A 72,089-nucleotide genomic window follows, 5' to 3' on the forward strand; every position below is an offset into this window, starting at 1 on the left:
TGTCGGTCATTGCAAAGGTTTTTAAGGAAAGAATTGGACTTATGAAATTTTCATTGGGCACGGAGCCAAACTGATTCAATGTTTTCTCCATGTTGTAAGGAATTTCATTTGTCCAACGGTTTTAGTAAAAATTTTATAAAAATAGGTTTTCCTTAATACTATGGAAAAATAACTTACATCGGGCCCCATGTGGCACCTTCCCACAAAAGTTCGTTAATATGGTTAAAACACTTATATATAGGAAGTACCAGCGGCGTATCCACCATGCTTTACCCATATTAACTCTGTTTCATGAGGCAGTGTCATGCGTGCCGATAAGACACAGATAGAATTTCGATTCCCTTGATCCTAGCGATGAGGTGCTAGACCGAGTTTTGAATAGAAATAAGTTGGATGCAAACCAAGCGTAGGCAGCGGGTGCGAGTAGTCCGGTCGCACAACGCTGATATGGTATGCTTGGTTGGGCAACGAATGACACGATTTTGATTCGGGTAAATGAGATTTCGATTTGATTCCACACGAAGTTCGCATGGCACGTTTCCACAAGACTTGCTAATATGACAAACACCATGTTTCCATATTAGTTTTATCTTGTGAAGCAATGTCATGCACCCTAACATTACACCACCTGCGATGACTTCCAAGTAACATTCGAACATCGATAGACAATAGATTTCAACAGATTGATAAGCGACGATTGTTGCGTTGCGAGTGATAGACGATTGATTGAACTGATTACACCACGAATAGTACTAAGGCTAGCCCACACGGCCTTTTTCCACAAAGTCAACTAATATGGTCAAAACATCACCATGTTTCAACCTTGTTAGTTTCGTCTCGTGAAGCGAGGTCTTGTGCGCTAACATGACACGTAGAATGCGTGCATTGTTAAGTAATAGCGAACCATGATAAGAGTATCGAGTTGGTGGATTAGGTGCGAGGCGCGTTAAGAGTGGAAGGCGGCGAGTGATTCTCGATACTCGTCTAGCGAATCCACAATAGACGATCCACACCAGCTGATAGAAGTTCACACAATTGACAATAACCAGCGTTAGAGATTTCGAGACAAACACATGATGCGATTGCGATTTCGAGCCACTTATCGAATGATTTGATTGCGAGATTGATCCGGCAAAACTGCGATTAAGTTGCGTTCTAGACTTTACGACCAGTCTCGCGTTGCTCCAATTGCTCTTCGGGGTGAACTTACCTAAGTTCATCGATGTGGCAATTTGTGTACGCGGACTTACGAGAAGCCTCGCAGTGATGCGGTTTAGTTTTGTTACGCCTTGTGATTGATGGTAGAGTGTCAAATTAACCATAATAGTATAATAGGTCTAATAACGTCCAACTCCACATGGCACTTTCTTCACGAAGTTTCGGTAGTATGGTAAAGCGTACCCCCGCGTCACCCCTACTACTTATGCCCCGTGCTTTGGTGTCACACTTTGTTGACACGGCCTTGACCGTGCTTTTAAACGTTATGGCACCATTAGAACTTCACTACGATCTCCGTGCACTGACCAAGATAATCCCGTGTGCACCCGTGATTAGTTGTCCCTTGCACGTATACCGTACCTTGTTCTAAGAGTGTTATAGGGATAAAATACATAATATAGTACATAGTGCTAGCGTCTAGATAGTGCTCGATTGTAAGAGAAATAGAATCCACACACGATGATATATGAAATAAGTTCCAGAAATGATAGCGATAAGTCGGATTATTACAACAACATTAGGATCAAAATAACGTTGTTGTGGATACTTGCGGAGACGGCGGTTGCTGATGACTTCCTTCCAGGTCACGGTCCTGTACGGCACTGCGACGTATAATGCCCAAACCAGTTGCAATTTGCGCAATAGCGACATTTTGCTTCTAGCGGGTGATGATACGTGCATGTGAAACACAGGGGATGAGATCCATTGTAAGCACGTTTAGACTGAACTGGAACTGATCGGAGAGGTTCGGGTTGCGGCAGTCCAGTTGTTGAAGAGTCTGGGCTCACGGTCTTTCGTTTGCGGCTCGGTTGGGCTTCTTGAGTTGATGCAGTGTCGTCTTCGGATTCGCCTGACGATTTGGCGGAGGCACCGTCGGAGCAATTCTTAGAAGAATCCTCCGAGGAGCTGTCAGATGAACCATCGACCGATTCTCCAGAGGAATCGTCGGATGAGTGGATGATGATTGCTTGATGAGCTCGTTTGACAGGCTTCTTGGAGAAGAATCCGTCCAAGACTCGTTTGTTGTTGATTTCTGCGGCTAGACGGTAGGCTTCTTCGATGGTAGTAGGTTTTGCAGCTTCGACAAAATCACCCACACACTCCGGTAAGCCACGAATATACTTCGCGATAGCTTTCTTTGGAGTATCGACTTGACTTGGGCAGATTACGCTAAGCTGTTTGAACCTTGCTGTATAGCTCGCATTGTCACTTTCGGTTTGCTTGATTTCCCAAAATTCGTTCTCTAGCTTCTGGGCTTCGTGAGGAGGGCAATATTCTTCCTTCATGAGTTCCTTCAGCTCGTCCCATGAGAGGGCGTAAGCTGCGGAGATCCCACGTTTGTTGCGTTCGGCGGTCCACCAGTCGAGTGCTCTCGATTGAAATACTCCGGTGGCGCAAGTAGTTTGGAAGGCCTTGGGGCACCCACTCTGACGAAGGGTAACCTCGATGGCATCGAACCACTGGAGTAATTGAGAAACATCTCCTTCACCCGTGAAAGGCATCGGATCACAGGCTTTGAAGTGTTTGTAGAGGAATGCAGATTCCGTCTTGACGTCTTCCGGGGCTCGAGAGTGGCTCTGAGAGTGCACTTGCGCGACAATTTGAGGAATGAGCTTGACCACTTCTTTGGTCACAATCGAGGCAATCCTCTTATCGGCGCGTCGTTGGGCCCTTCTCCTAGCTACTCGTCTCGAGATCGAGTTGTTGGAAGGCATCTAGACAGAAGGATTCGGAATGAGATTCGATCATAATGATTTTCGAGCTTTTGATGCGATTTAGAATTTAATTAAACACATAGGAGCCACATAGGAAAATTCTAGATTCCTAAACTCTCACATAATTGATTCGTTTTGTATATAGTACGTATAGGTATAGCTGTAGGTTACACATAGATATTGGTTCAGAATTCGCGAGGACGCGATGAGAGAAATAGCGTGAGCGAATTCGAGTACTTAGGCGTTTGTTTTGTTGCGATCATTCGGTCTTTGTTTTAGATTGCGATGGCTGTGCAAATTGTGCGCTTTGTAAATCGAGGTTCGTAAATCCGATAAATCGAGAAATCGATAAATCGTAAAGCTTAAATTTGAAAACTCATAGACGTAAACCATACACGTAAAATTTAGATGGAATGCCTTGGGTGTTTAGGCGTTGACTACCCAAGTAACCCGACTATAACCAACAGGTTCGGGCATACGCGTTGACCTAGAGGACTCACGCTTCCACTGGGATGCAGCTCCTAACATTCGTCTCTCTAGTCTTCGCGCAGCCTGAGTCGTTGTTATGGTCGTGTCCTTGGTGAGAGCTTTTGTAAACCATTTTATGGAGTGGAACAGTTGATTAAGGTATGGGTTTCACCCCTGGCTTAACAACTTCGTTCCCATTTGTGGTTGTGCTCATCGAATAAATCCGAGAGTTCCACCAGAATTTCGAAATGGAGACCTTTTGTCGAGATGTGGATGTCACTCCTAGCTCAACAAAGAGTTCTCGTGCTAGAAAAATACGCTGAGTGAGTGATCCTATCGAGAGTTATTGGTTTTCACACCTGGTCTCGACTAGATCACTCGGTTTTGTTATGCGAGTAGTTTTGAAAACATGTGTATTGTGTCAGCCTTAGGAAAGGCTAAGTAACCTTCTAGCCTTAGGAAAGGCTCTTTGTGTGAAGCTGTAGTATGCGGTGTTCACACAATAGTTGTAACTTTTCAACAAATTCGATCGAGAGTAGCAAGTTGGCCCAAACAAACCCTAACGAGTTCGTAAGAGTCGGCCTGTTGGTACTTAGACTATAGACTAGGTCACTTTCATAAGACATCGACCCGGACTAGGTCGAGTCTCAAACTTTGCCTAATTCCCTATAGTTATGGCTCTGATACCAATCTGTCACACCCCAACCGATGGCGGAATCATCGGGGCGCGGCACTAGGCGAATCAGATTGCTCAAGAGAATCCATAACAACTATATTGCGATAATATTTATTACATTTGTCATCCCATACTAACAAACAATACAATCACGTAAGTTATCACGGATTTCTTGTCCTCTCGAACAATTCAAATCCGACAACCTAGATTTTAGATGCGTTTCTAGACTTCCTAGCTTGATTTGATGTAAACTTCGGCTAAACCTGCAACATACGTTAAAACTTTGTCAATACAAAAGTATTGGCGAGTATACAGGTTTGATATGTGTAGTATGATAGATTAAAAGTGCTGCGAATTTCCACATGCATAAACGTAATACACGACATATATACTCACAAAACTGATACTACCAGCTAAGTCCTCGATGCTCGACTCTGGCATAACTAGACCCCGTCGGGCGAAATAGTACTATACTAGTTGTTGGTGGGACGTCACGAGTATAAGTCCTAGCATACATGTAACTAGCATCACGTATATTTATGCAAACAGTTATTCGCAAGTGATAAATTGTCAAATTGAATCATTCGTTTGATAAGTTCGGTTTTTATGGAACGTATGTTACACCCAAAATTCGATAAAAGGGGTCAAGTATACTCACAGCGCGTATTCGGTTAGGTTTGCGGAATCGGTGCCGGAGAACGTCCTGATTTCAGACAATTTACGTGAGTGATAGATTACTATGCGTTAACGGTATCGATTTGCGTGAAATCGGGCAAAATTGGGTTAAAATCGGACAAAATAGTGAAATTGGGCTGGCCCAGTCGAACAGGCCACTCAATCGAGTGGGCCTGGTCGGTCGGACGGATGGGCCTGATCGATCGGACGGATGGGCCTGATCGATCGGACGGATGGGCCTGGTCGATCGGACTGCCTGATCGATCGAATGGGCCACTCGATCGATTGGCCTGTTCGATCGAATGGGCCACTCGATCGATTGGCCTGTTCGATCGATTGGGCCACTCGATCGACTGGTCTGTTCGATCGATTGGGCCACTCGATCGACTGGTCTGTTCGATCGATTGGGCCACTCGATCGACTGGTCTGTTCGATCGATTGGGCCACTCGATTGGCCATCCTGTTCGGCTGTTTTTGATGATTTTTCGAGCGTTTTTCGGCGTTTTGAGTCGAGTCGTTATGATGAGGTGTTTAGCAACTGAAATCCCGTCAATTCCGACCTGTTTTAACGGCCGGGAATCACCCCGTTCGTCAGATTTGGTCGTTTTTGTCGGTTTTTCCGTGTTTAACCCGAAATCGATCATTTTATGTATAGATCTGAGGTAAAAGCCTTGATTTTACTTAGGAAATGCCCTGGATCTGAGTTGTTCTTGATGATATGAGGTCAACACTTGAAGTTCATAAGAACTTTGTGATGAAATCTATCCGAACATCCCAAATCCGTGGCCCTTTGATTAGAAAAACATTGATTTGGTTGAGATTCGTGAAAAATCGTACGTAAATCATCCGAATCTGAGTTGTTCTTCATGGGATGACATCACCTTTGAAGAACTTTGTGGTGACATCACCTTAGAACAGCCCAAATCCGTTGATTTCACGGTTGAAAATTGGGATTTGAAAGATAGAAAGATGAAGGATTGCATTTGGATCAAGAAAGTACAAGATTCGGGTTGAAAACTTACAAGAATCGGAAGAAATCGAGAGATTTGAGGGCTAGAGCGTCTTGGTCGGTTAGGAGCAGCAACACAAGTGTTTGGGAGTGAATGGAGGGGTATTTATAGGCAAGGAAGGAGAAAGGAAGGCAAAATAGTGACTGGATCGGCTGGCCCAGTCGATCGGCTGGCCCAGTCGATCGGCTGGCCCAGTCGATCGGCTGGCCCAGTCGATCGGTTGGCCCAGTCGATCGGCTGGCCCAGTCGATCGGCTGGCCCAGTCGATCGGACTGGCCCATCCGATCGGCTGGTCCATCCGATCGGACTGGCCTATCTGATTGGGCCGGTCTGACCAATTGGACTAGCCTGATCGAATTGATCCGTTCGGAAGCCTTTTGATCCCGTTTTTGGTGCGATTTCGACGGTTTGAACCATATTTTCATATATTTATATAATTATTAAATTATTTATTATTATTAATCACAAAAGGGCCGTATATACGTATTTATGTATCCAATATTCAGTGCGTTGATCGAGTTACGCGTGCCTTCGAGTGCGTTCTTCGATGTGATGTGCCACAATGATTACCGGGGCACTACTTACTCGTATTGCTATCATCGTCATGACGGCTGGAGTCATAGCACTCACCCGATAGTCCTTGTTAGCGTTGATTACTTACGTTTTGACACCTCACGCTTATCGAGAAGGGTAGATTAGGCCTTTACTCGACATTATCGTGAGTGTTATGCAAAATAGGTTTGTACTAATGATAGAATATGCGTAATCATTCGATTATACTTCGATTTAGCGATATAATTGATATAGTTACATTATGATCCGAATCTCCGGTGCTAGGCGTAACGAGTGTATCGAGTAGTAACAACGCACGAAGGTGCGGGTTGTTACACCAGAGATCCTACGGCCTATGTCCTTCATCATGGATTCACCATTTGAGTTCAGTGCTCAACAGCAACAGCTCGTCACCGCCTTCCCGGATCTCTCAATCCATCCCCAGGTATACTTATTCTCCCAGATTCTGTTGAAATTAGGGTTTTCCACTGAATATGATCAACCTAGGGTTGTCATTTTAGGCAGGAGAGGAAGAAGGAAGTGGTTTCAAGTACGCATCCCCGTTGTATGCAGGTATCCTACTAAATTTTGTTACGTTTTTTCTGCCATAGGTTTATGGCAATTTGACATTTTTACGTGATTGAAGTACTTCTATCAATTAGTAAACCCCATTGAAGATACCAATTTGGTGGGGTGAGTGTTGGTTGTAAACTATTACCACAGTTAATCACTCTGTAGAAAATGATGGATACCGGAAGCCGCTCTCAAACTAGGAACTCCCGGTACAACTATACGGGTCCGCATCTTAAGGAAATGGATTCCCCATTTAGAGCCACCATACACTTGCTACGTATTTTTGGACCTGATTGTAACAATACAATTAATCTATGTTCATGCTACATCTGTTTCTGATGCAACAAATAACTATAATCATTTTTTGATCTTTCATTCAGGGTGATGCCATCCAGGCAATAATGCAAATAACTGACAGAAAGTATGTTGAATCACCAAGTCACAGGTGACAGAGGTCATTTTCGTCAACCTTACCCTGATAAATTCCAGGTACCCCTACAATCAAGACATTATACATTGTATACAAAACTTACACAACACATCAACCACTGTATCACAAAACACTAACATGTTGGTTAAACAGGTCAGCTTTAGGTCGGGTCATCAATGATGTCTGTTTGGGCTCACTCAGTTTTCCCAACTGTCGATATAATTCTAAATGTGTGATATTTAAATTACTTATTTTATAGAAACTACTTATTCTAAAATTTTACTAAATGTGTCAGACGGGTCGACTTGTATAATTAGTGAAAGCTTAATTCTATCAAACAAGTAGCATGATCGTTTTCTTCTAAACATTTTAAATATGATTGTTTTACTAAACAGGTCGAACAGGACATATTATGTAAACATGAAAATGGTGGAATGGTGAAGCACGGCTGACCGAATGTAAACTATGGGAGTTGTTTTTTTCAACTAATGGATGTAAATTATAACCTTATAAAGAAGCAACAAACTTATGCATATCAAGGTTGTACAATTGGCTTTGGGAGATTTTCAAAAAAAAAATTGGAATTTTCCTTTTTAACCCTAAGGTTTTAATCTTTCACAATCTAAGTTTAAAGTTTTAATCTTTGTTTCATTTTTAACCTTAAAGTTTTAATCTTTGACAATTTAAGTTTATAGTTTTAATCTTTGTTAATTAAACCCCTTTGCTTAATTTTATTTTCACTTCTAATTCAAAAGTTTTCATCTTATACAATTTAACCCCTTTGATTAATTTGATTTTTCACTTCTAATTCAAAAGTTTCCATCTTTTGCGATTTAACCACTTTGATTTTTTTTACTTATTTGTTGTAATCTTGCCTTTGAGAGTTTTCCAAAGAAAAAATGGTTATGCATATGGTTGTTGTAACCTTGGCTTTGAGGGTTTTTTAAAAAAAAAATAATTTTTTAACTTTTCACTCAAATGTATTTCATATGGTTATGCATATGATTGTCGTAACCTTGGCTTTGAGGGTTTTTTAAAAAAATTATTTTTTAACTTTTCACTCAAATGTATTTCATAAATTACCTTTAACGCTTTACTTTTAACATAGAACTTTTTATCTTTTGCAATCTATCCTCACAACTTTTTTTACTTTCAACTTTGGTCCTTTATAATTTTTATTTTCCGCAAATTTTTTCGCTTTATGCTTCGTTCAAAAATTTTGTGACTAAACACATCGAAACGTGCGTCTTTGGTTTAACATTTTTATGTTTCGTTCTAAATTTTGCGAGTTAACACGACGCAACGTACATGTGTGGGTGAACGTTTTTACATCGTCTATTTTTTCCCGTTTGAAAGGTTCAACATAACATGCGCGTCCTAAATCGACTTAGTTATAATTAAAGAATTCCCGCCGCATTGCGGCGGGTCGTAATTCTAGTTGTTTTTTTAATTCACATCTGCATATATTTTTTTTAAGATCAAACTCAAAACACTTTTCCTATGAAGTTAAATTTGCAATGCTACTTTATTATATTGGCTTTTCATCTGTTGTTGACTTAAAGTTATCATTATTATCCATTCACCATATAATTGACTTGGTCACATTTTCTTTTTACGTCACAAGTTTTCAGAGTTTTCTTGGTAGTTAGTGAACACCTAATATATGAGTTGAATTTGAGTACATACGTAAAGTAACTTTAATCCAATCTAGATTCCATTTTCAGATAAATAGATGTGTGTATCATGACATTATCATATGTGTATCATGATCTTATCAGGGCTGGAGTTGTTGCGAAATTAATGGATTTGAGAGCAGCAACAAAGCTGGTATTGGATGGTGGACTTTGCAATTCCCACACTAATTCCTACGGCAAAAACATTAGGTCTTTTTTTTATCCATTACTTTCCAAAATCTCCCTTCGAAATTATTGTTCTTTAATCCGGATCTATGTTGTTCTACACTGATTATATTGTGGAGAATGAAAGACAAAAAGGAGTGGAAAATTGTTACCGTGTGAATAGCATCAACCAAACAATTGATTTAGAATATTAGTAATTGGAATTATTGCACTTATGTAGTATCTTGGGTTAATTTCATAAAGATTTGAATTTCTTTTCTTTTTGTTTGAACGACGCAGATCAACCGGCAAGGGCTCCGCAAAGTGGGCACTCCCCTTGCTCGACGACCCGGCACAACTCCCAGGTTCGAAACCCCCTACAAAGTTACAGTGGTGATGCCCCATTTTTAGAGCACGCACATGTGCCGGGAATTGAACTCATGCCCGGGCAGGAACCTCCGAAGAGTAAACCTTCCCACCTCCCCCTTGACCACCGGAACAAAGGCTCATTATTTATTTTTTGATAATTTTTTTTAGTCTTGGAGAACATAATTACTATGCTAGACCTAATTCAAAAAAACTTATTACTTTGCGTTGCGATATACACTATGATCGTGACCCGTTTGTTCCCTAGATTATGTTATGTTATCAAACCGAGAATGATTCGGTTTAGCGCGCCGCAACGCGCGCGGGTATTAAACCTAGTTGAATTGATAAGACAACGTTGATTTATACCGATACGTCTCATCAAATCACACCGTTCAAATAATATTCTATTGAACTAATAAGAATGTTTGACGGTGAGAACTCCGACGAACTAAGTTGGGAAAATCATTCTGGTTCAATGAATCAGGTAAAACCCTATACCCCGTTCGATTTTTCAGTAAATCAATAGATATTGAGACAGATCCATACCTTATGTAATTCTCTTTTGGCCAATCTAGGGTTTACGTCACACTCCGGCGAACTAAGTTCATTGCATCAGAAGACATGAGTGTAGGTTCCGGCAATCTACGATTTGGTGATGCAAATTGAAGAGATGGATCTTAGCTTTTAGTTACAACAGTAAAGGCAAAAAATGGTATATAAATGTGTAATATTGGGTTTTAAACTGTTCATTTTATTGAGTTTGGTAAATGAGTTTATGTAAATGTTCGTTTACATTACGAAGAACAGAAAAATTGACGTGAAGGTTGATGTTGCTGGCGTTGGTGAGGCCAAAGAGGACATGAAGAAATTGTAGTAAGTATTCTCAGTCTATGTTTCAGGTTCTTGTTGCAACTGGATCTAATCTAAAATATTAATATACTCTTTTGTCTTAGTTTCGATTAATGATGTTTGTACATTCCCCATCTAATGTTATTTTTGATCGGTCGAAAGTTGAAAAGGCTGGAACGGGTCAAGTAGAGATCTTGTGAAAGTAGTTACTAATAAGCAAGCGTTTTTCTTTAATATTAGTCTCAAGTAGATTAAATAATCAAAGCATGTAATATATAATACATGAAGTTAAGCTTGGCAAAACTTTACAGGCCTTTTTACATATTTTTGTTAACAAATTTGCAGGTCTTTTTTAACAGTTTTTTTAAACCAACTTAACTCGACCTGACCCAACCCGAAACCCGTTCCGATCGAGACCTGTTTCGACCCGAACCCAACATATTGAATCTATTGTTATTACATATTTAAACTTAAAGTTATACTCTTTCATTTATATGTCAAGGTTTTAATATTTTTTATTGTGTTTACATGTAGATACATACCCGAGTTCGGGTCAAGGATAAGCTGGATGGCTCTTCCACCATCGAGTTGCTTGATGTGAGAATCATATCATGTCATATGAAATGCTGTCAAGATGTCCATTTTTATAACAAAAAGAAAAAGGGGGTTGATGGTTTTAGCTAAATGAAGATATTTGCAAGTTTCAAGAAACATTAATATCTGTTATATGGAGAAGGTAGCATTGGATTAGTGGGACTGGTCTCACAAGCTGTTCATGAGGATGGTCGCCAAGGAGTATGTTTTCTTGTTTTGTTTCCTCATTTAGTTCCCAATACATTTTTCCACTAAAATTAGACGTCGTTTATTTTATGAATATGTCGATACGGGTTATGTAATTTTCAAGTTAGAGGTAATGGGTGGGTCAAAAAGAATCCGGGTCAAAACAACGATTTTTTAGCATGAATCAAAACAGGTCAACCTTTTTGGGAGTTTTATAAAGCACACAAATTTCTAAATTATGATTATGAAAGTTATATAATTACAATGATTTAGCTTTAGATGATTCAAAGACCTGAATGACATGTACTTGGTTTTAATGAAAAATAATTCGTTTGGTAAGTGTGAAAAAAGATGTCATTTTAAAATTATGGTATATTTTAATGCAATTTGTGGTTCGCTAATAAAGACATCCATGGGTGCTTATTAATGCATTATAACCTAGGTTTAATCTTTTACACAAACTGAACTGGTCACTAAATCTGGTTCATTAGTCTATGATTTCTCTTCTTTAGAGAATGATTTTTCGGCTTATTAGTTGTTCATTATTATTATCTTGTTGAATCTTAATCTCAAAACATTTTCGATAGCAGAGGCGTTGATCAGAGGACTTCCTTTCCGATCATCCTCGATGACTATTTAGTGCCCAAAGTTTTAACATCATCGTGTATGTAGTTTGTCGAGTATGATTGATTACCTACAATTTTTATTTTTTGAGCTTGGAAAAAGGCTTTTGTATATGACAAACTGTAAGTTTGTGGTCATGTATTAATTAGGGTGTTTTAGAACTTTAAAAAGTTTTTAAGTTTGTGGTCATGTATCAAACTTCTTAAAAACTTTGAAAAGTTTGTAAGTCTTTCATGCTTAAAACCTATGCCTCTTCTCTCTTTTTTGGTGAAAAAACATTGATTGAAGAACTAAACACATCCTGAAAATCATCAACCATAAAATCGTAGCCGCCGCAACGCTCGTGTTCCTGCTAGTAATTACATAAGATTGGATTAGTTTAACATACACCATCGGCTACCGAAACGTCATGCCTCTTCAAATCATAGCTTCAAAAAATATACTATTGAATTAATAAGACAACGTTTGATTTATACTGATACGTCTCATCAAATCACACCGTTCAAATAATATTCTATTGAACTAATAAGAACGTTTGATTTAATATAATAACTGTCATTTGAACACACCACCTTCAAAAAATGTCTGTTGAATTAAAATAATAATATTGTTTTCTTTACAATCCCATTCCACGGAGTTCTCGCGCATCAGGAGTGTGCTACGCTTTCTTGCGGTGGTCGAGTAGTCGGCATTTGGACATAGCTCCGAAAGGGTGAGTTTACACGTGGAAAGCATTTAGACGTTAAAAAAAATGAGTACATACAAATGATATTATATTACTAATGGTATATATTTTCACCAGCATTACTATATATTATAAAACGAATCGAAATGGATAGTGATTTTAATATTATAATAACTAGGTTATAACCCGTGGTACCCACGGGTCGCTCTATTTTAAGGATATTAATATTTTATTAATTTTATTACAAGGGTATTTTATACAATTTGTGAGGATATTTATACAATGATTCAATGTGAAACGTATATAATAATATATGCAAATAATGCAATTTATCAATGGTAACAATTACCATATGATTTTCAAAATATTACCATATATTTTTCTACGTATGTAGAATGATTCAGACCAAGATGAAAGGATGATAGCCCGTCTCACCATTCTCTGGATACACATTTGAATCGATGAATTGATATAGCATTTAGGTTGGTTAAAATCTCAAAGAGTAGCATTTCAAAAGGATTATAAAACATTGTATGAACGAATGAAACATATAAATGTATTACTGAGTATAACATATAGATTAATAACCTAATTTATAAAAGTAAAATGAAAATGGGCTTGAAACATAAATTCAATTTAGTCCATATCCATCAATTTAAATGGTGATTACCATTTAATAGAATCAATTAATCCATTGAAATATTTGTTCAAAGTTATTGCAAATATTCCCCTTTTTCAAAATGTTGAACCATCTATATCTTTGCAATAATATAAACATGTGATTTTTATATTTTGAATTATTTAAAAATTGCAAACATAATGTTAGATATAGCCTTTAATTTAGACAAATATTTCAGTGACTTTTTATTTTTATTTAATTCTCTACACCCTTTTAACATAATGCCCACATCCCACTACACCCATTTTAGAAAAACGTCCAATAATGCCCCTTGCTGACTGTACTGTCACATGACGGAAAACGCCCAAGGGTAGGGGCATTATTCACCCTTACCACTACGCATGTTCTAATATTAACAAACAAACAGCAATTTCTACAAACCAAAAGTAATGTTTTATACTGGACCTTTGCTATTATTATTCACTATTTTGCTAGTTTTATTTTTCATATATGTTGAAATGTGAATTTATAAATAAATAAATAATCCTCTTGTATTTTTAATTAACAAACATATTGTTTGCTCGTAAAGTTGCTTAAATCATAGTGAACAAAAAGCAATCAGGACAAAAAAAATACATAAAAGAAATGCACACACAATCCATCAATAACTTTTAATTTCATCTGAATTTTATTTACTTACACTATCATCACTTCTTGTTAACTTAAGGTACTCTAGGGTGACATGGTCTACAGGGAAGAAGCCCATGGTTGCACCGTACCCTGGGTGAAATATTTGCAATAGTTGCTCTATCAGTCAATGATTGTTCACTCATACCCTTAACTGTATGTACAACCCACAGCATAGATAAGAGAAAAGGAATCAAGTCAATCAATAGTGATGTTAAACACAGTTAAAGAAACGACTAACTTACAGATGATCTGATTGCTGGCTACATAGACATTACCGTAGAACTCAACAAACTTGCCAACAACACCATGCTTTCTTAACATTTGGGTCACAGTTAAGTAGTTAACACTAAATAAGTGGTCGTGACACCAATTTGTAGCTTTATAAACAACTTGAATACAACAACACCAGGCAAGACCATGCTCATGGGGTGTCAATGTCAGAAAGAAGTCAAGCATTTACAGTAAACCTGATTAAAAGTTAGTAACTATATACACGGTTAGGTACACAGTACATGGCCGCTCTGAATTACCATATAAGTTGCATAATTAGAACAATAACAATTGAAAGCAACATGCTATTTACTTAAAACATGATGATGAATAAGTTATTACATATCTATTATATATAACAGCTAAATGATGGATCAAAAGTAGAAGATGTAGCTCAATCCTACAGTAAATGAAATTGAACGATTCAGAAGATTTTGGCTTGACTAAACTACAAAAGAATATTCACTAAATAACATGGTAACCAGCCAAATGACCTATAAATCATAGAAAATGGATTAAAGGGAAATATTATCATGCCGAGAGATCTAAAAAATCAAAATAGAAGTGGTTAATTATTAACTTACAAAACTGCAAGTTCAGAGTTGGTAATCAAGTCTCCATATCTGGTACTCAAGTCTCCCAACATACTTCAAAACCCATTGCTTGCAATCTGTAATCAAATGAATTCATAAACTGAAGTGCACAAGAGAATAAAAATACGTCATATTGAAACTCAAAGTAGTCTTTATCTAGATATTAAATCTTCAAATTTGATATCAACATACTTTTTGCTTTAAACTCTATCCATTTTGACCCATTACCTATCCCCTCCGAATGACACGTTACCTATCCACTCGGAGATGTAAAATTTCCTACCTGAATGGAACCAAAGGCAGATAGCAATGAAGAACATATATACCTGGAATCTTGTTAACAACAATTCAAGCCCGTTCAGCCCACTTTAAACTAAGATAGGATCTCCTTCCAGCACTATATATGATGTAACAAATTTGAACAAAAAAAAACCCTAATATGAACAAATTGATGTAACAAATTTGAACAAAAAAACCCTAATATGTATTGATATGTAAAAAAATGTAATATGAACAAAAATAAACGCTAAACTGATTACATTGATGTAGCCCTAATCTTAACATCAAATCATTGAAACAAAGTTAAAACGAAGCGAGATAATTGTAAGATAATCTCATATTGGATTAACAAACAACTACGATTTATAAAGCACACACAATCACCAACTCTATATCATTAATCTTCATATAGCAAGTCTCAAATTCAAAATAAGAGTACATACATTTACGCCTATATGTGTCTACATATATGTAGAAAGAAAAAACAAAAGAGATTTATTATAATATTTCAATTATTCTTCAACTGAATTCAATTCTCACACACCGTACCGCTCTTTTGTTTTCTAATAAAGAATTGAAGAAGCTTGTTTCATTCTCTTTGTTTCTCTGTCCATTGTGTTATATTAATAACAAAGATTCATGAAGCACAGCTACACATTCTCTCCATAACCAATAATATTCAGGAACTCTAAACCATAACTATGCAGAAATAAGTGATCAAAACTCAATAACTACACATCTCTCCATAATCAATAATTTACAGGAACTCTAAACCCTAACTATGCAGAAATAAGTGATCAAAACTCAATAACTACACAATGTGAAAAGAAAATGATTAAAGAAATTGTAACCGAAGGAGACCCAAGTGAAGTGCTCATAGCCAAATAGTCACAAGGCTTGAAGAACTCCCATACATCTTTGACCATTCATTCAACCTCCCATACACATATACTTAGGGTCTGTTTGGTATGGGGTAATGGAATAGATGAGAGAATGGAATGGACGAGGTAATGGAATGGACAACGGAATGAAATGGATCATTCCATTCCATTGTGATGTTTGGTTACTCATATGTGAATAGAATGAATTATTACTTTGTACAATTTGATAAACAAAAAAAGATGAAGTAAAGAAACACAATTGTATTAAAAACGACAAAAATATAATTGACTCAATAATAATAATGATAATAATAATAATAATATATTAATGATAAAAAATTAGTAATAGATTTTCATATATATTAATATTAGTATGAGTATTAATAAATATAAATATAAATACAAATAAAAGTATAAGTATAATAATAATAATAATAATAATAATAATAATAATAATAATAATAATAATAATAATAACAATAACAACATATTTCTTTCCATTCCTTGAGGGAATGGAAAAAAAACACCTACATACCAAGGAATGGAAATTATTATATTTGGAAGGAGTTACATTCCCTTGGAATGCTCCATTCAATTACCACATGATAACCAAACATGATTATTTTCATTCCATTAGAATGATCCATTTCATTCCACCTTTCATTCCTTCATACCAAACGCTACCTTAGATTCAACCAGAACTCCCACAACATAGTCCCTCCCTTTACAAGACATATGTTGAAATTTGTATTAATATTTAAAAAATAAATGATCAAAACATGAAAAAGAACCTGTAAGATGGAAATTCCATTCACAACAGGAAAGAACACGACCTCTATCATGTCTTTATCTAATAATTTCCAAATCTGATAAAAAATCAAATAAAATTAGTTAAACAAAATCAAATCAAAATACAAAATTGTCATAACAAAGGCTAATCGAATAGAACATATGCGTGAATCATTGTTCTGTATATAGATTCCATCCTTTAACAACAACCTAATTAAACAATTTCAGTAACCGATCCATATGATAGTGACGGCTGGAATTCTGGAGACGACCTAGGGTTTAAGAGAAAAAAGAAAGACGGAAAGAAAGATATAACGTCGAACAGATAAACAATAGGATTAACAATTAGCAAAAGAAGATTTCTTACCTGATTCTTGAAGCTTGAATCATCTAGATTGGATCAGAAGAGAAGAGGAAGAATATTAAACTTATAAAAATCAAAACCAGAACAAATCATAAAGAAAACCCAGTTACAAAAAAAAAAAAAAAAAAAAAAAAAAAACCAGAATCTACGGTTCTGTCAAACATCAGATGATTTTAAACTTACAGAAAAACAAATCCTCGTATAAAATCCAAAATATAGTTCGACGGGTACCTGATTACAAAGAGAAGAAGATCCAAAGAAAATAGATTTAGGTATGGATGAGGTAGAATTGCTGAAGTAGAAGCGATAAGAAGATGTAGGAGATATGGATTAGAGAAACGAATGGGTGATTCAAGGCAGAAAGAGAGGTAGAGAAGAACGGCAGAGATAATTGAAAATGAAATTAGGGTTTGTGTGGTGGGGAAGAAGCGGTGTTTAGAATGTTTTTATAGCGGGTCGAAAAAATGGGTATTTCGGGATCCCATTTAACAAAAAAGCGGACCCGGAAGTTTTCCCGCCAAAAAGCAAAATTTAGAGGCCTGACACATCAGCAAAAATTAACACATTTATTATATATAATAGATAATAGATAGATATATAGTTTTGTAATACTTTTATTATTTTAGTATTAGTATAATAGTTATTTTCTTTACTTTTTAACTTTATCCTTTTCTTAATATCAGGGGTTGGGATAAGCTTGGTGTCAACCGGTATCGAACCAGTACTGGTATCGAAAATACCGGAACGGTCCTGTTCGGTATCAGTACATGAAGGTAAAAACCGGTACTAATACAGAAAACGCCAAAAGTTGGTGCTGAATTGATATTGGAAATCTTTTGGTTAAGGAAATTCAGTGCTGCTACCCGATACCATTTGCTCATCCCTGATCACGGTTACCGTACGAACAATGGTATCGTACAATTTTTTTTTTTTGGTTGATTTCTTCAACTTTTAATTTTTTTCTTTTTTTAGTTTTAGGGGTAGGGATGAGCTCGGTGCCAACAGATACAGAATCGGTACTGATACCAAAAATACCAATTACGATACCGGTATATGAAGGTAAAATCGGTAGTGAACCGGTACCAGGAACGCCAAAAGTCGGTACAGAATTGGTACTTAAGATCTTTAGGTTCGGCAAATTTGATACCGGTACCCAGACAATTTTCTCATCTCTGACCACGGGTTTCATACGAACAACATTGTTACCATACAACTTTTTTGGTTGATTTTCTTTCGGTTATCTTTTAGTGTTTTTTTCTACATTTTCTTTTTATTTTTCTCAGCAGTTCCGTTCACAACACGCTCGTGGTGATTTTAAAACACATACTAAATAGCAAAAGAAATCGCCGCGTTGCGGCGAACTTCTTTAAACCTAGTTAATATATAATACTTATCTTAAATAATCATCCACCTAATTCTTAGAATTGTTTCATATTTCTAGACTCCAATCACATTTTCCCCATCTTCGACTACCCACTATGGTGATCAAATTGCACAAACGATTGCCACATGACAAATAAGACAAAATTGTAGGAAATTATTTTAATTAAATAATTGAAATTTATGGACAACCAGGTTGGTTGGTAACCAATGGTTGCAACCAACAACCAACATAATATTAATTCTTTATTCTTTTTTCTATTATTTAACTTCTATTTCTTTATGATAAAGAATAATTACAATCATATTTATATAATAAAATATTAGTTTAAGTTGGGTTGTGATAGTGGGTGAAAAATTGGATTGGGCTGGGTTGTGTAGGTGGAAGAGAGAGAAACTAGTATTTTAATAAAAGATTGGGTTGGGTTGGGTTGTGATAGTGGATAGTCTTCTTCCACAGGCCTTCAAACGCTCTTCATCAAAAAATTTCTACTTCGCCATTACGTACATAACTTTTGATTCTGATGATTCAATTCATCCATTAAATGTTGCCCTACTTGAAATTGAATTTCAATCTTCATACCGACTCCCACTCGGCCAAGTTGAATATAAATTGGGGTATTATTTACTTTCGATATATATTCTTGCCATGCATATAGGGCTGTAAACGAACCGAACGAACACGAACAAGCCCTTGTTCATGTTCGTTCGTTAAGGAAATAAATATGTTCACGAACGGTTCATGAACAGTTACCGAACGAGATTTTATGTTCATGTTCGTTCATTAAGGAACTGAGCGTGTTCACGAACGGTTCACGAACACAAATAAATTTGACGAATGCGACGATGGATAAAGGTGGATGGCCCAGAGAGTAGCACTAGAACGTGAATTCGTTATTGTGGAACGAAGGTCGATCGTATTCGTCAATGTAAATAATAAGAAATGAAAGGGTAATGGTGCATAAACAAGGTGAAACAGGGTTTTCCAAGGGTAATAAAATAAATATAAGTTTAATAATATAAAAAGTATAGATAAAATATATGAAAGTACAAAAATCTTTCATTAAAACAAAAACATGCGAACATAAACGAACGCAAATGAACGAATGTTCACAAACACGTTAACGAACACCTTACCGAACGTTCGCGAACACAATTGAACGAACGAGACCTTTGTTCATGTTCGTTCATTTAACTAATCGAACGAAATTCCTTGTTCGTGTTCGTTCGTTTATTAAACGAACGAACACAAACGAACTTCCCGCTGAACGAATCACGAACTGTTCGCTGAACGTTCGGTTCGTTTACAGCCCTACATGCATATGATGACGATTACGTATGTTTTTTACGCTCTGTTTTAATTCATCGTGAATTCCATTGTCATCATTCCCCCCTTTTAAATTCTCACTTATGTTAAAACGTTTATCTCTCTATTAAAATCACATTAGTGTAAATTTCACATCCAATAATCACTGGATCGATCAATCAGTCGGTTACATTGTATATTGGCTTAAATTTATTGACCCCCACATTGTAACCTTTTTTTTATGTCTTCTTTCAATAAAGAACCAATTCTAACAGTTGTAATATTAGAAATTTTGTATGCATATTTTAAGAATTAAAAACAGGATCACTCTATGCATAACGATTTAAAAAGTTCCATAAGAACTAATTCTACCATTTATTGTAATATTAGGGGTATTTTTTTCATGATGTAAGAATTAAAAATTATATCACACTATACATATTACCTATATATTAATTAAAATTAAAAATTAAAAATTAAAATTAAATTAAAAATTAAACTAAAATTAAAAATTAAAAATTAAAAAACAATTAAAAAACAAATTGAATGAATAGTAACTCACGTAATTTTTATTTATGTTTTGATATTATGTATCTGTTTGTCGTTGCTGACGCGCGTTTTGCAGTTATTAGGTCCCCGCCTTCAACGTGCGGGTGAAAAATCAACTAGTTGATTTTAAAATTGGGAATGATTAATGAAAAAAAATTAAAAAGAAATAAAAGTAAAACTTAAAGGCTGATATGGTATACACAATTATGTTATTGGGTATATTGGTTGTCTCAGATTAGGGTATATGTATTCCTATTGCAATTTATCCACTACTATTTAAAGGTACCGTCGACTTGAATCACATTAGTGATTTAGTGTAAAGGTTCACATCCATATTTCATAAGTTTATATTTTTTTATGATTCTGTATGAATTTTTTAGTCCAATTTATTCATTCTTTAAACTTTAATTATCTTAAGGTAGAGTTCACATCTGATTGTCATACGATTATAGTTATGTTTATTTATGTGAATTGTTTTTTTCCTCCAAAGATCATTCTTTTTCCATGCTTTTCTTACTTGATGTTCATGTAATGAGAAAAAAAAAAACTAGAAACTTAATAAAAACAACCTTAACCCTGTATTTGTAACAACTAGTATTTTTTTCGACTACATTTACAATTTATTAACAAAAAACTTAGTTTTTTTTTTTCTCTTTCCTATTTTATTTAGTTTTGCATATACGGATTAGGATCAAATACAAAGGATCCTAATTGTAAGAAGTGTAAGAAGGATTTATAGAGTGACAAGTATCCAATAACCTAAAAAAACCCACTACACAAAAAAACCCCACTACAAAAAAAAAAAACCCCTTAAACATCCACCACCACCAAAAACCTAAACCCCCCCCCCACATCACCCACCCTAAAAAAAAAAAAAAATTTTTTTTGCCGAGAGGGTGGGGGGTGAGGGTTTAGGTTTTTGGGTGTGGGTGGGGGTTTAGTTTTTTTTTTAGATTTTTTTTTAGGTTTTTGGGGGGTGGGGTGGGGTGGGGGTGTTAGGTTTTTTTGAGGTTTTTTTGGTGAGGTATAGTTTTTTTTTTTTGCCGGGGGGGGGGGGAGGGGTTTAGGTTTTTTTTTTTTTTTTGGGGGGGGGGGGGTTAGGTTTTTGGGTGGTGGTGGGGTGGAGGTGGATGTTTAGGTTTTCAGTGGTGATGTAGTGGGTTTAGTTTTAGGTTATTAGACACTTGTCACTCTATAAATCCTTCTTACAATTAGAAGCCTTTGTAGAATAACTTGACCCTTGCATATACATCAAATTTTATTTAAGAAAACAATGTACAAAAAGTTTGGTATTATTAAATCTATTTAAAAAAAAAGAAATATATATAAACCAATATATACCTGATTGATGATAACTGACCTATATATTTTTTTATACCAAGATTTAAGTTCCTTTTTTCTTTATATACTTAAACATCAAGTTAAACCTTAATCAAATTAATTATGATATTCACACTTTTAAGTTTTTTTTAGAAACACATAAAGGAACTTATTATATTAAAGATTATATTATAATTATAAGATATAAGATTATGGAACATAACATCACTAGGTGGACACAGTGGTGTTTTTTTATAAAGTTAAGTACTAAATAGGAAAAAAAAAAAAAAAAAACAAGTTTAAATGGTTTAAAACCTCAAGGACTAAAGATGTAAAAGTCCAAAAGTAACAAAAGAAGATCATCAGACCATGGGGATGTTTGGCTAAGCTTTTTCACTTCTCCTTCTTAGAAGGACTTCTTCTTCTCAAAAAGTCACAATTTGTGACTTCTCCTTTCTCCTTTTTGAAGACAAAAAACCACTTTGAAAAGTCCTTTTCATGCTTGTGTTTGGCTAAGCTTTCTCATCTTTCTAACTTCTCAATACTGTTTGGCTAAGCTTCTCCTTCTCAAAAAAGACTTTTAGCTCCATATAACTCGATAAGTCATTTTTGGGAAGGAATCCCAAACACCGACCATCTCTCCTTATCTCGTCCGGATTTAACGGCGATTTTCCGGCAACTCCGAAATCGGTTGATCTCTTCGTTTTAGCTCATATTTCTTTCGATAATCCTTATCTCTACATAATCTCAACCTAATACCGATGTTTTATCCCATTTTCGTTGCACATTAACGCTTATCCGATAAGACCAAAGCTCCAAAACTTACAAACTTGAACATTATCGTTAAATTGCTCGAGTCAAGTATAAATTGAGATCACTCGACCCCATACGAACTGACCATAACTTGAAACAACATCCAAATCCCTTATGTTTATCTCTCACGAACCCGCCGGAATAAAGGTCATCTCCGGCCGTCTTTCAAATCGTGTCTAACCGAACTCGTTTGGTATGTTTCTGACGAGGTGTGACCCGCATCGGTCAACCCGACCCGGTTACAACCTATTATTTTAATACAAATGTAAATGATTATTCTAGAACCTTCCATATCTGCATGGAAGTTACACAACTAAATCTTCAACTTTTTGGGAAGATCATGTAAATCTCTAACTTATCGGAATATATCCTAGGTTAGGGGAAACCCTAATGGAAAACCTATAAATAAAGGTAAACGTATAAGGTATTGATCATCTTACTCTCACATAACTTCCTCCCCTTAATTTCTTTTACTCCCATAAACCGAGACTTATTCTCACGCCGGAGGGTGGTTACAGGAATAACCCCATTCCTGTAACGAGTCCTAACGGTGTTTCTGTTTTGCAGCCAAGCGTTCGGGTCACTAATCATTGAAGTCCTAGCCCAGAACCACTATATAGGTCAGTGTTTCTTCATTGGCGCCATCCGTGGGACCTATTCAGTGACAGAACCTCATGGCAAGTGATCAGAACGTAGCAGATCAAACGATAACAAACAATAACTTGGCGTTGGGGGCGAGCCTCGGTGCCGTACCACAGTCTTCCCCAGCTATTAAGAGGTCGCTAGACCCAGAGTTCGAGGCAGAAGGACCACCGCCAGGTTTTGACAACATCACCACCATCTCTTCCCAGACTGTGGTGACGAGTCCGTTTCTTTACATGCCCTCACAACCACAATCAAGGGAGTTGGGGGGAGCTAACGGTAATATGTTCACCCCGGCGATAACTACTAATACACAGGCTTCACGCCTCTTTTCCGTCCCTGTCATCGCATCGGCGAGCCCCAGCACCATCGTTTCACAAACTAGCATGCCTCAATACTACCAACCGCTGGTGTCCAACTCAATGCCACCACTATACTCAGCGGCGCTCACGACGGCACTATCAACACCGCCTCACCAGCCGGTCGTCATGCCGGCCGGAATAATGAATGCCCCAGTCACACCAGGAAACCAAGTATACTTCCCTGGGTATTGTTATGCACCCCCTTATGGGTACTTACCCCCATACGGGGGTTCGGCGTATTCGCTCCAGGGAACCACGCAGGGTAGCTCTCAATCGCCATACGCGGCTTACATGCCGCCCTGGTGGAATGTCCCAACACCACAACCGATTTATACCCAGACTCCACCCACGGCTGAGCCTGTGTACGACAGGGGAAACACAGTCAGGCCCCGGGTGTCTCCATTAGGAAACTCCAACCCTATAGTGGGAACCGTCCCGGGTATGGACGCCCCACCAGCACAGCCTACAAATGTGGAAGGAGATGAACTTACCAGACCGTACAAGCTGGTAGACGCGACGTTCCGATCTAAATTCACTCGAAGGATTGCCGAGGCGCCTATCAAGGAAAAACCCAAAATGCCCCAAACGGTTGGCAAGTATGATGGTCTCGCCGACCCGGATGATCATCTCAACTTATTCAAGAGCGCCGGCGAAGTGGCCTATTGGTCCATGCCCTTATGGTGCAAAATGTTCGTACAAACGCTAGTAGGCGCGGCCCGAGTCTGGTGGGATAGCCTGCCCACAGGCGAAATAGATAGCTTTGAAGATTTAGAATCAAAGTTTATCTTGCAGTTTAGCCAGCAGCGCAGACACACGAAAGATAAAAACGAGCTCCTTCACATCCATCGGCGGGACAATGAGACGGTAGAAAATTTTATCATCAGGTTTAACAAGGAAAGCCTGGCGATCCCAGGCGTGACGAATGATCTGGCATGTGGAGCTTTCCTCCAGGGGGTCAATGACGACGAGTTGCTGAGAACGCTACATGGAAGGGATGGCGTACCCCCGACCATCGATGAAATACTGCGAATAGCCAAAGTATATGTTATTCAAGAGAAGGCGGTAGCAGCCAGCCACGCAGCCAATAGGAAGAAAGAAGCCCTAAAGAATCAGGAGGAAAAAGATCACCGGGGACCTAAAAGCAAAAATAGGGGGACCGATACCAGAGAAATGACAAAGACTCGCCTATATGACAGGCACCGAAACTCCTATTCAAGAAATGAGCCATCGAAACCTCGATCCGAATATCCTAACTTAAGCAAGACACCGCCTGAGATTTTAGCCTCAGAAAACCTCAGGCTTAACCCACCAAAACCATTGAAAGACAACCCCAACAAGGATACGAGTAAATACTGTGAGTACCACAAGGGGAGCGGGCATGACACCAACGATTGTTTTCAGCTTAAGAAGCAGATCGAATACTTTGTAAAGTCGGGCAAATTGGCACACTTAGTACGAGACATCAAGCAAGGCCCGCCTGTCGTCAAAGAAGAAAATGACAAGGCGGCAGGCAAGAGGCCGCGTGAATTGAACATGGTGCACGCGGATATGGGAGGAGGGGCAAAGCGGAGTTTCTCCACGCTCGAACCTTGGATGTTGGCAACAATGACCATAGAACCTCGAATGGAAGACTTGCACCTCACTACAGATGCCCTGATCATATCCGCGGCAGTAGGAGACTACCGCATGAGGCGAATCCTAGTCGACACCGGGAGCTCGGAAGACATTATCTATGAACATTGCTTCAACAGAATGCAACCAGAAGATAGAAAGTTGCTCGAATCAGTACACGCCCCCATCAAAGGGTTCACAGGGGAAAAGGTAGACCCTATTGGTCAAATCACTTTCCCGGTAACTTTTGGGCAGTCACCCAAAGAAAGAACCATACTACTAACCTTCCTTGTGGTTCGCGCTGAGTCGTACCACAATGTGATAATCGGAAGAGTCACCCTGGGGAAATTGGATGCCATAGTCTCCACGACAAGAGGTTTCATTAAGTTTCCCACACCGCGAGGTATCACCACTGTGTTTCGTGACAAGGTTGGAGAAGTACTAAGTACCAAACGATGCCGCCAAGGGCCCACCGGAGCCACAGGCCCAGAAAGATGGGCACTAAGTACATACCATCCTGACCAGATGGTCACAATCGGGGACACTTTGTCGCCAGAAGTTAGAAACGACCTGAAGCAACTGTTAAAAAGAAATGTGGACATCTTCGCTTTTGAGCATTCTGACATGATAGGAGTCCCCCGTAATAAAGCAGAACACAAACTCGCCACACTCCCAGGCGTTAAGCCGGTTGCTCAAGGTAAACGTAGCATGGCCCCGGACCGACGGGCAGCGGTCGTCAAGGAAGTACGAAAATTAGTGGAGGCTGGAATCCTTAGGGAAACGCAATACCATACATGGGTATCCAACCCGGTTATGGTAAAAAAGCCAGATGGCACGTGGCGAATGTGCATCGATTTCAAAGATTTAAATAAGGCGTGCCCAAAGGATGCATACCCGCTACCCGAGATTGATTTAAAGGTCGACTCCCTGGTACCCTACCGATTCAAATGTTTCCTGGACGCGTATAAGGGATACCATCAGATTAAGATGTCCAAAGAAGATGAAGAAAAAACAGCGTTTCACACCGATGTGGGCATTTTCTGTTACACAAAAATGCCTTTTGGCCTACGAAACGCAGGAGCTACCTATCAGAGGCTAATGGACGAGGTGTTCGAGACACAGATTGGGCGAAATTTGGAGGTCTATGTAGACGACCTTGTAATTAAAAGCAGCGAAGAAAAGCAGATGTTAGCAGATATCGAAGAAACTTTTCAGCGGCTTAGAAAATACAACATAAAATTAAACCCAAAGAAATGCTCTTTCGGGGTGGAAGAAGGAAAGTTCTTGGGTGTAGTAGTCACCCGAGATGGCTTTAAAGCCAACCCAGAGAAGGTAGCCGCCATAGCGCGAATGCCTTCCCCACGAACACTGAAGGAAGCTCAAGCCCTAAACGGGCGATTAGTAGCGATCAACAGGTTCTTAGCAAGACACGCCGAAAAATCATTACCCTTCATAAAAACGTTAAAAGATTGCCTCAACAAGAAAAACTTCAAATGGACCAACGAAGCAGAGCAAGCTTTGCAAGACATGAAACGTTTCATAGAGGGGTTGCCCATGCTGACAGCGCCAAGGCCTAATGAAGTACTAAAGATGTATTTGGCGGCAGCTCATACGGCGGTAAGTGCTGTGCTCATGGTTGAACGGGATGGAAAGCAAACACCGATATATTATATAAGCCGGGTGTTAGCGGGACCTGAAACGCGGTACCTCACACTGGAAAAGCTAGTCCTAGCACTGGTACACGCCACAAGGCGACTGAGAAGATATTTTCAGGCACACCGCGTGCAAGTCCTAACCAATTACCCGCTGCAACAAGTCCTGCACAACCCGGAGATTTCTGGCAGGTTGGCCAAGTGGGCTATTGAACTTGGCGCCTTGGATATTGAATATCAGAAGCGAACGACAGTTAAGGGGCAAGTGATTGCTGATTTTCTAGCCGAAATACCGGAAGGAGAAGCTATTGTGGACCCAGTCGTCCAGGACATCCCGGAATCCAGCACTGCCCGGCAGACTTGGAAGCTATACACCGATGGATCATCTAGTGGAAAGGGATCTGGCGCCGGCCTAATGCTGATAAGTCCAGATGCAATCAGGCTGATGTACGCTTTACGTTTCGATTTCGAATGTTCTAATAATGAAGCGGAGTACGAAGCACTACTAGCAGGTCTAAGGATGGCAAAATCCATGGGGGCAGCAAGGGTAGACGCGTACGTTGACTCGCTGCTGGTCAACAACCAGGTAAACGAGACATATGAAGCCAAGGATGAATCAATGGCGAAATACTTGGCGAAAACAAAAGAACTCATGGCTTCTTTCAACAACGTCACGCTCAACCATGTACATAGAGGCAAGAATCAGATAGCAGACGCTCTCAGCAAACTCGCCACCTCAGGTATGGAAAAGAAAGTCAAAGTCGAAACGCTGCAGACACCCTCAATCGAACCACGGAATGTCTCCGCCGTTACAATGGAAGACCCTTGCTGGTACACTCCGATTCTATGTTTCCTTGAGACAGGGGAGTTACCTCCCGCCAAGGGCGAAGCATAGAAGATACAAACGAAAGCGCTGCAGTATGAAATCAACAATGGTGTCCTATACCGAAAATCTTAACTGGGCCCCTTGCTGCGATGTGTTTCCCCAACAGAGGCAAAGTACCTCATCAGCGAGATCCATGCGGGTCTGTGCGGTATACACGCCGGACCTCGAGCAGTAGTAGCCAAAATCCATAGCGCGGGGTATTACTGGCCAGGGATGCACGAAGACGCCGTAATGGAACTACGAAAATGCCACATGTAACGTTCCGTATTTTTGAATTTTCTATTTATAGCTTTATTAGTTGTACCTTCTAATTTCAGTCAGTCGTACTCTCATCATATCCTATTTTGTATTTCGAGACTTGGATCATAATGAAAAAAAAATGCATTGTTTTGATCATATGCTGGTCTTCATACTATGTTATGTTATTACACTTGGAAACACGTTAAACTATGTCAAGCACGTAAAAACCGTTGAAAGATATTCTAATCTCAGCTCTCGAAACAAGTGTTACCAAGAGATTACCCTAATCCGTTCAAAAATCGGGAATTTGTACGTTAATTCAGAAAAATACCCAAAAATTGGGTTAAATCGAATAATTATAATATATATTATTAAGTAATAAATAAATTAATACTTTAATTAATTAAATAAATTAATATGGTAAATAAATAAAAGAATTATAAAATTTGATTTCTAGTTAATCTAGTTAGTTTAAGCCTAACCTAGTTAGTTAAACCTTAAAGAACTAGACTAACTAGGTTAGTTGTTTAATGAAGAGGACAAGTAACTGGGTTGAGGAACCCAGTTAGTCACGTTAGGCAAACTCTTTGAACCACAGGGACCGAAACTGTAACTTGTGACAAACAATCAAAAAAAGGGGGTCTCCTGGGTGAGAACCGGCCCTCGTGCGGTTCGAACCCGGGTCACTCGCTTCACAAACAAACGTCTCAACCAGATGGGCTACCATCATCGCTGTTAACATACGGAACCGTTTAATTCTTATACGCTAGTTGTAACATTTCCTTTTTAAGGAATTGCCGCCAAAACGAATGACAGCAACCTTCCTTTTTGCGAGCGATCTAATTCCGGTAAACCGAACCCTCGCATCCCTGTCATATCGATCATTCCCAAAAAAATACGATTCCCTTCCTTTATTCGGTCCAATCTCGAATTATTTCCAAACCTTCACAACCTCATCGACACCCTATAAATACCGAGCTTCCCTCTCGGTCACCACCACCCATCCCGTTCCCCTCTCACACTCAACCGCTACTAGTATAATCGCCGGAAAAACTGAAAGACGCGGAGCTTCGCCGGAGAAGACAATCCATCCGCCGGAATTCTAGCCGACTATCGGAACCACGTCAAGCACACGGTACCCCCGTCGTCGCCTGAGAAGACAACCGGAAGCCGGAAGTCCACAGTACAGGAACCCGCCGTCTCCTGCTTTGCCGGAGCTTCGCCGGAGAAGACGATTAAACCCGGTACTAATAATCCGTTTCGGTTTCGTTTTCTTTTTCGTTCTTTTCATATACATTCTGTTATAAGAATTCTGTATATTACATTATATGATAATCGTAATCATTACTGTTATCATTATTACAAATATTATTATTATTATTATTATTATTATTATATTATTATTATTATTATTATTGATATTGTATAATATAAACAGAATTAATATATATACATATTATAATCAGATTTATTATTTTAGGATTTTTGTGAATATATCAGAAATTTTATTAATCAAACTATTATTATCTTTATTAGAATAAATTATTATATCAGTATTATAATTATATATACTCAGATTTATTTAAAAATCAGGATCTTTACTACTATTCTTAAATCAGAATTTTATTATCAATAATCAGGAATATTTTATTATTAATCCGAATTATTAGCATTACTAATATTTTCCAGAATTATCATTAATAATTAAATCACTATCATTATTAGAATGTTAGTATAAATATTGTCATTATATTTTAAATTCAATTATTTAAAATTATTAAATAAATAAAGTTCGTATATTAATAAAATTCCGTACTTTTAAATTTGATTATTATTAACATATAAATTCGGTTATTACTATTAATATTGTTAATAAAATTAAATTATTATAATTTCATTATCAATTAAAATTAGTATTATTATCATTGTTATTATCAATAATTGTTATTATTATCATTACTATTATTAACCAATCAGAAATAATACTAAGTGATTTTCATTATTATTACTATTTTAATACTATTGTTATTTAATCCCCTCAATTTTATCATTTCTATTTAATTCTCCAACCTTAATTAACGAATTCTCAAACACAATAGGGTAATCTCTTGCAAACCTCTTGGATTCAATTCAATCTCCCTTATCTACCAAGAAATACGCAACGCAAACTAAGGTGAGTATACTCGATCCCATTTTCGTTTTAAACACTTTGGGTGCAACATGTATTCTATATTCAAATTACACAACACTTGAAACTTGTTATATTTACACTCTATCCACATTTAAACACGAAACATTTCGCTGCTTGTTAATCTCATATGCTATGCAAGTTGAACGTATTGAACAAGTTGAACGTATTGAACAAGTTGAACGTATTGAACAAGTTGAACGTATTGAACAAGTTGAACGTATTGAACAAGTTGAACGTATTGAACAAGTTGAACGTATTGAATAAGTTGAACGTATGGAACAAGTTGAACGTACTGAACAAGTTGAACGTATTGAACAAGTTGAACGTGTTAACTTCCTGCTAGTCTATTGGGAAAGGCAAAGTGGATCATGTTATTCGTGTTGGATATGAGTATTTACACATTCTATTCTACTATGCTATGTATCAAACTTGTATACTCGCAAACATTTTTTTGTTGATGTTATTTTAATACATGTTGCAGGTTGATAGTCAAGATGATGAAGGAATCAAGTTAGGGTGGATTAGAAACACACCTAGAAATAAACTATGTTGGAATCTTGTTTGTTCATTTGAACAATGTATGACATTTTAGAATTTATGAAATTGAATTTAAATTATATTGTCACAATTAGTGTTATGTTGTTTTGAGCAATTTGTTCGTCTCATCCCGATGTTTCCGCCATCGGTTGGGGTGTGACAGATTGGTATCAGAGCCATAACTATAGGGAATTAGGTAGGATTGCTATACTTTTCCCTAGTCTATAGTAGGAGTACTCTGATACCAGATTGGTATCAGAGCCATAACTATAGGGAATTAGGAATGCCTTGCCTAGTCTATAGTTTAAGAGCTTTTTCACTATGTGTTGCTTAAAACAACTTCCATTCTATCTTCTTTGCTTCCCTCTACTTTCTTTTGGACTCTTAATATACATGCCTTTCCTAAGGCTAACACAATACACACTTGGAGACTTTGAAGACACTCTTATAACACAATCGAAATGATTCACTAAAATAGGGGTGATTCCCACATTTGTTGATGACCTTCATTCAGCTATACTTTGTATTTTGCACGAAATCTACCCTCAAGTTAGGAGTGATATCCAAATCTTGAAGGGAATTTCCATCTCATATTCTAGTGGACCCTTATCTTTGGATAAGTACCAACCACGTTAGGGTACGATGTTATCAAGTTAGAGGTGATACTCGCATCTTGTTAACTAGTCCCACTCCTCGATTTTCGCTCTCGCCAAAGTCTCGATTTCCCAATCGATTAAGAACGTGTAGTAACTGGAAGGGTTAGGTACCGGTAGTCGGGACGTCCTGTCTAGGTTTGGCATTCGTATAAATCCATTAAGGACCCGTTGCCTACCTGGGGACCATCGATGAGAGTACTAATACCTATTAGGCCAAAGCACGTTTCCTTAATTCGAGAAAGTCTTCGATTCACTTTGGAAGTGTCATATGTTACGTTCCGTGACAATCCATGTTTTATAATAAATCTCTTTTATGTTATCTCAATTTCTATGTGATTTTACATTGAGCGTTATCTTCATTTCAAGATGGGAAGTCACAATTTACACTATTGTCGCAATCTAAAGCAATTAATAATACTCCTTCGTGAACAAATTAAATTTATCATGTTTTCTATCATACATGTTACCCTATGTGAAAAATCTATGTCACCTTATGTCATTCTATGTGAAACAATGTGAAACAATGTGCTACGTGTTGCATACATTAAACAATTTTTCTCCAATAATCATTATGATCAAAGTCTCATCCTCATTCCATTTCGAATTCGTAGATGTCTTCATCTCGCCAATTTTCCCACTCGTCCAGAAAGTCAAGAGTCAGCTCTCAAAAGAAGATGATGGCTTTTATGGCCAAGCAGTTCGCTCGCCTTATCCCCAAAGTTGTGACCGAAATCCAAGCTTCCAACACCCCCAACTCTTCCATCGACTCCAAAGTTGCCCAACCTAAGCCCATTGCCTTTAACTACAAACATTTCGCCTCTTGTCACCCAAAACCCTTCACTGGTCAAGAGGGTGTGACCGCTATGTTTGAATGGTTCGATAGCATCGAGGTCACCTTCATCAATAGTGAATGTCCTGATGAGCTCAAGACACGTAGTGCTACTGGTGTCTTTCAAGCAAGAGCCCTAGAGTGGTGGACGAATGAAAGGAACATTCGTTCAAACGAACTGGCATATGCGTTGTCATGGGAAGAATTGAAGCAGCTCATGATGGAGGAATTCTGCCCTCCTCATGAACAACAGAAGCTTGAGGAAGAGTTTTGGTCCCTCAAGCAAGTTGGAGACGATAATCTCGCGTATACCATTCGTTTCAAGCAGCTGAGCTTTGTTGTACCCCACCTGGTCCTCACCGTTGATAGGATGATCAAGAAGTATATCCGTGGGTTACCCCCTGCCATGAGAGACACTATCGAAGCAGCCCAGCTCGACAACATCGAGGCTGTCTATCGACTCGCTGCTAGCCTGAACAACAATCGCATTCGCGACAAACAAGCTGCTGCAGCCGCCAACGCAAACCACTCTGCTAAGATAGCCAACCAAATCGTCCAACAATCAAGTAGTGACGAGGGTAAGAAACGCAAGTTTCAAGACTCTAACTACAACGCGATTGCACCTGCTACTAACCCAAACACTGTTACACCAGAGAACACCAGAAAACCATACATTGGAAACCATCCCAAGTGTGCGACTTGCAACTATCATCACCCTGCCAACTCAAACTGTCGCCTATGCACTATATGCAACCGTTTTGGTCATCGTACTGCTCATTGCCAGCAAGCTCGCCAAAACCCTGATCCAACAAACAATGTTAGAGCCTGTTACAAGTGTGGGGATACAACACACCTTCGCCCACACTGTCCCTTATGGAACCAAGAACGACAACCAGCCCCAAAAGCTCCAGCCCTCAATGCCAACCAAACTCAAGATACCAACCCCTTATGGTAAAATCGTCACGATCAGCGTTGTTCTCCAACCATCATATTTCCTCGGTCAATCATTGCAATGTTTCTTTTATTTCTTCTAAGATTTCGAGGACGAAATCTCCTAAAGTAGGGGAGACTGTAACGTTCCGTATTTTTGAATTTTCTATTTATAGCTTTATTAGTTGTACCTTCTAATTTCAGTCAGTCGTACTCTCATCATATCCTATTTTGTATTTCGAGACTAGGATCATAATGAAAAAAAATGCATTGTTTTGATCATATGCTGGTCTTCATACTATGTTATGTTATTACACTTGGAAACACGTTAAACTATGTCAAGCACGTAAAAACCGTTGAAAGATATTCTAATCTCAGCTCTAGAAACAAGTGTTACCAAGAGATTACCGTAATCCGTTCAAAAATCGGGAATTTGTACGTTAATTCAGAAAAAAAAAAAACCCAAAAATTGGGTTAAATCGAATAATTATAATATATATTATTAAGTAATAAATAAATTAATACTTTAATTAATTAAATAAATTAATATGGTAAATAAATAAAAGAATTATAAAATTTGATTTCTAGTTAATCTAGTTAGTTTAAGCCTAACCTAGTTAGTTAAACCTTAAAGAACTAGACTAACTAGGTTAGTTGTTTAATGAAGAGGACAAGTAACTGGGTTGAGGAACCCAGTTAGTCACGTTAGGCAAACTCTTTGAACCATAGGGACCGAAACTGTAACTTGTGACAAACAATCAAAAAAGGGGGTCTCCTGGGTGAGAACCGGCCCTCGTGCGGTTCGAACCCGGGTCACTCGCTTCACAAACAAACGTCTCAACCAGATGGGCTACCATCATCGCTGTTAACATACGGAACCGTTTAATTCTTATACGCTAGTTGTAACATTTGCTTTTTAAGGAATTGCCGCCAAAACGAATGACAGCAACCTTCCTTTTTGCGAGCGATCTAATTTCGGTAAACCGGACCCTCGCATCCCTGTCATATCGATCATACCCAAAAAAATACGATTCCCTTCCTTTATTCGGTCCAATCTCGAATTATTTCCAAACCTTCACAACCTCATCGACACCCTATAAATACCGAGCTTCCCTCTCGGTCACCACCACCCATCCCGTTCCCCTCTCACACTCAACCGCTACTAGTATAATCGCCGGAAAAACTGAAAGACGCGGAGCTTCGCCGGAGAAGACAATCCATCCGCCGGAATTCTAGCCGACTATCGGAACCACGTCAAGCACACGGTACCCCCGTCGTCGCCTGAGAAGACAACCGGAAGCCGGAAGTCCACAGTACAGGAACCCGCCGTCTCCTGCTTTGCCGGAGCTTCGCCGGAGAAGACGATTAAACCCGGTACTAATAATCCGTTTCGGTTTCGTTTTCTTTTTCGTTCTTTTCATATACATTCTGTTATAAGAATTCTGTATATTACATTATATGATAATCGTAATCATTACTGTTATCATTATTACAAATATTATTATTATTATTATTATTATTATTATTATATTATTATTATTATTATTGGTATTGTATAATATAAACAGAATTAATATATATACATATTATAATCAGATTTATTATTTTAGGATTTTTGTGAATATATCAGAAATTTTATTAATCAAACTATTATTATCTTTATTAGAATAAATTATTATATCAGTATTATAATTATATATACTCAGATTTATTTAAAAATCAGGATCTTTACTACTATTCTTAAATCAAAATTTTATTATCAATAATCAGGAATATTTTATTATTAATCCGAATTATTAGCATTACTAATATTTTCCAGAATTATCATTAATAATTAAATCACTATCATTATTAGAATGTTAGTATAAATATTGTCATTATATTTTAAATTCAATTATTTAAAATTATTAAATAAATAAAGTTCGTATATTAATAAAATTCCGTACTTTTAAATTTGATTATTATTAACATATAAATTCGGTTATTACTATTAATATTGTTAATAAAATTAAATTATTATAATTTCATTATCAATTAAAATTAGTATTATTATCATTGTTATTATCAATAATTGTTATTATTATCATTACCATTATTAACCAATCAGAAATAATACTAAGTGATTTTCATTATTATTACTATTTTAATACTATTGTTATTTAATCCCCTCAATTTTATCATTTCTATTTAATTCTCCAACCTTAATTAACGAATTCTCAAACACAATAGGGTAATCTCTTGCAAACCTCTTGGATTCAATTCAATCTCCCTTATCTACCAAGAAATACGCAACGCAAACTAAGGTGAGTATACTCGATCCCATTTTCGTTTTAAACACTTTGGGTGCAACATGTATTCTATATTCAAATTACACAACACTTGAAACTTGTTATATTTACACTCTATCCACATTTAAACACGAAACATTTCGCTGCTTGTTAATCTCATATGCTATGCAAGTTGAACGTATTGAACAAGTTGAACGTATTGAACAAGTTGAACGTATTGAACAAGTTGAACGTATTGAACAAGTTGAACGTATTGAACAAGTTGAACGTATTGAATAAGTTGAACGTATGGAACAAGTTGAACGTACTGAACAAGTTGAACGTATTGAACAAGTTGAACGTGTTAACTTCCTGCTAGTCTATTGGGAAAGGCAAAGTGGATCATGTTATTCGTGTTGGATATGAGTATTTACACATTCTATTCTACTATGCTATGTATCAAACTTGTATACTCGCCAACATTTTTTTGTTGATGTTATTTTAATACATGTTGCAGGTTGATAGTCAAGATGATGAAGGAATCAAGTTAGGGTGGATTAGAAACACACCTAGAAATAAACTATGTTGGAATCTTGTTTGTTCATTTGAACAATGTATGACATTTTAGAATTTATGAAATTGAATTTAAATTATATTGTCACAATTAGTGTTATGTTGTTTTGAGCAATTTGTTCGTCTCATCCCGATGTTTCCGCCATCGGTTGGGGTGTGACACCACAGCTGCCAGAAATTCGCTCCTCAAACAATAAGGCCTAAGAGCAGCCTAGTGCCGGTGACAGCGGCATGGCCTTTCCAGAAATGGGCCGTGGATATCGTAGGACCTTTTCCGCCAGCCCCCGGAAAGTTAAAGTACCTGATTGTGGCGGTTGACTACTTCACCAAATGGGTGGAAGCCAAGCCTTTGGCCAAGATAACGGCGGACAACGCCAAAAAATTCCTCTGGGAACACATAGTGTGTAGGTTCGGATTACCACTCTACCTGGTGAGTGATAATGGAACACAGTTCACAGACAGAATTTTCCAGGAATGGTGCAGAAATCTCCACATCCAACAGATCTTCACGTCGGTCGCACACCCCCAGGAAATGGCCAGGTAGAGCGGACAAACAGAAGTTTGCTGGATGGCATCAAGAAACGACTAGGACACGAAGGAAGCTCCTGGGTGGAAGAATTGCCAAATGTCCTCTGGGCACATAGAACAATGCCCAAAACCAGCAACAACGAAACCCCGTTCAGCCTAACCTATGGAGCGGAAGCAATGATACCCGCTGAAGCGGGATTACCGTCACTACGCCGTCTCAACACAGGCGATGACAATGACAGATCTCTAAGGGAAGGCCTGGACCTATTGGAAGAAAGGCGCGAGGCAGCCGCCATCAGCGAAGCAAAATACAAGAAAGCATTAGAAAAGTATTATAACAAGCGAGTGGCCAAACAGAACTTCAAAGCAGGAGATTACGTCATGCGTGACAACGAAGCAAGCAGGATGGAACCTTCGGGTAAGCTTGGCCCAAACTGGGAAGGCCCTTATGTCGTCCAAGAAGATCTGGGCAAAGGGGCCTATCGCCTATCTAGACTAGATGGCACACCAGTACCACGCAGTTGGAACATCGCCCAGTTAAGAAAATGCTACCTTTAAAACCTTGCTCCTAACAGCAAGAGTTAACAGTTTTTCGCAGTTCAGAATTGTAACTCACCCTCAGCGGTGTCTTTTCGTTTTTACTTCAGTCCAAGTTTAATAAAAAACATTTAATTTTGTTTTAAGTTACCATCGCACAACGAATGCATAAAACAGTAAAAATACAAACAACACCCTTAAACACGAAATACTTTCACTTGCATATGTCATAGGGTTAACAAATAAAGCGCTTACGGCGGGTATCTTGGTAATAGATACATACACCGCCACAAAACAGATAGGCATTCTTACATACACATAACCTATCTCAAACAAAACCAAGTACTTGTCCCTGTCGTTAAAAACCAAGACATGGGAACCAAAATACAGAACATGTTCAAAATATCTACTGATGGAAGTTAGGTGCCATCACCACTGCAGGGGTATGCACCACCACACCGTCATCAACAAATGCAGCTGGATCAACTGCCAAGTTGCCAGATGATTCATCACCAACCACCGTAACCACCATACCTGACCCGTCCATCTGTTGCTTTTTAGGGTGATCACCAGAGCGACGTTGGTACGTCAGGCGGTATCGTTGATCATGATCCACCGGAATAAGACCCGTCAAGACGTCCGCCGATAAGGATGGCACTCCGGGATCCACCGGCTGAGGGTCCTCGATGACAATGCTCTGACATGCTCGATTAGCACGGGCTGGAACAACATTGGGAACTGGTCTCCTCCTCCGAAGCATTGACCTTGTTACCGGATATTGTAACTGGAGCAAACCGTCGGCAGCATCAAACACTCGGAAGATTTCGGTGAGCCTTTGCCTATACCGTTTTCTCTCCATCTTGTCCAAACTACCAAATAAGGAAAAGGGAGGTAAATTTATAGAAAGATTAAAAAAGTTTTGACAGTGATGACGTTGGATGCATTAATAGAAAATAATCATTACACGTCACAGGGCCATATTTTCAAAATACGGCGGTGTCAGAAATCATGACATTAGCATTAAAACGGCTGTCAAATCAAAACAGATATGGGCACTAAACCCAAGTCAAATAGTGTTATTTGCAAGGCAACAAAAGCACATAACAAGTAACAAAGAAACAAGGTTATCATTCTTCTTCAGACTCCTCCGCGGGGTCCAGCATCAAACGCAGCGACTCTATCCCATCCTCGTTGACTTTGTCCATCAAATCGCCATAACAGGGCAGCGGCTCGGTGTATGCCGCTTCTAGGGCATTCGCCATATCAGTTTGAAGTTTACTCTTGACAGCATGAAAGTCTAGCGATATCTTATCTAACTGATGGCAATCCATATAGCCCTTATACACACCATCATGATGCTCGGGTTGATAAGCAGCCGCAGATAAGCGATCAATCAAACTGGTAAAGGGGGACGACTCGCGTAAGTACTCAAACGCCCCCACCAGCCCGTTGGTTATCAACCAATTCCTGTCACCACGAACAGCCGCCAGCTGGCTAGTCAAATCATCCACTTCAGCGTTAGATTGTGCCAACGCATTTTCCACCTCCTTCAACTGAGATGTCGATGATGCAGCAAGTTTGCTATTCTGAGTGTCAAGCGAATCGCAATGGTCCTGCAGCTCCTTGACCTTCCCCTCTCGCTCTTCCAGTTCCGCCTGAAGAAGCCGGACTTTGGTATGGGAAGCTTCTACTTCGGCTGTCAAGCCTTGGTACCGTTCCTGAACCTGAGACACAAAATCAGTGTCAACACGGAATTTTTCCAATTGTGCCGATAACTCGAGTCTCACCTTTTGGGCCTCCGCTATGGCCTTACGCTCCAACTCTTCTTGTATATTCTTAGCCTGAGCTAACACTCGGTCCTTCTCCGCCATATCGCGGGCCCACATAATCCGTTCTTCAGCAAGATGGGCAGTCACCCTCTTCAAATCTTCCTCAGCTTTGTTTTTCTCTGACACAAACCTGGTTTCCCTTAACCCCACAGTTTGAAGTTGACTCTCCAAGCGATGCTTGTCATCCCTCAGCTCTTGAATAGTAGCCCGCGCCTGGTGGAGTTGGGTGTTATCATGCATCCACCTACGACGAATTTCAATCAGCCTTCGTGGTAGGCTCACAGAATCAGATATCGAAGCATTCATCAGATCTTCATTGTTCAAACTCTCTACATACGCCGCCTCGGCAGGGGGATACGCCCGCTCAACCCAGTGTTGAATCACAGGGGGGAAAATTAGCCTTGAAGATTCCGCGATTTTCCAGTGTGGCTGATAGCGTTTGTCTTGAGCATTGGGATCCCAACGAACGGTTGGTAAGAACAGGTCATCAATCAGACGGACACCGTCATCAGCAATGCCGCTGCTTGACCCCCCAGCTTCACTAGCAGCAGCACCACCAAGGCTAGTCACCTCCTGGGCCATGGATGCGGCGGTAACTTCTTTCTCAGTAACAGAAAAAATATTTATGGGCGAATCAAACAAGGATGTACCAACGCCGCATGTCCGAGGTGCAGCAATAGGATCAACAGTCACAGCTACAGATAAGGTAGGGGTAGGAAGCGACATGGCACAGCTAATGGTAGTGGTGGCGGAAGCCTGGGTTTTGAGCTCCGCAGACACGCCAATACCGGCATCAGGCACCGACAATGCCACAGTCGCCACAGGAGTTGATGTAGCAACCCCAGTTGTTACTCCCGCAGAGGTACCTACACAACCACACGAAACAATTCAGAAACACGAAGTTTTAGACCACATTAGCAACCCAGGTCAGTAGGTACATACTTATCGGGAAAGCATGAGCAGCTTGTATCGCCTCGAAGGTACTTAGGGTAGGAACAACGAACGTTTTCCTCTTTTTCAGGGCACGTCCAGGGCTAGTCAGGCCGGCGGACAGTGAAACAACCTGCCCAAGAGAGGCGGCTACCTCAGTAGAAACAACAGCAACATTAGTCGTCGTTTGTTTCTTTCCGGTAAGCTTTATCCGAGCAATTTTCTTCTCCACCGCATGAGCACTGGTAGTTAAAGCAGTTGATAGGGGGGAAATGTATGAAGCCGGATCCGCTGGTACAGCGGGTAAAATAAACTGTTCAAGGTGCATCCCTAACACGTCCAGCTCCCCTTCATCCAGCACGCGGTCAGCAGGTTTTAACGCCAAGTGCCGCGGAGGATCAACAAAATCAAACATACTCCATTCCCCTGCGGAATGCATATAGGTCATTCTCGAAATTAAAGACAAATATGACCAAGGGTAGTCAAACATACCTGCATCATCCCTTTGAAACGAGGGGTATCGCCGGATATCTCGCCATAACAAACTCATACCGGCCATTACCAAAGCACCTTCAGGGATAACTGTACACTCGAAGGGACGGCCACACATTTTTGTGTACAAAGCGTTCGATACATACGCGTCCTCTGAAGGACCTTCATCTTTGACCTTATCTTTTGGCCCCTTTTCCATCCAATGCATTTCACCAGGGATAACAGAGGCATCAATATAGAAAAACTTTTTCTTCCAATCTTTATCCCTAGAACTGGTAGGAATGTCCCTAAGGCAGGACACATCAGTATCTCGCTGATCGAAGGTGAAAAAAGGGGATTTCCACACAAGCACGAAGAAAGCCCTAAACACAACCAGTTCCGGAATATGACCTAGGGCAATACAGGAAAATTCGAACTGGCGGAGTTTCACCAGGCCAAGAGGATGTAATTGAGAAATGTGGATACGGTAAAAATCAAGCACTAATTTGAGAAACTTGGTAGCGGGCAACCGGAAATTACAGAACTTGAAGAAATCACTAAACAACGTGATTTTACCCGTCTTCAAAGGGAATGCAGTATCCGTTTTGGACAGCAGTACAGGGTTCCATTCGGCCCGGATACCGTAATCCTGAACAAGGTTGTTGTACGACGTTACCCCCCACTTGCAGAACAGCACGTCGGTAGTGGCGGCAGCAGAAGAAGACGATTCACTAGGTTTCGAGGCCATTTTTTGAAAAGAATGATAAGAGAACGATTTGGGGGAGAGAGGTTTGAACTCTCACATATAGAGGTGTTATTTATACACAAAAGCAACTTTTCAAATTCAAAAAAGACGTACGGGCGGAAATACGTGTCCAAACAGGGGTAAAAACAGTTGTCATCCCAATGATGACCCAACTGTCACCTCCTATCTTTTTGCCGTCATTTCCCCAAAAACGTAACGGCACTAAGCCCAACGTATTTGGCAATAAACATAGTATAATAACTTTTCCTTTTTTCTCTCTTAGTCCGAGCTAATGGATTTCATTCCATGAACTCGGACTGGGGGGACATGACGAGGTGTGACCCGCATCGGTCAACCCGACCCGGTTACAACCTATTATTTTAATACAAATGTAAATGATTATTCTAGAACCTTCCATATCTGCATGGAAGTTACACAACCAAATCTCCAACTTTTTGGGAAGATCATGTAAATCTCTAACTTATCGGAATATATCCTAGGTTAGGGGAAACCCTAATGGAAAACCTATAAATAAAGGTAAACGTATAAGGTATGATCATCTTACTCTCACATAACTTCCTCCCCTTAATTTCTTTTACTCCCATAAACCGAGACTTATTCTCACGCTGGAGGGTGGTTACAGGAATAACCCCATTCCTGTAACGAGTCCTAACGGTGTTTCTGTTTTGCAGCCAAGCGTTCGGGTCACTAATCATTGAAGTCCTAGCCCAGAACCACTATATAGGTCAGTGTTTCTTCAGTTTCTTGTATGCTTTTTAGTTTTTATTCATTACACAAAAAAAAGGCCTAAGCTAACTGTCCATAACAACGTCAGATTCCATACTAATTTTTGGATCAATGGTTAAAATCTTATTTGGGATTTATTTTAGGAAGATGATAAAAAAAATAGAAACTGTTTAAATAATATTTGAATTTCAACAGGTTCATAATTTTGAGTTTGGCTCACTGGTTGGGCTATTGTGATAAACCTTGGATCAGCTTCAGGACTTGGGTTCGACACCTGTAGCCCGCATTTTTCCTTTTTTTTAAAGCTGTGATGAGAGAATCCAATTTTGATGTGTTCGATCCTAGAACGGTGTTCATGGATTTTCCGGAAGATGAAGATGGCTTCGACCACGGTGACTTCGGTTTTGCCTTCAACAATAGCAATTTCTCCGATGTGTTCTGCACATTTATATCTCTTTTGACCCGATTGACTCTACACAGTCACCACCAGGTATCGCTTATTATTATTATTATTATTATTATTATTATTATTATTATTATTATTATTATTATTATTATTTTTAAATCTTCAATGAATTTATAATAAAATTGAATATGTGAGAGTTTTTATTAGGCTCGAATCACCCACAAAAGCACAAATTAGAACACTATTTTTTAAAACAAAAAAATTGGAAAATCATATGCCACCAAAACCTTAAATTTTTTTTCATCAAAACATGACCTTTTTTTGGTCAATCAATGTTGTCTCCGTAACTAAAAGAATACTCTGGATTTAGATTGTCATGGGTTGTGTATGGGTTGACATGTTTAATCTCTAACTAAAAGAAACCGGTTCATGTATTGACCACCTACCGTTATCGCTTATTTTTTTTTATTTACATTGATGTTAGTTTAGATACTGGTTCTACTTCATGCGTTTCAAACCAGTGGTTAACTAAACGGGTAGTCACGGTTTAGGTATCAACCACCTACCGTTATCTCATATTTTCTGATATAAAGTTAATTTAAGTTTAAATATTGGTTATGTTTTATCTGATTCAAATTGAACTATGGATTGTTGAACAGGAAGAGTTAAAAGCTTTCATATTAGCTCCCAAATTTTAGCTGCAAAAAGTCCATTTTTCTACAAGGTGATTTCTCTTAAACTCTCGACTTCATGATTTTGTTATATTATTTATGTTCTCATTGTAATTTTGTGCAGCTCTTTTCAAACGGAATGAGAGAGTCAAAGCAATGCCATGCAACCTTGCGAATCAATGCCTCAGGTTTCTAGTAATTTCTTATTTTGTTTTACATTTGTGTGTAATTTATAGTCTCTTACATCTTGTTTTGGAACAGAGGAAGCTGGTCTCATGGAACTATTGAAGTTTATGTACAACAACAATTTGACGGTTACAAGTGCTCCTGCTGTGCTTGATGTACTAATGGTTGCGGACAAATATGATGTTGCGTCATGCATAAGACATTGCAGGCGTTTATTAAGAAATCTAATGATCACGACCCCTGAAATTGTACTTCTTTATCTTGGTTTGCCTTCTAATGTTTTGATGGCGGAAGCGCTTCACCCACTAACTGTTGCCGCGAAGCAGTTATATGCTGTCCATTACAAAGACATTACCAAGTAATTAAGCTCCTCACAACAAATCTTTAGTTATTAGTGAATAATCTAACAATTCTTAATAATGGCAGGTTTGAAGATGAGATTCTTAGGTTGCCACTTGCTGGTGTTGAGGCAATTATAGCTAGTGACGATCTACAGGTGACATCAGAATATGACGTTTACTTGTTTGTCCTCAAATGGGCCCGGTCCCAGTACCCTAATATAGAGAACCGTCGTAAAATCATCATGAATCGACTTGTAAAGTTTATTCGTTACCCTTACATGACATATGATGAGCTTCGGGAATTCCTGTATACCAAAGAGTTTGAGCGTATGTTTGCGGTTTTGGCAACATGTGAAGCAGTTGCTTTCAAAGAAAATGCCCGAGATCCGGATTATATCAAGGAAATTAAATTCCATCGGTTCGTGGAACGAGAAGCCTACAAGTATCGGCCCGTTAAGACACGTGTGCAAGTTTGTTTCCATTGGGCATGGTTTATTCTGAATTGTATAGTGATCAAGGGTTTAACTTGGGTGATCAAGAAATTACCACTTGGAAAGGCAAATATGCTAGACGATTTAATGTATAGTCTTTTGATAATTTATTGTTATCTTTTTATCTTTAGTTGAATACTTATGGTTATATGCTTTAAATTTCATTAAGCACATAATTTCTTATTTTCAAAATTATACTTAACAAATAAGTTATTACCTTAAAAATTGTACTTACATCAGGCCTTTGATCAAACACCCAAAGCACAAGATTGAACGTACTGTTCAACTCTTTTATTAATTTACCAATGAGAGCACACCAATACAATAACCTTAACCCTGTATTTGTAACAACCAGTATTATTTTCTAAAACGCAATGCACCAAAAACACAACGAAATTTCTTATTTATAAAACGCAATGGCTAGAAAATACTTAAAAATGTCTGTTTTCTAAAACGCAATGGCCTAAAAATAAAAAAGAAAGTGCACTTTCTAAAACGCAATGGACTGAAAACACATAAAATGTGTTTTACCTAAAACGCAATGCACAAAACACACAAAGAAATGTCTTATTTCTAAAACGCAATGGCCAGAAAACACTTAAAAATGTCTTTTTTCTAAAATGCAATGGACTGAAAACACATAAAAATGTGTTTTACCTAAAATAAAATGGACTAAAAACATTTCAAAAATGTGTATTTCTAAATCGCAGTGGCCAGAAAACACATAAAAATGTCTTATTTCTAAAACGCAATGGCCTAAAAACACAAAAGAAAGTGTTATCTCTAAAACGCAATGGACTGAAAAACACATAAAAATGTGTTTTACTAAAACGCAATGACTAAAAACACTTCAAAAATGTGTTTTTCTAAAACGCAATGGCCAGAAAGTGTCTCACTGTCTATGAAAATTAGGCAGTTTCCAGAAAATTAAATCTTCTGACCCGATTGACTCTACACAATCAACACCAGGTATCGCTTATTATTAATATTATTATTATTATTATTATTATTTTATCTTTAATGTATTTATAATAAAATTGAATATGTGAGAGTTTTTATTAGGCTCGAATCACCCACAAAAGCACAAATTAGAAAACTACTTTTTAAAACAAAAAAAATGGAAATCATATGCCACCAAAACCTTAGATATTTTTTTTCATGAAAACATGACCTTTTTTGTTCAATCAATGTTGTCTCCGTAACTAAAAGAATAATCGGATTTAGATTGTCATGGATTGTGTATGGTTTGACATGTTTAATCTCTAACTAAAAGAAACCGGTTCATGTATTGACCACTTACCGTTATTGTCACACCCCAACCGATGGCGGAATCATCGGGGCATCGCACTGAGCGAAACAGATTGTCCAGAAGTTTCCATAACAACTATTATTACTATTCAGTTTAAAATGACACGTCCCATACCGTGTCCCAAATAATACAATAAATTATTACAGATAACAACTAGTCAAGTAATTCTGTTCTGACAACTCAGATTTAAATACAGACATTTGTTTATTGTTTCTAGACCTTCCCTAGCCTCTATTTCATCACCAAGCACCTAAGCTTCCTAGCCACTTAAGCACCTGTCACATACGTTAAAATAAAGTCAATACATATAATGTAAAGGTGAGCATACAAGTTTGATAATAGCATAATAGAGTTCGAATAGTTTACGCATAACCAGCACGTACACAGAGGAAAACGAAGCATGTTAATTATCGACATGGACCTATCGATACCAATGACTGCGGGTTGACCGTCCGAGACGGTTCGCAATACATGAATACCACCGTAATCCATGCAAGTAATTGTCCTTAACAACCCCCGTGTGAACGGGTGCTGAGTCCAAACTATAGTACTACGTCGTTAAGGCAGGTAGACAGCATTCCACGTGTAAACACAATCAACAAGCATTCATTCAGTCACGTAATACATGCATATTGGTTAGCGTTCAAATAGTTTGAGTAGTGTGATCGATTGTGTTTTGATATAAGTAACGTATGTAACACCCAAAAGTGCTAAAAGCAAAAAGGGATCGAGTATACTCACAGTGATTGGTTATGGATTGAAGGGAGCGCTGAGAGTAGGGTTAGCCTGAATAGTTCGATAGCATAGCGATGAGTAACGTGGAAATGCAAACAAGTGTCAATGGATCGAATAGCCTGGCCGATCGAACAGCAGGTTCGATCGAACGGGCTGTTCGATCGGTTCGGAGGTTTGTTTGAACAGTACCGTTCGATCGACTGGTAAGCTCGATCGGTGGACCATCCGAGTGGATTTTCCTTCCTCTGATGTGTTTGTGTATGATGGTTTGAACTTTCGAAGTTTTCGTTGTAGTATTTGAGAACACTGAAGTGTTCTTACCTTTCAGGTCGATCGATCGAACGGTCTGTTCGATCGGCTGGCTCAACCGATCGGCTAGGAACTTCAGAAGTAGTTCTCAGAAGGATGTCACTCGATCGAACAGCCTGTTCGATTGGCTGGCATTCCATACTACGAACGAGTCGCAAAATCGATTAAGTGTTGAAGTATAGTATTTCATGATCCGAATAGTAATGTTTACCAATCGAGTAGCATATTCGATCGAACACCATGTGACAACTCGAATTTCCAAGATTCCTATTTCGCATTTATTGCACGTTCATTGTTTGTTTAGTTATTTATTTGCACAATTAGTTTGCTGTAAAACTGTAACGTTTTAATACAATGAAGTGTATTGTATTTGAGCATGGTTATGTGCTAATTATGAAAGATTTGTTAAATGCATAAACTTGGTGGTGAAACTGTTTGAGATGGTGTGCTATTGTAAAATATAACTCTTAGGGGTGCTTAGTGCTAATAGTGAAACTTATATGATACTTAACCCTAATCTCTTTTCACTAATCATTACAAAAATCAAAGCACGTAATTTCATTCTCTCTGGTTCTCTCTGGAAATCAATCATCATCATCACAAGTTCTTAATCACTCTTGATTATCCTCTTTCTGTCTAGAATCAATCCAAGGTAATTATTAATGATTTGTTGTTGTTCTTGATTCTTGATTATGTGTTCATGAAAACCCTAGCTTTCATATGATACTTCTGTGGTTTTTGATTGAGTTCTGATGATTTAGAAATGATTTAGTTTAGTGTGTAATCAATTGCCTGATGATAAGATACAAGTTAGGATAGAATGATTGATTGATATGTGATTTTGCTCTGCAAATGTATGAATTAGGGTTTTTGATCGTGGTTGTAAAACGTAACTGTTCTGATCTTTTGATTCTGTGCAATGATTGGAAATCACGCTTAATGGTTACTCAGAGTTTTGGATTTAAATGTGTGTCAGAGTTTTATTAACATATGAAGTCCGATGTTTATGTATATATATAACATGCTTGTCCGAGTTTTTATATACCACACATGAAGTCCGATCTTTACAAAGCTTATGAGGTCCGACTTTTGAGATAAGGCTCCAAGTCCGACTTTTTGTTGAGTTGTATAGTCAGACTCTTGCTTGATGATAAATGTTCCGACTTTTGTAGTAGGGAGGTCCGAATTTTATGGCATTGTGATGTTGTCCGATCTTTAACCCTTGAAAGGGTGGTCCGAGTTTAATGCCCCAACTCCTTAGTCCGACTTTTAAACTCTAGAGAAGGGGGTCCGAGTTTTTAGTGATGTTGGTCCGAGTTTTTTTGGGCTTGAAGCCCTAGTCCGACCTTGTGACACCTTATGGTCCGAGTTTCTTGGCCCACTTCTCCTTGTCCGACTTTAAACCCCCACCCCCTCATGGTCCGACTTTTAAACAGGGGAAGCCCCCCTCTCCTTCTTGTCCGAGTTTTAAGGTGGCCCATGGTCCGACTTTGTGGGTGATTTTATGTCAGAAGTTTGTATGTTTTTTTTACATGATGCCTAGTTTAATGAATGTGCACGCGATTCGACTTTCAATATTGAACTGTCTGAGTTTTAATTGAATATAGGATCTGAGGTATAGTGATGATACATGCCCTGAATTCAGATAATACTTGAAGAGACAGAATGAATTAGGATGCCTAGATCAGAATCCTGTATGATATTATGTGATTATATGATAATGTACGTTACTGGGTGACGTGGTATGCATGAACGATCTTTATTATAGCATTCTGTACACGATAATCACACCGAACACGATTGCTTGGATATCAAAGAGTTATAAACCCTAATTGTCTACAAACACTTACATCGTATCATGTGCAATGAATCCTAGGTCGTGTGTAACGGATTAAGACATTTAATAAACCCTAGAAGCAATAACATACCGAGCAAACCAAGGTGAGTTCACACAGCCAAGGCATGGGATTCCCGGGTTGGGAATTGGGTTGGAAAGATTGGAATTGGATAATTACTCGTACTTACACTATTGCTAGACTATATACCATCGTCCTCAGGTTAGTCAGGACACTTACGTAAAACCTACGTACACTAGTATCTGCCACTGTCTCCCGGGTCGGGAGGACACTTACGTAAAACCTACGTAAACTCATGCCTATTACTGTCTTCCAGGTCGGAAGGACACTTACGTAAAACCTACGTAAACCCCACGCGTACCACTGTCCTCGGGGAAGGGCACTCACGTAAAACCTACGTGACCTTGTACGTATTCCTGTTCTCAGATTAAGAAGAACACATGGTTACAATAGTCTAGTAAGGATAAACATGGGAAGCCCCCATTAGTAATAAATATAATCACGGGAAACCCCCACTAATAGTACATACATACGTGGGAGGCCCCCACCAAATGAACATACGTATTACTGCTACGAACTTACTTTCTGTGAACTCGCTCAACTAGTTGTTGACTCTCTGCTGCATGCCTTGCAGGTCATTAGATACATGGAGCTTGCACAGGGAGGAGCAGGTCGTTGTGGAGCATGGATCGTGGATGTTTTGTAAAAACATTTAAACATTTGAACTATGATATACATTGGGTTTTCATACTTATGCTTCCGCTACACTTGATACTATAATTATGTTTTGAACACCTATCGTATTGAATGATTGGTTTGCGTTTATTTTACTTGATATTAATTACATGTTCAATATGATTGGTGGCTTGATCCTGGTCATGTCACGCCTCCAAGCGGTGATACTCCGCGGGTGGATTTTGGGGGTGTGACACACCACTTCGTCAATACCATACTTCATGAATTTTTTGTAAGGTGTGGGGCCATGTGCTAGTCGATCGGCTGGCCCAGTCGATCGGCTGGTATGTCCGATCGGCTAGGCTGTTCGAACAGCCTAGCCGTTCGGCCATCAACTCCGACCTGGTCGGCCTTTCGTCTAACACTTGGCTGTTTGATTACTTGACGTTATTTCGAGGTAGTTTGATAACGAGCTTGAACTACGATGCCTTCGTTCTTACTTGTTTCTCCGGCTCGGACAGGAATCACCCAAGTCCGGCCGGTGAACGGTTCGGAACGTCGGTTTAGAGTTTAACCCATAGTCGGTGAACCTCGTAGATAGGACCCGAATCTTGAACCATCCAACCATTGGAATGATCGGTGAGTTGGCTCAAGCTCCGTTTCTACCGGTTTGAAGGCATTGAGTGTAAAAGAGTTGAAAGAAAGTTGGAAATCCTTCTTTCAATCCTTCACAACATGTGGATGTTTAGATCTTTGGTAGATCTTAACTTGTTTATGTGGAAATCGGTTAGATCCGAGCTATTCACGGTTGAATGAGGCCAAAGCATGATGTTCTTCAAGAACACCATGATGACATCACCCAAGAACACTCAGATCTTGGTGATTTCACGGTTAGAAATCAAGTTTTGAAAGATAGAAAGGTGTAGAATCGTGCAATGATAAAAAACGTACAAGAATTAGAGTGAAAACTTACCGGAGTTGAGAGAAATCTGAGAAAAGGTGAAGAACAAGGCTGGTTCGGTCAGAGCTTTCCAAAAATAGAAAGAGTGACAATGACCGGCCTATTTATAGGCTCCAAAAGAGGAAAGTGGTAGCCGATCGGCCAGGATCTCCGATCGGCTGGGCTGCTCGATCGAACAGCATGTTCGATCGGCTAGCCTGTTCGATCAGTGATTCCTGTTCGATCAGGAACCCCTTTTTGAGTGTTTCGCGACGGTTTTCGATATTTCGATTTCAATGAACGATGATACGAATACGATAGAGTTCCTAGTCAAATTACTTTCAGTCTCAACTACTATATCTAACATACAATCTTCTATAAGTCACGTTTCGATGTCGGTTTCGATTGAGTTCGATTGCCTTTCGAGTTTCGTTTCGATTCGATTTTCGATTGATTCGCTTGAATACCACACAAAACATACAGTAAACACGCACAAGTAACACATAAGGCACACACACACGTATAACCATACCACATCCGCATAATTCGAGTCTCGAGTTCGATTGATGAGTCGATTAACTTGATTATTGATTGATTAACTTTATCGCATTGTTACTTCCTACTATTCACAGTCGTGAATCGGTCGCATTGATTAAACATTCGATTACTTTGATTCTTTCTTATTACAGCACTTACTCCACATAATACAACTAAAACATAAATTAGACTATTTACAGTCAAAGAAGTCGTCTTGACTTTGACTTTGGCTTTGACTTTGACATTCGAAAACACGGGGTGTTACAGTTATCGCTTATTTTTTTATTTACATTAATGTTAGTTTAGATACTGGTTCTACTTCATGTGTTTCAAACCGGTGGTTAACTAAACGGGTAGTGTTAGCTAAACCAAACGGTTTAGGTATCGACCACCTACCATTATCTCTTATTTTGTGATTTAAAGTTAATATAAGTTTAAATATTGGTTCTGTTTTATCTGATTCAAACTGAACTATGGATTGTTGAACAGGAAGAGTTAAAAGCTTTCATATTAGCTCCCAAATTTTAGCTGCAAAAAGTCCATTTTCTACAAGGTGATTTCTCTTGAACTCTCGACTTCATGATTTCTTATATTATTTATGTTCTCATTGTAATTTTGTGCAACTCTTTTCAAACGAAATGAGAGAATCGAAGCAATGCCATGCAACCTTGCGAATCAATGCCTTAAGTTTCTAGTAATTTCTTATTTTGTTTTACATCTGTGTGTAATTTATAGTCTCTTACATCCTGTTTTTGAACATAGGAAGCTGGTCTCATGGAACTATTGAAGTTTATGTACAACAACAATTTGACGGTTACAAGTGCTCCTGTTGTGCTTGATGTACCAATGGTTGCGGACAAATATGATGTTGCTTCATGCATAAGACATTGCAGGCGTTTATTAAGAAATCTAATGATCACGACCCCTGAAATTGTACTCCTTTATCTTGGTTTGCCTTCTAATATTTTGATGGCGGAAGCACTTCACCCACTAACTATTTCCGCGAAGTAGTTATATGTTGTCCATCACAAAGACAATACCAAGTAATTAAGCTCCTCACAACAAAATCTTTAGGTATTAGTGAATAATCTAACAATTCTTAATAATGGCAGGTTTGAAGATGAGATTCTTAGGTTGCCACTTGCTGGTGTTGAGGCAATTATAGCTAGTGACGATCTATAGGTGACATAAGAATATGACGTTTACTTGTTTGTCCTCAAATGAGCCCGGTCCCAGTACCCTAATATAGAGAACCGTCGTAAAATCATCATGAATCGACTTGTAAAGTTTATCGTTACCCTTACATGACATATGATGAGCTTCAGGAATTCATGTATACCAACGAGTTTGAGCGTATGTTTGCGATTTTGGCAACAAGTGAAGCAGTTGCTTTCAAAGACAATGCCCTAGATCCGGATTATATCAAGGAAATTAAATTCCATCGGTTCGTGGAATGGGAAGCCTACAAGTATCGGCCCGTTAAGACACGTGTGCAAGTTCGTTTCCATTGGGCATGGTCAGGGGCGGCCCTAAGTTAGCCCATGGGTGGGCGGTCGCACCCCTTGGAAAATTTCGACCGCACCCCTTGGAAAATTCTGACCGCACCCCTTAGAAAAAAAATGCTAGGAATTTATATAAAAAAATATGTGAACACGGATTTAAACCCGACCCAATTATGTAAAAAAGTTAGTCCACTAAGAGATAAGTTTATGTTAAAGCCCAACCCAAATAACTAAATCAATTAAACAAAACATAACCCAAGTAACCAATCGATCATTCATTTCCTCCCCCCCCCCCCCCCCGCCCTCCCCTCTCTGCTGCCAGCGACCAAGAATTCAAGAAACAGAAACATCAGTGTAGACTCTGTTCGATCGATCAACCACAACCCACAAATCTCGTCGCACAGTACCGCACACCGCACTCTTGATTTTGTAGAGGTACCTTGATTTCATTCTTCAAAAATCTAAATAAGGTTGTTGTAGAGTTGTTCCTCGAATCATCTTGATTCTACTGTTTGAACTTTGAATATGAAGATTGAATATGAACTATGAAGATTAATAAGGCTGTTGTTGAACACAACTTTAATTGTTTAACATTCAATAATTAAATCTAAATATGATTAAATAATAAAGCGAGCCCAACCGCCTTACTGTTATTGCCGTTCATTATTATAATGAAATCACTTTTTTTTGTTGATTTAATTAATTGGATCATTATTAATAGGCATATTGAAATCACTATTTCATTGTTGATTTAACTGGTTCATTATTAATATGCACAATGAGTAAGGATGTTATGGCACGGTTTCTCAACAAGAGGAAAGCGGTTGAAATTGGATAGAGAAAGACTTGTTTAAGAATTGCTTAAGAAAGTACCTCTAGATGATGTTTTGGATAGATTTCAAAAAATGAAAACCCGTAGGGCGACATTTTAAATATGTTTGTAACAACGTTTGACGTGTTTTTGATGATTATATAAATTTTAGTTTGATGTTCTTTTTTACATGACCTGACCCGAACCGACCCCACCCGACCCGACCCGAATCGATTTTTTTATGTATACATCTAGAAGCCAAAAATTTTTTAAAATTTTCCGCACCCCCATGGAAAAATTCCTGAGTCCGCCACTGGGCATGGTTTATTCTGAATCGTATAGCTTGGGTGATCAAGGGTTTAACTTGGGTGATCAAGAAATTACCACTTGGAAAGACAAATATGCTAGACGATTTAATGTAAATGGAGTAGTCTTTTGATAATTTATTGTTATCTTTTTATCTTTAGTTGAATACTTATGGTTATATGCTTTTAAATTGAGAAAATTACGAAAATACCCAGGAAAATGGTTGACTTACTAAAATGGCCAGCTCATGCGTCCTTGGAGCAGGGCATCACGGATTACGAGAGAGCTTATGCGTCTGCAGGGGTGAATGATGCGTCCGCCAATATTCAAGTGACACGTGTCTCAATGATTGGGAATCAAAAGTAAGGACGCTTCGAAGGCGTCTATGAGACGCATCCACTTTAGCTTGCGTCTGGCTTAGTGTGATGCGCCTGGCTCAGACAACTCTCTGATGCGTCTCTGAGACTCTTCGGATGCGTCCGCCAAGGCATCACGTATCAGGTATCGAAGGCCTGCTCAGAGTCTTCTAATGCGTTCAAAGACGCTTCCCGTGTCAGCTTTGGAAGGCGTCTCACGCTGCTTCTTATGCGTCCAGCCCGACGCTTCCCGTGTCAGCTTTTGAAGGCGTCTCATGCTGCTTCATATGTGTCCCCGACGCTTCCCGTGTCAGCTTTGGAAGGCGTCTGACTCGTTTTCTTATGCGTCAAGAGATGCTTCACGTGTCAGTTTGAGAAGCCCTCATGGTGACGCTTGGCAAGCGTCAACCGACGCGTCCGCCGCTAGTATCGAAGACCTCTTCAGACGCATTACATGCGTCGGTGACGTATGCTTATCAAAAAAGTACAACTTGACGCTTTAGAACGAATATTGACTCTTGTGAGGAGTCTTATGACGCTTTAACGAAAAAGGCAGTTTTCCTTTTTATTTATTTTATCTATTACTCGTTTTTTGGGTTATAGGGACCATTACTCAAAAAATTTACAAAATTTGATCTCCAACTTTTACCGTTAATATCTTCATATTTTCATATGGCAGTTAGATTTGTGGTTTACTCTGGTGGCAAGTGGGAAGTCGTTGGCGGGAAGCTTGAGTACGTGCTCCAAGCAGATTCACTTAGACGTGGTTTTGAAAGTTCTACTACAATTTCTTATAACACGTTTTTAAAAAATGTTAGTGAGTCAACAGGTATTCGAAACATCACACGTTTATCTTACAAAATGTCAAGTTTTACCAATCCCATTGATATAATTCATGATTCTGATCTTACTTTTTTTTCAATCTTGCGAAAAGAAACCCTTACGAGTTGTTTAAATTATACGTGGTGCAAGAAGTTGGTGTTGGTTCATCTTGTTGTTCATCCAATGATTTTAAATGTCCCGATCTTAACAAACATGTTTTTCCTCACGATGAATTTAACGCAACAGATAAATCGGGATTTACTGATAATGATATTTGTCCTCTTGAAAATAAATGCCCGTTTTACATTAGGTTATATTTTCCGTAACAAGCAGGAAATGAAAATTGAATTAGGAAAAATGTGTCTGTCCGAAAGTTTTTCATATAAAGTAGATAGATCATCAAAAACTCGTTATGAAGTATCTTGTATTGATAAGAATTGCTAGTGGAATTTCAAGGCAGCTAGTCGGGAATCTTGTGATGTTTTTTACGTTAAACATTTTAACAACAAACATACATGTTCTAAGACGCAGACACATCCACGTATGCGTCAAGCAAACCCAATGGTGGTGGGTAGCTTATTAAAAGAACAATTCAAAGATTGTGGCCGGATATACTGTTCAACAGAAATTGTAAAGGATTTTAAAATTAAAGAAAAATTAAATTTATCATACATGCAAGCATGGCGTGGGAAATGTAACGCATTAGAAATTTTGCAGGGAAGTTCGTCAAGTTCTTTTGCCGAACTTCCTGTCTATTGTTATAACTTGGAGAAGGCTAATCCAGGAACAGTGACACACATTTGACACCTTCCTTTTGTCTTGCGATACTGGTATGTAAACTTGAAAAAGACATGAGGTGTAAACAATTTCGCTCACAAGCTATCATGGTCATTCTTACACTATAAAGCTGTTTTTTACTGTATCCACTTTCCAAAAGGTAGGGTATAGTCCTACATCGCCAGTGGCATATGCGTAAGCATCTTGATCCTGTTCCGCCAGAAGGTTTAAAAAATTTGGGGGGAGAATGGTCCAACGAAGCTGTAACACCCATTCTAATTTAACGTTAATATATCAATAAAGTATCCATTTTAGATCAAAAATGCGACTTAATAAAAACTTTTGCATCAAGAGTATTCACACAAGTTTTAAACATTCATAATACTGATCTTAAGTGTTTCCATAATTTACATTATGAAATCAAAACAAGATTTAATGCGGAAACTTTATTAACATGTGTTCGGTTCTTGTTGGACGCTTGATCTTCATCCGGAAAGCTGACATCATTCACTTGTAATCAAAACCAACTCAAACGTTAGTTTTGATAAATTTATAACATGTTTCATCAAGTTTCTTGAGCCAATTAAACAAAACAAACAAAATCTGCAGGTATTACCCCTGTCGCATGCCGCGACGGGGTTCCCTAAATCCGTCGCGTGCCGCGACTGTGTTTTACCTTGGCCGTCGCGCAGCGCGACCCCATCATTTCGACAGAACGTTCCCCTCTTTCAGCTGCATATTTGCCCAGCTATGTTTTTAACCAATTTTCCAACTTCAAATTATCATAACTTTTGATCTACTTATCCAAATTACGTGATTCTTGTTTCTATGCGTCCGTAATTAAATTACGGTTCCGTTTAGCATCTCGGTTCACATTAGAAACTAATTTAAAAGCAAACGGCTTATAAATCATTTATGCTATTATTTGACCCGTTTCATTTTAGCAACATAGCACATGTTTAAAACGATGATCATTTCTAGTCATTTTTACCCATCCCCGGGCATATTAACATTAGCGTTTTCGCTCCCATTTTATGGTTTGCACACACATTTACATTCGCCGGTTATTTTGTAACTTTCTAGTAATTAAACCAACATTTAGGCACCTAATTTATTTTGACCCGTTTAGAGAATTTAAACCTTTAAGTTAAAATTTTTCCCTTTCTTTAGGCACATTCAACTCCGTATACAGGCATCAATTACCCACCATCACAACTATAATTGTGGTGATTTTAATAATGTAGATTACTCATTCCAATTTGTACCATTCGAATTGTCAAATTACGGCAAAGACCATTTTGATACATTTAACCCAAAAAGGCTTACGCCTATAACTTTTATGGTTATCTATCACTTACATGACCATGATATATGTTCTTAAACAATCCCTAAGGGTCGTTTGCCCGATTTACCCATCAAGGGTGTATTCGTCAACTTTAGCCCCTCATTTTATGACAAGGATTTTCAGTACCTATTGAACAAACTCGTATATTTAACTAAAACTTAGTTATGCGTACCTGGATTGGGTCATAGAATTGACCCGTTTAAATACCCTTTTGCATTTAAACTTTCTAGTTTAAAGCAACGCAAGCCATAAGTTAGTTCCTGTGATCGCAAAACTCAACAAACGGTCATCAGTTATTATTGTCAAATGGTATTAACACACCATTTGACCCGTTTAGTCGAAATGACCAATTACCAACATATGATGGTATTTTATTACCATCACGCCCCTTGAACCTATCCGGGTTTACGCAGTAAATTCTTATTACTTAAATGACCTTTCTTAAATTGATTGACCCGTTATAATTTTTCACCAATTGGTATCTTTTCAAATCTTTTATCATTCCGTCAACTCGTGTACGAATTATTATTTAACCACTTTTTGCCCGTTATAGTTCACCCCATAACGAAATGTTCAAAATTCCTTATTTGTTAGTCTTCACCCGACTAGGTTTTCTGTTTTACCCCTTTTACCATAATTTATGGCTTCCTACCATTTTACTTATTCCGACTCGCAATTGTATCATGTCGGAATATCGTAAAAAAATAAACTTAACATAATTCATAATCTATACTCACAAGTAAGTGCATTATAATTAAAAGGGTGTAAGCTTAACTTACCTCGCATCCAAACTATGCTTTACTTTTCCTTATTGATTTGTTTGACACGCTTCGTCCTCAAGCTTCCACCTAGCTCGTTTAGCATCAAACTAACATCATCATTCACAAGGTGGTTAGATTAGTCATTAACAAATACGACTATTCCACCTTACGTATTTTCTATGTCGAAATCATTATTCGACTTCGTCATTGGTTAGTTTAACTTTCTACTAGTTAACTACCTCTAATCATATGATATGTGAAATTAATTAAAATCTACATTATGATTAGAATCCGTATTATAACATATCACCCCTAATTAATCAAATTAGGAAATTACGCGTTTCATTCATAGTTTCAACATATGAACATTCATTTAGGCGTTTTAACAAACACCTTGTGGGCATAATTTTTACACATCTACAAACTAGTTCATAACTAGTTATTTTTACCAAGATTAACATCACTTTCAAGTCCAATATTTCTAGCATGCATAACTACACCTAGATTCACTTCATGGAAATCAAATAATACCCACTTTATGACAAAAATTCAAGTATTCTTCATCATCCTACAAAAACCCATTTAACACATAAGTGTGTGATTATGGAGTTTCACAATTATGAACACCAATTCATGAATTATTGACTAGGGTTTGTTCCTAAACATGGATTTATCCTAGTTTCACCAAAACATCAATAGTCAAGCAATAATTTTCGATCTCAAGTGTTCACCACGAATTCAAGATGTAACCAAAGGATGAAAATCGACATACCTTATGATCCCCTAAGCTTGGTGATCACGATTTTAGTTAAACCCCCAAATTTCTAGCTTGATTTCCTTTGATTTTGTTAAATTTCCTTGTGATATAGGGTTTTGAATAAGAACCCCTTTTTCACCTCCTGTAGATGTCGACCAAACACACACACACACATGTGTGTGTTTTGGTTTCAATTTTTCTTTTTATTATATCACTTTCATAATTGCTCCTTTTAGTCCCTCTAATTCACAAGTTATATAAAAAGGTGTATTTAACCACGTTTCTTTATTATTTTCAAACATATAACTAACTAGGTTAATTATTCCTAGTTCCTTCGTGGGTTCAGGGAGTTATAACCCGTTTTATTTTTAAGTCCCGTTAACTCGGGCTCCTTATAAACTTTGTCTTCTCAAAGCGTCTTCTCTCTTTTTATTTTATTACTAGGCTTGTTTGTTTAAATCCTAATAATTACCGGGTCAATCTTTACCGCTAACGGTATTTTACCCGCTCTTTGGTATTAACGGGGTTTAATTACTAAACCCATTTTCCGGGTGTTACAGAAGAGTATCTGATGAAGATGTCCCTCGACGATGTGTTTTTACCTAAAACGTAATGGACTAAAAACACTTCAAAAATGTGTATTTATAAAACGCAATGGCCAGAAAGTGTTTATGCGTTTAGATACTGGTTCTACTTCATGCGTTTCAAACCAGTGGTTAACTACACGGGTAGTATTAGCTAAACCAAACGGTTTAGGTATCGACCACCTACCGTTATCTCTTATTTTCTGATTTAAAGTTAATATAAGTTTAAATATTGGTTCTGTTTTATCTGATTCAAACTGAACTATGGATTGTTGAACAGGAAGAGTTAAAAGCTTTCATATTAGCTCCCAAATTTTAGCTGCAAAAAGTCCATTTTTCTACAAGGTGATTTCTCTTGAACTCTCGACTTCATGATTTCGTTATATTATTTTGTTCTCATTGTTATTTTGTGTAGCTCTTTTTCAAATGGAATGAGAGAATCAAAGTAATGCCATGCAACCTTGCGAATCAATTATCACACCCCAACCGATGGCGGAATCATCAGGGCGCGGCACTGAGCGAAACAGATTGTCCAGGAAAAATCCATAACAACTAAAATTACCAGATATTCATCATTATGTCCCATACCCTAATATATCAAATAAAAGCAGTTATTACAGACATTGTTTTCTCAAAGACACATCAAGTGTTCCGACAACTCAGATTTTTATTAAATTTGTTTCTAGACTCCAACCTAGCTTGATTCCAACAAATAACAAGCAAGCATCCTAAGCACCTGTCACATACGTTAAAATAGAGGTCAATACACATAGTGAAAAGGTGAGCATACAAGTTTAATAGTATAATAGAATTCGAAATCGTTTACGCATAACCAGCATGTAACATGTAGCAAAGTGAAAGCTAGTAGGTTATCGACAATGAAATATGCACAGACGTGACTACGAGTTGTAGAATGCGCAACACATATCACCACTGTGACATGTGAGAAAGCCCTTAACAACCCCTGTCCATGACAACTGCTGAGTCCAAACTATAGTACTATCATTGCTAAGGTGTCAGGCAACAATCAATGTGTAAACATAACATACAAGCATTCATCGAATAACACGTAGCATACAATAACGGTCAGCGTATAAATAGTGTTTGCGTTGTGTGTCGATTGTGATTTGAATAAGTAACGTATGTAACACCCAAAAGTGCCTAAAGCAAAAAGGGTTCGAGTATACTCAAAGATAGCGTTTAAGTAAATAAACACTCTCTTGGATTGAAGGGGGCGCTAAGAGATTAGCCTGAATAGTTAACCATAGCATAAGCGAAGAACGACGCGTTAAACGGTGCGAAAAGAACCAAGTGACGAATGGTAATCCGATCGGATGGCCATTCGTTCGGAGCATTTTAAAATTAGAGAAGTATCTCTACCCTTCAGGTACATCGATCGAACGTGTGACAACTCGAATTTCCAAGATTCGTTTTCGTATTTATTGCACAATCATGTATTAACTAGTAGTTTAATTGCACATTTGGTTGCCATGAAATTATATACGTTTTGATTGTTTGATTGTGCATAGTTGTTTGTTATTTGTGAAACTTGTCAAATGTGTAAACTTGGTGGTGGAACTATGAAATAGTTATGAGATGGTGTACTATTGTAAATTATATTAGTTAGGGGTGTAGAGAGCCATTAGTGAACTTGATTATACTTAACCCTAATCCCCTTTTCACTAATCACTTTCACCAAAACCAAAGCACGTACTTGTAACTCTCTAATCCTCTAGCAAGCATCATCACCAAATCATTTGGCACAAGATAATCATCACACTTGATTTCCCTTTCTCTAGGATCATCACAAGGTAATTGTTTAATCATTGTGTGATTAATTGTTTGATTGTTTTCAATTCTTGATTCTTGTGAATTCTTATAAACCCTAGCTTTGATTTGATAGTTCTGTACACTAAATTGATTATGATTATTCTGATTGTGATGGTGTGTTAATCGTATAATCGATCCTCTTGATGATTTAAGATGCTAGGTATGATGAATGGACAATTGTTAATTGAACAGTTCGTGTGAAAATGCATGAGTTAGGGTTTCACGTTCGTATGTTAGCAAAAACGTAACTGATATGATTCTCTCCTGTATTGGAATGCATGTTGTTATGTGCCTGAGTTTAATGAGAAGACAATAGGTCCGAGTTTATGGATGCAATATGGACCGAGTTTAATTCCTGAATGTTGTCCGAGTTTAATTGTTGATTGAAAGTCTGAGTTTAATCTTTGCTATATGTCCGAGTTTAATGCTACATCTCTCATGTCCGAGTTTATCTGATGCACATTTAAGTCCGAGTTACTTGATGTTAGGTGGTCCGAGTTTAAGCTTAGAAAACCCCCTTGTCCGAGTATAAGAAACCATATGGTCCGACTTTAATGTGTGCTTTGGTCCGTATATATTGGATGTATAATGGTCCGAGTATAATTTGTATAATTGGTCCGAACATAATGTTTAATTGATTGGTCCGAGTATAATGACCATATGTGGACCGAGTTTAGTAAATGTTTATGGGCCGAGTTTAATGAAATGTTAGGGTCCGAGTTTATTGACTTGTATTTGGACCGAGTTTAATGAGCCTGTGTGTACTTGATAGTCTGAGTTTATTGAATGATGATTTCATGTACTATCCGAGTTTTTGAACAGGGGAGACCCCCATACTTGTCTGAGTTTTTGTGAGATGCATGATCCTGTATATGTTCACATGAATTACGTGAATTGCATGAATGGGTTAACTGTTACGTGATACATGATTGATACATGATATTGGCTGTCAAGCACCATACGACATTAGATCACATGCGTATCATTTCGAACGTGAACTGATTTGTTATACGTGCATACAATAGGACTTGATTAATTACTTGTGAGTGCATAACATAACATACCGAGCAAACCAAGGTGAGTTCACACTCCTACTAAGGCATGGGATTCCCGGGTCGTGGGAATGGGTTAAAGGTTATCATTGACTATGAACGTATATATGCTTTTCCTAGACTATCACCTATCATGGTCCTCGGATGTCAGGACGGTTCCGTAGGTTGGGATAACACCTACGTGGTCACATGCCAATTACTGCCTCGGATGTCAGGCACGCACGTAAAACCTACGTGTACGCATTACTTACTTCTATCCTCGGTTATGAAGGATACGTGCGTAAAACCTACGCACACCCCATACGCGCTACTGTTCTCGGACGAAGAACAGGGATAATACGAATAGTCTAGTGGTCACATAACATGGGAAGCCCCCACCTGTATAACTTACTATTGGCCCTGTAGAGCCACCCGTTACTTACTGTTACGCATTTACTTACTGTGAACTCGCTCAACTAGTTTGTTGATCATTCTGTTACATGCCTTGCAGATCGTTAGGTACTTGGAGCTTGCACTGGAGAAGCGGGTCGTTGTGGGCAAGGATCGTGGTTTCTACGTTGAACTATTATGACATTTAAAACTATTAACTATTGTTGGTTTATTTACTATGCTTCCGCTACACTTTGAAACTATGGTTATGTTTTGAACACCTATCGTATTGAATGGATGGTTTACATTTATTTTACTTAATATTAATTACATGTTCAATATGATTGGTGGCTTGATCCTGGTCAGTCACGCTCCCAAGCGGTGATACTCCGCAGGTGGATTTTGGGGGTGTGACAGATTGGTATCAGAGCCATTGGTTATAGAGAACTTGGTTTTAATATGGAAAAACGTTTTTATTAAAACCAGACTATAACCAGAACAGTGCTCTCAACGATCCACAACGACGCTTCGCTCCACGTGCAAGACTCAACTTCCTAGGTAATAAGGTTTATGTTTATTGCCTACATGCTAGAATTTGCATAGAACTTTGCTCGTAGTATGCTTACATTACCTTGCTCACAACTTGTCATTGCATGAGAATACTTATGTGCTTACACTCTTCTGTCATCGCACTATTCGCGAACCTTTCTCACTTATGTTGCCTTTGATGTGAAGATCAATGGCCGCACGAATTAACATGACTCAAGCCCAGCTAGAGGCTCTCGTTGCTGCGGCAGTTGCAGCCGCCCAAGCAGGTAGTATACCCTGCAGTATAGACACTAGGATCTTTAGATCCTACATTAATTCTCGTACCTAACTTTGCCCTATTCGTACACAATAGGTCAACCCGCTCAGCAACAACCTGGGTGCACCTTCAAGAATTTCATGGATTGTCGTCCTAGCTCGTTCAGTGGCACGGAGGGAGCAGTTGGACTCCTCCACTGGTTTGAAAAGCTTGAGTCGGTTTTCGAAATGTGTGAATGCCCTGAGGCTCGCAGGGTGAAGTTCGCCACTGGCACACTTGAAGGGATTGCGCTCACTTGGTGGAACGCACAAGTGCAGATCTTAGGGTTGGCAGCTGCTAACGCCACACCCTGGAATGATTTCAAAGAACTGATCAAGAGGGAATACTGCACTAGAGAAGACATTCACAAGTTGGAGGACGAGTTGTATAACTTGAAAATGGTTGGTTCGGAAATCGAAGCTTACACCAAGAGATCAAATGAGTTGGCTGTGTTATGTCCAACTATGGTGGACCCTCCATACAAGCGTATTGAGTTGTATCTCAAAGGTTTGGCACCAGAAATACAGAGCCACGTTACCTCGGCTAACCTCAACAACATCCAGGAAATCCAGCGTCTCGCTCATCGCATCACCGATCAGGCAGTGGATCAGAATAAACTGCCTAAGCGCGTCAGCGCTACTGCTACAGTCACTCCTTCAGCTACTCCCGTTACCCTCAGTGACAACAAGAGGAAATGGGAGGGGGATTCAAGCAAAGCATCAATTTCGGTTCAGTCCCAGAATCAGCAGCGAAAGACTGGCAACTATCAAAGCCCTAACCAGCAGTCGTCAGGTAGCCACAGGCAGGGTGGATACCGAGGAAACCTTCCAAAGTGTAACAACTGCAACAGGCACCACAACGGCCAGTGTAACAAGGGCCGTTGTCAAAGATGCCTCAAGATGGGTCACGAGGCCAAAGACTGTAGAAGCCCTCGTCCTGCGAATCAGGATCAGCAGCAGCCACCGGCACAGCAGAATCAGCAACAGGGCAACAAGGGGTGCTATAATTGTGGTGCTGAAGGTCACATCAAGAGACACTGCCCTCAGCTAAACAGGAACCAGAACAACAACAACAATCAGGGCAATGGGAACAATAACAACAATAACGGGGGAAACAACAACAACAATGGCAACGAAGCTTGGGGTCGTGCTTTTGTGCTAGGTCGGGGTGACGCAGTGAATGATCCCAATGTGGTTATGGGTAAGTTTCTTCTCGACGATATTTATGTTACTGTCTTATTTGATTCGGGTGCTGATACAAGCTATATGTCATTGAAAATGAGTAAATTATTAAAACGTACACCAACACCCCTAGACACCAAACACGTCGTAGAACTAGCTAATGGTAAAAGTGTAGAAGCCGCACAGGCAGTCAAGGGTTGTAGTATTGTTCTAGCGGGTCAGACTTTCTCGATTGATCTCATACCCATAGTTTTGGGTAGTTTCGACGTCGTCATCGGTATGGATTGGTTATCCCAACATCACGCGGAGATCTTATGCAAAGAAAAAGTTATTCGTATTCCTCGCTCCAGCCAAGAACCTCTCGAAGTACAAGGTGACAAGAGTGGTGCTGTGGTTGGCATCATCTCTTTCTTAAAGGCGCAGAAATGTTTACGAAAGGGACATACTGCCATTCTGGCACTTGTCACTGACGCATCAGCAAAGGAAAAGAAGCTGGAGGATATACCAGTTGTGCGTGATTTTCCTCAAGTGTTTCCTGAAGATTTAGCTGGTTTACCTCCTCATCGTCAAGTCGAGTTTCAGATTGAGTTAGCTCCTGGAGCAGCACCAATAGCCCGCGCACCGTATCGTTTAGCTCCAACCGAACTGGAAGAACTGTCGAAGCAGCTACAAGAGCTCTTGGAAAAGGGCTTTATTCGTCCAAGCTCTTCGCCTTGGGGAGCTCCAGTGTTATTTGTGAAGAAGAAAGACGGTACGTTCAGAATGTGCATCGACTACCGCGAACTCAATAAGGTGACGGTGAAGAACCGTTATCCCCTTCCGCGCATAGACGACTTATTTGACCAGTTGCAAGGGTCGTGTTACTATTCCAAGATCGACCTACGGTCAGGTTATCATCAGCTGAGAGTCCGCGAGGAGGACGTCTCCAAGACCGCATTCAGAACTCGCTACGGCCATTACGAGTTTCTTGTCATGCCATTCGGGCTTACGAACGCGCCTGCAGTCTTCATGGATCTTATGAACAGGGTGTGCAAACCTTATCTTGATAAGTTTGTTATTGTTTTCATCGACGACATTTTGATTTACTCCAAGAGTCAGGAGGAGCACGAGCAGCACTTACGTCTTATCTTGGAACTTCTTCAAAAAGAGCAATTGTACGCAAAGTTTTCAAAATGCGACTTCTGGCTTCGTGAAGTCCACTTCTTAGGCCATGTGGTGAACAAGGATGGGATTCATGTCGATCCATCCAAGGTTGATTCGATCAGAAACTGGCCAGCACCACGTACACCGACAGAAATACGCCAATTCTTGGGTTTGGCGGGTTACTACAGGCGATTTATTAAAGACTTCTCAAAGATCGCGCAACCACTTACTATGCTAACACAGAAAGGTGTCGTTTACAGATGGGGTAATACGCAAGAGACCGCTTTTCAGTACTTAAAGGATAGGCTTTGCAGCGCACCTATTCTCTCACTACCCGAGGGCACGGAGGACTTCGTGGTTTATTGTGACGCATCGATACAGGGGCTTGGTTGTGTATTGATGCAGCGGGATAAAGTTATTGCCTACGCCTCTCGGCAACTCAAGGTTCACGAACGGAACTACACGACGCACGATCTAGAGCTGGGAGCCGTTGTTTTCGCGCTTAAGATATGGCGACACTACCTGTACGGTACCAGGTGCACGATTTACACCGATCACAGGAGTCTCGAGCATATCCTTAAGCAAAAGGATTTGAATATGCGTCAACGGAGATGGGTTGAACTTCTGAACGACTACGAATGCGCCATCAAGTATCATCCGGGAAAAGCCAATGTTGTGGCTGACGCTCTCAGCAGGAAAGACACTTTACCTAGACGCGTACGAGCCTTGCAGCTCACTATTCAGTCCAGTCTTCCCGCACAGATACGAACTGCTCAGATGGAAGCATTAAAGCCCGAAAACGTCAAGGCTGAAGCCTTACGCGGTTCAAGGCAACGAATGGAACAAAAGGAAGACGGCGCCTACTATGTAACGGGGCGTATTTGGGTTCCACTTTATGGCGGTTTACGAGAGCTTGTGATGGACGAAGCGCACAAGTCTCGCTACTCGGTACACCCAGGGGCGGATAAAATGTACCACGATATCAAAACAACATACTGGTGGCCAAGTATGAAAGCCCACATCGCCACCTATGTTGGCAAGTGCTTGACCTGTGCGAGAGTCAAGGTCGAATATCAGAAACCCGCAGGCCTACTTCAACAGCCTAAGATACCTCAGTGGAAATGGGAAGAAATTTCCATGGATTTCGTTACAGGCCTACCGAGATCTCAGCGTGGGAACGATACAATATGGGTAATCGTGGATCGACTCACCAAGTCTGCACACTTCCTAGCTATAAAGGAAACGGATAAGTTCTCCACCCTCGCAGACATTTATCTTAAAGAAGTTGTTTCGAGGCACGGAGTGCCCACCTCTATTATTTCGGATCGCGATGCACGATTCACGTCAGAGCTATGGCAAGCAATGCATAAATCTTTCGGCTCACGTTTAGACATGAGCACGGCATATCATCCTCAGACGGATGGGCAGTCTGAGCGAACGATTCAAACACTTGAAGACATGCTTAGGGCATGCGTTATCGATTTCGGCAACGGCTGGGAAAAACACCTCCCTTTGGTGGAGTTTTCGTACAATAACAGTTACCATACCAGCATTCAAGCCGCTCCATTCGAGGCATTGTACGGACGTAAATGCCGGTCACCTCTCTGTTGGGCAGAGGTGGGGGATAGTCAAATTACGGGTCCAGAGATTGTAGTGGACGCCACAGAAAAGATAGCACAGATACGACAACGCATGGCGGCAGCACGCGACCGTCAGAAAGCCTACGCGGACAAGCGTAGAAAGCCATTGGAATTTGAGGTCGGGGATCGGGTATTATTGAAAGTCTCACCCTGGAAGGGTGTGGTACGTTTTGGCAAAAGGGGCAAACTGAATCCGCGGTACGTCGGACCATTCGAAATCTTAGAAAAGATTGGCAAAGTAGCCTACAAGTTGAACTTACCAGCTGAACTCGGAGCAGTTCACAATGTCTTTCATGTGTCGAACTTAAAGAAGTGCTTATCAGATGAAACCCTCATCATTCCTTTTAAGGAACTCACTATCGACGAGCGGTTGCAGTTCGTCGAGGAACCAGTTGAAATCACGGACCGGGATGTTAAGGTCCTCAAACACAAGAGAATCCCTCTTGTTCGAGTTCGTTGGAACTCCCAGCGTGGTCCAGACTATACCTGGGAACGCGAAGACCAGATGAAAGAAAAGTACCCCCAGTTATTCGAAACCAATGCAACCACTACTGAGGCTGAGGCTACTACTACTGAATTTCGGGACGAAATTCCAAATCAACGGGGGGATGATGTGACACCCCAGGAAAAACCAGTGAACGATGTAACTTACCTAGCTTCCTCAGTGAGTGCGTACCAAATTTCGGGACGAAATTTCTTTTAAGTTGGGGATAATGTGACAACTCGAATTTCCAAGATTCGTTTTCGTATTTATTGCACAATCATGTATTAACTAGTAGTTTAATTGCACATTTGGTTGCCATGAAATTATATACGTTTTGATTGTTTGATTGTGCATAGTTGTTTGTTATTTGTGAAACTTGTCAAATGTGTAAACTTGGTGGTGGAACTATGAAATAGTTACAAGATGGTGTACTATTGTAAATTATATTAGTTAGGGGTGTAGAGAGCCATTAGTGAACTTGATTATACTTAACCCTAATCCCCTTTTCACTAATCACTTTCACCAAAACCAAAGCACGTACTTGTAACTCTCTAATCCTCTAGCAAGCATCATCACCAAATCATTTGGCACAAGATAATCATCACACTTGATTTCCCTTTCTCTAGGATCATCACAAGGTAATTGTTTAATCATTGTGTGATTAATTGTTTGATTGTTTTCAATTCTTGATTCTTGTGAATTCTTATAAACCCTAGCTTTGATTTGATAGTTCTGTACACTAAATTGATTATGATTATTCTGATTGTGATGGTGTGTTAATCGTATAATCGATCCTCTTGATGATTTAAGATGCTAGGTATGATGAATGGACAATTGTTAATTGAACAGTTCGTGTGAAAATGCATGAGTTAGGGTTTCACGTTCGTATGTTAGCAAAAACGTAACTGATATGATTCTCTCCTGTATTGGAATGCATGTTGTTATGTGCCTGAGTTTAATGAGAAGACAATAGGTCCGAGTTTATGGATGCAATATGGACCGAGTTTAATTCCTGAATGTTGTCCGAGTTTAATTGTTGATTGAAAGTCTGAGTTTAATCTTTGCTATATGTCCGAGTTTAATGCTACATCTCTCATGTCCGAGTTTATCTGATGCACATTTAAGTCCGAGTTACTTGATGTTAGGTGGTCCGAGTTTAAGCTTAGAAAACCCCCTTGTCCGAGTATAAGAAACCATATGGTCCGACTTTAATGTGTGCTTTGGTCCGTATATATTGGATGTATAATGGTCCGAGTATAATTTGTATAATTGGTCCGAACATAATGTTTAATTGATTGGTCCGAGTATAATGACCATATGTGGACCGAGTTTAGTAAATGTTTATGGGCCGAGTTTAATGAAATGTTAGGGTCCGAGTTTATTGACTTGTATTTGGACCGAGTTTAATGAGCCTGTGTGTACTTGATAGTCTGAGTTTATTGAATGATGATTTCATGTACTATCCGAGTTTTTGAACAGGGGAGACCCCCATACTTGTCTGAGTTTTTGTGAGATGCATGATCCTGTATATGTTCACATGAATTACGTGAATTGCATGAATGGGTTAACTGTTACGTGATACATGATTGATACATGATATTGGCTGTCAAGCACCATACGACATTAGATCACATGCGTATCATTTCGAACGTGAACTGATTTGTTATACGTGCATACAATAGGACTTGATTAATTACTTGTGAGTGCATAACATAACATACCGAGCAAACCAAGGTGAGTTCACACTCCTACTAAGGCATGGGATTCCCGGGTCGTGGGAATGGGTTAAAGGTTATCATTGACTATGAACGTATATATGCTTTTCCTAGACTATCACCTATCATGGTCCTCGGATGTCAGGACGGTTCCGTAGGTTGGGATAACACCTACGTGGTCACATGCCAATTACTGCCTCGGATGTCAGGCACGCACGTAAAACCTACGTGTACGCATTACTTACTTCTATCCTCGGTTATGAAGGATACGTGCGTAAAACCTACGCACACCCCATACGCGCTACTGTTCTCGGACGAAGAACAGGGATAATACGAATAGTCTAGTGGTCACATAACATGGGAAGCCCCCACCTGTATAACTTACTATTGGCCCTGTAGAGCCACCCGTTACTTACTGTTACGCATTTACTTACTGTGAACTCGCTCAACTAGTTTGTTGATCATTCTGTTACATGCCTTGCAGATCGTTAGGTACTTGGAGCTTGCACTGGAGAAGCGGGTCGTTGTGGGCAAGGATCGTGGTTTCTACGTTGAACTATTATGACATTTAAAACTATTAACTATTGTTGGTTTATTTACTATGCTTCCGCTACACTTTGAAACTATGGTTATGTTTTGAACACCTATCGTATTGAATGGATGGTTTACATTTATTTTACTTAATATTAATTACATGTTCAATATGATTGGTGGCTTGATCCTGGTCAGTCACGCTCCCAAGCGGTGATACTCCGCAGGTGGATTTTGGGGGTGTGACAGAACGGTCGTTCGATCGGATAGCGATCCGATTGGCGATATATTTCTAGTGAGAACAAGTTCACAACAGGATGGTCATTCGTTCGGATGGTCTTCCGATCGGATGTAAATCCGTTAGAAACTGTTGATCTTTAAAAGTTACTAAAATTTTGAAGTGTTGGAGATCTAAACGTCAACCGATCGGATTGTCGTTCGATCGGATGGCAATCCGATCGGACGGCAATCCGTTCAACATTCAGATCTTTTGAAAGTTTGAAAATGTTTAAGTGTGGAAGCTCAAGTGCAATCCGATTGGTTTTTCGTTCGATCGGATGGCAATCCGATCGGACGGCAATCCATCCAATGGTCTGATCGTTTTGCAAACTTGGGATTTTATTAAGTTTTGGTAGTTCTTGCGGTTTGATCGAGACGGTATGACAACGTGTTAGACAACGGAACCTCGTAAAGTCCAAGTCGTCCGATCGAAGTGGGAATCACCCCAGTTCGTTCAGCTAACTGTTCATGATGGTTGTTCATGTTCAACCCAAAATCGGTTGTCTCTTTGATAGAAATCAGATCTCAGACCGACACTTCACTAAGAAATGAGTAGAAGACCTAAATGAGCTTCGATTCTATCGGTTTTGAGTGCATTGAGTGTAAAAGAGTTGAAAGAAAGTTGGAAAAGTATCTTTCAATCCTTTTAACTTGGAAACTGTTTAGACTAGGCGAAAACAATATTTAATCATTTGGAAATCCTTCAGATCTGAGTTATTCTTGGTGGAAATGAGGCCAAAACTTAAAGTTCATAAGAACTCCATGATGACATCATCCTTGAACACCTCAAATCCGCTGATTTCACGGTTAAAAGTTAAGATTCAAAGGAGAAAATGATGAAGAAGTGTGTGCAGATCATAGATGTCAAGATTTGGGTTGAAAACTTACAAGAACCGCGAGAAATCGAAGGAAAAGTGGGCTTGAGCGTGCTGGTCGAACGAGAGAGCTGTCACATCACTGTTGGTGATGTGACAGGGGTATTTATAGGTTGCCAAAAGAGGAAAGAGGAGCACAGGTGTCGGATCGGATGGCACTTCGATCGGATGGCCATCCGATCGGATGGTCATCCATTCGGATGACCATTCGATCGAAGGGTCATTCGATCGAAGTGGTCCGGCGAGTTGGGTTTCGGCGTTTCATTTTGCGTTGCGATGCGTTTAAGCGAGTGTCGATTATGCGATGTAATAGATTATACATAATGATCACGCAAATACTATATCTAACATACAATCAACATAAATAACTTACGTTTAGCATTTGCGATTTGTTTGCGTTGTGATAGAGTTGCGATTGCGTTTCGATTAATCATCACCAAACAATAAGTAAACATGCACAAGTAACACATAAGTAGCACACACACGTAAAACAATATACAGAACCTATAATTCAAGTTGCGATTGCGGTGCGATTACCGATAAAGCGATAAAGCGATAAACATCGATTAAACCTCGATTATTAATAGGTACTCCACATAATACAACTAAAGCAAATAAATAAAAGGATTGGATTACAAGTCAATGAAGTAAAGTCAATTGTAACACCTCGAAATTTTGTGTCCAATGATGTGTTAACACGTGTCATTTGTTTATACGTGGCATCAATAATAAATAAAGGACAAATTTTGACAAACCTTGAAAGTATATAAATTCGAGGGTTATAAATGTCAACAAGGGTAAATATACTGTATAGTATCCCTAAATAATGCTTAAACCTTCAAACGAATAAATTATAGATCGTACAAAAACAAAACGCGGAAGAAAGTGAGAGATTACAAACTATAGGGTTAACTGTGTCAACATGTTTAATAATACCTTTGAGTGATCCTTTAACATTCCAAAGACTTTGTAACAGTATTATACACTCACTAAAATAATATATATAAATTTCGCGAAGTTTCGATATGAAACGAGAAAGTTACGATCGAATTCGTAGAAGAAGGGTTAAAAGCATCAATAATGAAAGTTAAGACTTTCAGAATAATTAATAAAATAAACCGGGGACTTAATAATGCGGGTAAATAGCTCGAGGCCCCTATCGGTAAATAACCGAGGGCCAAACCGCAAAGTTACCCCTTCAAACCCGAAAGGTCAGGTAATTAATTACCTAGATTTAGTAATCATGACAAAAAGATTTGAAAATGATTTATTTTTAACCCCTTACGGACCGCAAAGGCTATGCCTTACGGACCGTAAGGAAGTGAATGATTTCAAAAGATCCGCCTATGGCTTACGGACCGCAAGGCCGAAGCCATACGGTCCGTAAGCAGCGCCCAGCGACAGAAATGTGGCTGTTGGCTTTGTTAAGCGGCCAGACATCAAATGATGGGTTCTCCAGGAGTATGGTTGCCCCCTACTCGACCCATAACTCCCTAGGACACATGCCATTCATCCCATATCAGTTGTAGAGTGTGGTGGAGTGATCTAAGAGCTTGGCCTTGGCTATAAATACCATGTTCATGTTCATAACATTTACCACACCTCAAACACTCTATCTGATCATTCTAAAGGCATCCAAGTGTTCTTCTCTGCTCTACATTCAAGTCTTAACTTCTGTAAGTTACTTTGATCATTCATAGTTCAGTTCGTGCTTAGTATTTAGCTAAAAACCGAACCGTCGTAAATACGGTTTGACTTTAAAATAACTCAGTAATGGTTCAGTCTTATGACGAATCAAAAGTAGTTATAAGTTGGTATAAATGGAGGTAATAAACCCCTAAAAGGGTTCCCTCTGATCACCACTCTAACTATGTCAAATGTCGAGTCAAACGTGCGGTTAAAAAGTCAACAGAAAGCTATTTTAGCGATTTATGCATAATCTGTAAAGTATATGCTATGGAACCTGTTTTGATAATCATAAAATATGATAATAAGCATATAAACTTATTTGCGCTCGTTTGAATCGACCGTTTGCTATATTAACCCGGTTCGGAGCCGAAAGTCGTAAAAGTTTGACTTTTGCTTTGACTTCAGTTCTGACCTGTTTTAGTGAGGTATAAATATACCTTAGGACTCTCTTAGGACCAGGTCACATGTTGGTATATGCCTCTGTGGTCGGTTCATGAGTTAT

General features: G+C 39.0%; 1 protein-coding gene and 2 long non-coding RNA genes across 12 annotated transcripts; 2 read left to right on the forward strand and 1 right to left on the reverse strand.

Annotated features, from left to right (window-relative positions):
- Positions 1-9,030: 9,030 nt before the first annotated feature.
- On the forward strand, positions 9,031-11,988 carry LOC110897174. 2 transcript variants are annotated; one of them, XR_002568509.2, is made up of 5 exons: positions 9,031-9,200; positions 9,456-10,008; positions 10,100-10,236; positions 10,327-10,397; positions 10,908-11,988. It is a non-coding gene; the product is annotated as an uncharacterized LOC110897174 (long non-coding RNA). The 2 variants fall into 2 exon arrangements; XR_002568508.2 differs by having other exon boundaries at positions 10,332-10,397.
- Positions 11,989-14,286: 2,298 nt separating this feature from the next.
- On the reverse strand, positions 14,287-17,398 carry LOC110896066. 9 transcript variants are annotated; one of them, XR_004873955.1, is made up of 5 exons: positions 17,131-17,396; positions 16,951-16,973; positions 16,794-16,855; positions 14,626-16,660; positions 14,287-14,535 (listed from the first exon to the last, which is right to left on the reverse strand). It is a non-coding gene; the product is annotated as an uncharacterized LOC110896066 (long non-coding RNA). The 9 variants fall into 9 exon arrangements; XR_004873953.1 differs by having other exon boundaries at positions 17,179-17,395; XR_004873957.1 differs by having other exon boundaries at positions 14,626-16,855; positions 16,951-17,010; positions 17,179-17,398.
- A 24,390-nt stretch (positions 17,399-41,788) lies between these two features.
- Positions 41,789-51,116, forward strand: LOC118485146 (BTB/POZ domain-containing protein At2g46260-like). Its single transcript, XM_035981414.1, has 8 exons — positions 41,789-41,968; positions 42,540-42,608; positions 42,680-42,743; positions 42,817-43,099; positions 43,168-43,662; positions 50,236-50,287; positions 50,697-50,941; positions 51,047-51,116. The coding sequence occupies exons 1-8, from the start codon at positions 41,789-41,791 to the stop codon at positions 51,114-51,116; spliced, it is 1,458 nt and encodes a 485-aa protein (XP_035837307.1).
- Positions 51,117-72,089: the final 20,973 nt, after the last annotated feature.

This window comes from Helianthus annuus, chromosome 12 (genome assembly GCF_002127325.2).
Source record: "Helianthus annuus cultivar XRQ/B chromosome 12, HanXRQr2.0-SUNRISE, whole genome shotgun sequence".
NCBI classification, from domain to species: Eukaryota; Viridiplantae; Streptophyta; class Magnoliopsida; order Asterales; family Asteraceae; genus Helianthus; species Helianthus annuus.

What these genes read in the sequence shown, in the direction of transcription:
- LOC118485146 (XM_035981414.1), top strand. Translation starts at nt 41,789, where the DNA reads ATGAGAGAATCCAATTTTGATGTGTTCGATCCTAGAACGGTGTTCATG. An exon ending in CTTGCGAATCAATGCCTCAG is followed by an intron (nt 42,744 to 42,816) that starts GTTTCTAGTAAT and finishes GTTTTGGAACAG; the next exon opens with AGGAAGCTGGTCTCATGGAA. An exon ending in ACCGGTGGTTAACTAAACGG is followed by an intron (nt 50,288 to 50,696) that starts GTAGTGTTAGCT and finishes TTTTGAACATAG; the next exon opens with GAAGCTGGTCTCATGGAACT.